Genomic DNA, 72,089 nt, shown 5'->3' with positions numbered 1-72,089 from the left:
AATAAAAGAAAGAAAAAATTGTCTGTTTACTTTAGTATCTTTATCACATTCAAGAACAACTGCAAATGCTTTACTATAAGACATGCAATTTATATCATGAAAAATTTTCATAGAAATACAGCTAAGAACAGAAATTGTTTTGCTTACAGATACATTTTTCCTTCTTCCCCTCCCATCAGTGTCCTTCCAATCATTAATGACAGTAAGACAAATGCCTTTCAGTTCTCCACAAGTTTAACAAAGTCAACAAAAGTCTACTCTTTCCACTTTTTCTTATACTGCCATATTTCACATATCTAATTGATGCTTTGCAGTCTCACATTTTATTCACATTTCCGTATTGCTGGTCTTCCTGCTCATCTCCATCTCCCAACTCTAGACTCTGATTCAATTCAAAGGTATTCCCAATTCTTCTAGTCAGCCCCTATGCTTTTTTCTGTATCAAACATTTTCCTTTGGAGCAATGGAAAATGTTTCACTGGCAAAGTCTCTCGGTTTGCTTTATTATCAGAAGAAAGAAAAGCAACGTCCTCTTCTTTTTGATGGCCCACGTTTTGTTGGACAAACATTTGTATTTCCTCTTTAGCTCTGCATCAAACAATGAGGTTTCTTCTTCAGGAAAAAAAATATTCTGAAGACAGTTGGATATAGCAGTTTGAATCTCACACCTACCTCTCAAAATTCCCCAATTTCTGGAATAATTTTGTTTCTCTTCTGCATGTTGTACAGTGAATAATCATGTACCACAAACACTCTATTGTGTCCAACTTTAATACTTTGCCCTTTTGCCACAGTTATTCATAGTTGCTTAATGTGCTATATGCCTTTTAATGAATTACATCTATTAATTGGAAGAATAATAATGGTTGATATTATTTTAAAATGAAGGGTGTAACTTTGTGAATTTGTCTGATGAAGCAGTCATTGTGAACTGTGAAAGTGCTAACATTAAACGTTTATCTATTGGAATTATATGCCTTCTTATTGCCGTGGTTTGGTTCATTTTGTTTTTTTGCTACATTTTAACAGTGCTATGTGTTGCAGCCCTGAGTGGAGAACCGATCCTGTTCCTGGTTGTTGCTGTTTGGTTTTATCGGATATATTTGCAACAGGAAGGAGCCATGGCGGAAGGGAGAGAAGTATTCGTTAATCCTGTTCTGAGTTCCAGAGGACAAGTGGATGTGGTAACTAGACTCAAGGAAGCTTTGAACTACAATGATAATCCGGTATTGACTGGTATGAGTTTTGTTAGTAGAAATGAAGCTGAGCATCAGTTTGACTCTGCTGACTTATGCAAGCATTTGTTTCAGTTGGAGGATGAATTGTTTAAATTAAAACGGCTACAAGCACAGAGATTTCATTTCGAAGCTTGCTTAGAATATCGCATTGTACCACGCGGCTTAAGGGTATTGCTAATGCCGACCTATGGAGACATATATACAAAGTTGTTAACCAAATGGCAAAAACTGAACTTAGATTTAAGTTTCAATTATATGAAACTATTAATAGAATTTTTTAGACCAGAGAAAGATCGGTTGATGGATTCTATTTCTACAATTCAGAAATAGAAGTTATGTCCTTACCATAACGTTCCATGTGGAGTGTTCATCTCGCCTTTGTTCTTACACATGGGTTCGGAGCCGATCCTTGGCTCCGTGCCGGCCTCTTGCAAGCTCTGCATCGAGAAGAAGCTCGAGACAATCTAATACCCACAATCCCCCTCTGCCTTTACCTCAGATCTAGTTTGCAAGCAAACCAATCTACATAATAGCACATTCATGCTATACACCTATACATATATAAACAGACACATATAAAAGTATGTGTAAACCAACTATGTACACAGAATAATAACAGTAGCAAAAAATGCTTCTGGCCAGGCATCAAAGAACGTTCTTCCTAAGGGTGGGAGGGTGGGACTGTAAGAACAAAGGCGAGATGAACACTCCACATGGAACGTTATGGTAAGGACATAACTTCTATATGTGATAGTGTTCAATCTCGCCGTTTGTTCTTACACATGGGTAGCGTCCCTAGCTCCTTGATCCTGAGGAACTCACGGGAGGACGTTCTTGAGCACAGTGGAACCAAAGGTTGCCCTGTCCCTAGAAACCTTGTCTACTTTATAATGAGAAATAAATGTATGTGGCTTAGACCAGGTAGCAGCTAAATAGCATCCAGAGGTAGGCGAGCTGCATGAGCCAAAGACGTAGATATTGACCTTGTGGAATGTCCTTTGGGTTTGTGTAAAAGGGGTTGATTTGCAGAATCGTAGACATAGATTATACAATCCGTTAACCATTTAGAAAGAGTTCTTTTGGTAACTGCAAGTCCTTTCCTGCTATCAGCAAAAGCCACAAAGAGTTGATCTGTTTTCCTGTGATCTTTTGTTCTATCCAAATAAAACCTTAGCTGTCTGTGAACATCCAATTTGTGTAACATATACTCCATTTTGTTGGAGTGGTTTTTGAAGAAAGTGGGTAATTCAATGGACTGATTAATATTGTTAATAGAACATACTTTAGGGAGGAAGGATGAATTGGTTCGAATTGAAACTCTGTCAGAGTGAAAGATCAAATAAGGGTGCTTGATGGAGAGAGCCTGAAGTTCAGACACTCGTCTAGCAGAAGTAATGGCTACCAGAAAGAGAGTTTTCCAGGACAAAAATTTTAATGGGCAAGAAGAGGCAGGTTCAAAGGGGGGCAACATTAATTTAGATAGCAACAAGTTTAGACTCCAAGATGGCGTACGGAGATCTGACCGGTGGTCTAATATGAAAAACTCCTTTTAAAAAGGCTTTACAAAGTCTGTGAGCCATAATAGGAGCTCCACATTCTTCCACATGGAAATTCGAAATGGCAGCCAATTGAACTCTTAGAGTAGCAGGAGAAGCACCCTGATGAAATAAGTCTGTTAAGAACTCTAATATCTTATTCAAAGGAGCTATAAAAGGATCCACATGGTGTGTATTCGCCCAGAATACAAACCGTTTCCATTTGCTAGTATATGTTTTAGTAGTGAAAGCTTTATGCGAAGCCACTAATATATCCTGGACTGCTGGTGACAAAAGATCAGACCTGGCTAAGTTGGGAATTGGAGCAGCCAAGCTGCTAGATGGAGTGACAGGAGCGGGATGGGGAACCCCTGACGAGTGAGTCAATAGATCTGGCTCTGGGTCCAGAATCCAGGGTCCCCGAATGCAGTGTATTTTCAGGAAGGGAAACCAAATTTGACGAGGCCAGAATGGAGCAATGAGGATTATCGTCCTGTGTAGGTTCCTGGCTTTCTGGAGAAACTTCGATATCAGAGGAAATGGGGAAATGCGTATGAGTCTGGGGGCCAATCGTAAACCAGTGCGTCCCTGGGGACGTCCCTGGAGGGTAATAGGGCAAAGTAGCTCCTGCATTTGGCATTCATTGGAGCATAAACAGGTCGCAGGAAGGCTGGCCCCACGTCGAAAATCCTTTTCGCCACTGACTGTTTTAGAGACCACTCGTGCGGTAACAGAATTGCTCTGCTCAGCCTGTCGGCTATGACGTTGGATGACCCGGGATGTGCGTTGCTATTAGAAAGCGACCCGTGGACTCTGCCTACTGCCAAATTCTCATGGCCTCTCTGCATAGTTGATAGGACTTGGTTCCCCTTGTTTGTTTATGTACCAGACTACCGACATGTTGTCCGTCTGAACTGCAATAGTCCCTAGAGGAAGAAGGGGAGCAAAGTGTTGCAACGCTAGAAACACTGCCCTCAACTCTAGAACATTGATGTGTAGATTGTACTCCAAATTGGTCCATTCGCCTTGGACTGTCTGTCCCTGCAAGATGCCCCCACCCTATCAGGGAAGCGTCCGTGGTCACCGTAACTGTGTGGGTAGCACAAACGGCCTCCCTGGGAAAGGTTGCACGTTTGAAGCCACCAGTTTAGATCTGTTTTGCAAGTCTTTGTTATAAGAATCTCGTGTGTTAGAGGTAGTTGTTGAATGACCATTGAGCAAACAGTAGCCATTGTAGGACTCTCATGTGCAGCCTTCCCAGGGAATTGCAATAAGGGAGGCTGACATGAGGCCCAACACCTTCAGTACTAGTTTTGCAGGAGATTTCCTTGACAAGAGTAGAAGGCTATGTGAGTCTGCAGTGATAATATCCTTTCTGGGGAAGCCTCAGAATTAATTGACGTGTGTCTAACTCTGCTCCTATGAACAAGATATTTTGTGATGGCTGAAGTAAGGATTTTCCAAATTTACGGAGATCCCTAGGTGAACACACAGTTGAAGAACATAGTCTCTGGCCTGCAGTAGTTGGGGTGGTGGCGAAAGGAGCCAGTCGTCCAGATACGGAAACACCTGGAATCCCTGGCGTCTCAAGTGAGACGCTACCACTGCCATACATTTGGTGAAGACCCTGGGGCTGAGGTCAGACCAAAGGGCAGGGCTCGAATTGAAAGTGACTGGCTCCCAGCAGATGATCTCTGGATGCCCTGGCCATTTTGATGTGGTAGTATGCATCCTCTAGATCTATTGAGCACATCCACTCGTCCTTCTGTAAGAATGGAAGGATCGATTGAAGCGTGACCATTCGAACTTTTCTTTCTTGACGAAAGTATTGAGGTAGCTTAGGTCTAGAATGGGCCTCCAGTCCCTGTTTTCTTTGGAACTAAAAAGAACCTTGATTAAGTCCCGAATCCTTGCTGGTCCGCTGGGACTGGCTGGATGACTCTTTTCTAGCAGCTTTGAAATTTCTAAAGCTGCTGGCTCGCAGATGGGGCGGTACATCTGGGAGTCTTTTCTTTGGAATGGGATAGGATAGGAAGGGTATGGAGTAACCTCTGGTAACACGCTTTTACCCACTTGTCTGTAGTTATATTTTGCCAGGCCTGAGGGTATAAAGCTAAGCGACCCCGACTGCCTCCAGAGCAGGACAGTCGGGCCTCCTCTCAGGAGTGCTGGAAAGGTTTACCAGGGAGTGTTTCCCTGTCACCTTGATGTTGCGGACCCCTCTGCCGCCAGGGCGGTGTCTTCCACCTCTGCCCCTCCTCTGCCTCTAGAGGCATCACCCTGTGTGCCTGAGAAAGACCCTTGGGGTTTCAAACCACATTTTCCCACCGCGTTGCCCTTTGGGGTACGGTCTGGTTGGGGTGGAAAACGGACTCCGACAGCAGACAGAGTCTTTCCCTCTTGTTCACACCGGGTAAGGGTCTCCTTTACCTTGGGGCCAAAAGAGTGGCACCGTCAAATGGGGCGTTGTAAAGGAAGACTTGAAGGCTTCCAAAGGAGCATAGGCGCATCCAGGATTGTCTACGAGCAATCGCTGAAGCTGCTGCCCTACTCGAACCTTGAAATCAGCCTCATGGACGAGTTAACAATCGATGTTAGGGTATTAAGTTGCGCTGTCACTTTCTCTGAGACAGCTGCATCTGTAGCACCCTGGAGGGTATCTCCCAACTCTTTGACTAGATCCCTCTGCAGACGTGTAAAATGGGTCAAATAGTTCAGGGACCGCATGGAAAAAGCCGCTGAACTAAAAATGTGCTTCCCATATCTATCCATCGTCCTAGAATCTTTATTAGGCGGATGGACAGGCGAAGACTCCGACATCTCCTTTTTCGTGGCTGCAGCCACCACCATAGCGTCTACTGGAACTCCTTTGTAAGGTAGGACTTATCCTGAGGTGCTGTGATGTACTTGTTCGGTTTTCTTGGAACAGGTTCCACTGTGTCAGGAGTCTCCCACGCCCTTGAGCAATAAGTTCCATTAGTTCGCCAAGGGCGGGTGACCCAGGAGGAGGAAGGGCGAGCACCAAATGCCTTCAGCAGAACTGACTCATCCTCAGAAGGGGGAAGGGACTGCCAGTCACCTCTCTGTTTCAGGATCTCCAAAATGTCTGAAAAAGAGACATCTTCTGAAGGTGACTTAGGGGACCCCCTGACTCATCTAAGTCAGTATCAGATGTCAAGGATTCCTGTGGAGAATCCAAGTGTCTCCTCTTACACAATCTCTTCCTAGGGACTTCTTCGTGGGAGCATCCGAAGAAGCCTCGAGGAAGAGGGGCACCCTCCAGGGGTGGCTGAGGCACTGGTGCCCGACGCTTGGATGTGGCCGTGGGTGCAGATGAAGACAAAGGCCCTTTATGGGGAGGAGAAACTGCTTCCACTGATGTGGTTGTCTGGGTAGACAACACCTTCCTCATCAGGTCGAACGCTCCCGGGTCCCGCATCAAAGAGTCTCCCGGTTCCGAAGAAATGGGAAGAATCCCGACCACGGGCACGAAGGCATCGACCCGAGGCCGAATCGATCCGTGCGAGGGAGAGTCGAACCCGACTGCGCCGGTTGGCCCGGAACCAAGAACAGACCGTCGGCTCGAGACACTCCCAGTGGGTCGGAGTCGAGGTGAGGAACAGACCGAGAAAGACGGTTCTGGACCGAGGGCTCCACAATCAGTAGATCAGCCTCTTCCGGCTCCAAAGACTGAATCGGTCTCGGAGGAGGAATGGATGGAGATACAGGAAGGCCTTCAAGTTTCGACACCAACTGGGTGGAAAAAATAAGTTTAGAGGGATGCTCCAACAACTTCTGCACCACGATCCACATCGACATCCAGTTTGGAGGAAGAGCGGGTCGAAGGAACCCGACCTCAATATGGCGAAGGAGGCTCCATCACCGGTTCCAAGACTCGAGGCTCAGGAACCGATACCAGTTGAACACTCGCTCCGAAGTCTGTGGAACCGGTGATCTAACCTTTGAAGAAGAGCTCGGAGCCAATGACTTGAGCTCCGATGTCTTGATTCCTTAGAGGACTTGATGCCTGGTCAGAAGCATCCAAAGCCTCTTGGAAAGCCGGTTTCAAAGACCTCTGTCCATCAGTTTCCTGCGCCTATCTGTCGCGACCCTCCCACTAAAAGAGTGACAGATGGAGCAATCCTCTTGTAAGTGGAGAGGGCCAAGGCAGTAGGGAACTATGGTTGTCAGTGACCGACATTTTCTGGCCACACTGACAATGCTTGAAACCAGACTTTGCCTTCTCAGACATTGTAGAATAAAAGACAACTCCAGAAAAACACAGTCAAATCCGAAAAAGTTAGTCACAATCGGTAATTGTCAAATCCGTAAACATTTGTCTCAATATGGTAAGATATGAAGGGTGTAGGCCCGATACAAAAATACCGATAAATAAGGTTAACGGTACCAAAGAATTAACGGAACCACAACACAATCACACTTGTTAACACTGATAATATCAACTAGACTAGAATCCTTAATAAAATACAACAAAAGTTATATCTTAGCTTAGAAACTCTCGAGCTAGCTCCCAACGATGCGTATGCAGCAGCGGCAAACTAGATCTGAGGTAAAGGCAGAGGGGGATTGTGGGTATTAGATTGTCTCGAGCTTCTTCTCGATGCAGAGCTTGCAACCCATGTGTAAGAACAAACGGCGAGATTGAACACTATCACATCTATCTTTATTCCTTGTTTCCATTAAACATTGTTGACATCAAGCTGGGGAATGTTTTAGACTCAGCATTAATTGTTGAGCGCAAAATGCTGTCTCAGAAACAGAAGAAGATAGACAGGGATCTATCTGACTTTTCAGCCAACCATGTATTCACTTGGCCGAGGAATCCAGGCACATACAAGCAAATGGGGGAACAACGACAAATGAGAACAGCTTAGTTTTCCTTGTCTCAGCCAATGGTAGAAGGAGCTAAGGGGCAGCACCCACTTGAGACAACCAATGGTAGTGTTGAAACCAGAGATACACACACAAGTGTGTTGAACCAAGCAGGCAGCAGCGAGGCTCCATATAAGCATGCATCCACTTCGTTGGATTCAGTTCTCAACAATGGACAAGGATTGTCCTGGTGCTTCCACAGGGACTGAGGAAGCAGAAGGGAATGGCTAACGATGTTAGTGTTTTCCAGAGACAGCAATGGTTTAATGCTCAAACTGTCTTCTAGTTTGAGCAATCTCCCTTTTCCGTTACCCATAAACAAGGACACAAGACATCACTCGCAAAGCAGGGGGAGAACGAAGCCGAAGTTAACTCCAGACAGCCACCAGAACCAATCTCTGAAAAGGATGTCGCAGAAAAAAACAACTCCTTGACTTGGAATGTTTCCAAGAGGGTTTTAACAGAGAATTAACTGTCCTTGCTGAACAGAGGTATGAGTTATATACCTACACAAAAAACTTTATTAACAGACTCTTTGATAGATTTGAAGATTTGTGTGAGAAATGCTATGCTGAAAGTAAACTTTAAAACGCATGATGTCAGTACAATTAATACTAATGACAGAGCCGTTTTTAGGAAACCTAGTACATGCAATCCAAGCATGAATTCTACTTTAGAAGTATTTGAAAAGACGTGTGAGGATGAAATTTAGTCATTGTTTGACAGTAAAAGGACTATGCAATAGGGCATATAATCTATCTAGGGAAGAGCATGTTGCACTTGATAGTCTAATGTATGATGCAACCATTTCTATCAGACCAGCCAACAAGGGTGGTTCTATTGTAATGGACTTTGAATTTTATGATGAGGGCATGCTCACCATGCTTGATGATCCTGACTCGTATGTGAAGGTTACACGTGGGCAGGTAGATTCAGTGGTAAGGAGAATCAATAATACTTTGATGGAGTGTTTACTTGGTCAAGATGTTAGTTTGGATCTATACAATTATTTGGGTTGTTATAACCTTTGATTCCCAGTATTCATGGCTTGCCCAAAGTCCATAAGGACCCACTCAGGCCTCCCTTTAGACCTATAGTCTCAGGGAGGGGCTGGTGCACGTAGAGCCTTTTATCTACATTGAGAAGCAGTTAAGGCCTATTCTAGATCAGAATAAGTATATCTTAAGGGACACCAAGCATTTTTTGAATGACCTACATGTATTTATTTCATCTACCACCTGTAACAACAGTTTTATTTTGGTTACGCTGGATGTTAAATCCCTTTTCACCTGCATACCCAGTAAAGTAGGGATTAGTATTCTTAAGGAAGATCTGAGTAGGCACAGTAGGTATGGGGAGAAGCACATTGAACTTACTTGTTTGTTTATGGAACTGGTTTTAGAAATGTGTTTTCCTCTATGGGGACTCCTATTATTTGCAGAAAGATGGCGTAGCTATGGGTACCTCGTGTGCCAATAGCTATGCCAACATGGTTCTAGCAAATTGGGAGGAGGGATATCTATTGATCAGGCCTGAAATAGGCTTTTACTGGAGAATTGTGGATGACCTCTTCCTGGTTTGGGAGGTAGGAGAGGATTCACTGGAAATCTTTTTTAATGAGTTGAACTTGACCACAGATTTTCTGGAGTTTACCATTACCAACTCCAGGCAACATGTAGACTTCCTAGATGTGACCAACTTGGATGATGGCACTCTTAAAACTCGAACATATCGAAAGGGATGTAGTAAGAATGCTTATTTGCATAAAAAGAGCATGCACCTTCCCCATACTTTTAACAACATTGTTGAGGGTCAGGGGCTGAGAGCATCTAGCTTAAATGCCACGATCACAGATTTTGGAATGGAGACTGAGACATTTAGAGAGATTTAAAAGTAGGGGCTATAGCACAAGTGTGGTGGAAGGGACTCTGGCTAGGGTGGCGAATTTGAGAGAGACAGATGGAAAACCTTATTTCTCATCTGGACCATGGCCTGCAGCATGTGCCAAGACTAATAATAACCTTAGGTTCCCACTTACTTTAGTAATGTTAAGGAGATAGAGAAGATTATGAGGAAGAACTGGCATGTCCTACTGTTGGACAATGAAGTTAGGGAAGTAGTTGGCTCTAAACCAAGTTTTGTTTACAAGAATAATAAGAATTTGAAAAGGATGTTATCCTAAAGTTCATGAGGCCAAGGCAGCAATTAGTCTGGACATACAGAACTTTTCCATGCACTACATGTAGTTGGTGTCAATATGTAGATAGTGCAGGGATGTTTGTACACCCTGATACAGGTAAATGTATAGAGTTTAGGTTGACAGCTACATGTAATACAACCTCATTAGTTTATTTGGCAGTTTGTCAGCAATGCTGTGCAATTTACTTGGGGAAAACAGACGGCTAAGGGACCGTATAAGAGAGCACATCTATAATAGCAAAAGCATTCAGACTAATGCTCTTGCCAAGCATATATCTCACAATGAAACTCTTACTTTTAGGTTTATGATGGTAGAGATTATAGCCCCAGGGCTTCGGGGTGGTGATGTTAGTAATAGGGTTGAGAACTGTGAATAGAAATGGATTATCAGGATGTGAGCCCATAAGGGTAAAGGCTTGAATGAAAAGATTTGTATCAAACCTGTCCTTAAGAACAGACCTCTAGTTAAATTAAATATATCTGCATTGTTTTATATCTTTTTAATATGTTTTTAGTTGTGTGATATTAAATTTGTAAATCTGTCAATTTATATGTTGAATTAATGGGGCTATTTATGTATTTAATTGTTTCCGTATGACATCGTTTTGGAATATATAATATATTTTATATATTTTTATGATGTTCTTTTCACAGTTTTTCATAGTTGCTTAAGGTGCTATATGTCTTTTAATGAATTACATCTATTAATTGGAAGAATTTTATTGGTTGATATTTTAAAATGAATGGTGTAACTTTGTGAGTTTGTCTGAAGCAGTCATTGTGAATTGTGAAAGCGCTAACATTAAACGTTTATCTATTAGAATTATATGCCTTCTTATTGCCGTGGTTTGGTTCATTTTGTTTTTTGCTACATTTTAACAATGCTGTGTTTTGCAGACCTGAGTGGAGAACCAATCCTGTTCCTGGTTGTTGTTGCCGTTTGGTTTTATCTGATTATTTACACCCTGTATTGTTTTAGTGAGGTACCTCTGTGGTTGCTCCAGCTGTTGCAAATGTCTGATCAAGGCACATGCTGAAGAGTGATGATAAAACATGCTGAAGGGTGCATTGTACTCAATTATTGGTCTAATGAGGGGGTGAGTACAGTAGGAATATGATCTCCTTAGAACTGGATGTTTGGCTTCTACTTATGAGTTGTGCCACATAAAATGATTTTCTCACTATCATGGACACATGGTGATCATAATTCAGGTGACTGTCAACCTGAGTTTCAGTCCTTTACCACTGGGTCTTCTCTTATGTGAGTGTTATCAATGTTGTAATTTGCATTTGCAGGGGTAGTCATCTTCCCAATGGGTATAATTATGCATTTTTTGCACTAGTGTTTTAGGCAATGGTTCTGGCACCAGTTATATGTCTGTGTCTTATTCCTGGAGGATATCTACATCTTTGTAGGCTTTAGTGATTGCATCCAGCTTGCAGTTGTCACCAGATTTGGTCAGCCAAAGGCCCTTTATATTTGTCTTGATGTCAGAGAAGTATATTCCAAACAGGTGAGGTCCCAGTACCGAGCCCTGTGGGACACCACTAGTAACAGGCCTCTTGGTGGAGGTGGATTCCCCCACCCTAACTTCATGTGTGCTATCTGTGAGTCATTTGCCTATCCATCAGGTGACTTGGGAATTTATGCCTAAATCTGTGATTTTGTCTATGATACTTGAGTGAGGTTTTGTTTCAAATGCCTTTGTCAGGTCTTGGTTTGCAATTTGTACCAGTTTGCCCTCATCCATGGCTGTAGTGACCTCTGCAAAGAAGCCCACCAAGATTAGTAGGCATTTCCTGCCTTGATGAAACTGAACTGGGATGGGTCCAGTGTTTGAAGATTTCCTATGTCTTTGTTTATCAGGTCTACAATAATTCTGTCCATGGCCTTGCATATAAGCCCAGTCAGACTTATGGGTCTATAGTTCCCTGGGTCTGTTGATGGTCCACCTATTTGTAGAAAAATGACAGTTGCAGTTCTCCATTCCCCAGGGATGAAGCTTGCCTGGAGGTTGTGGTTGAATAGAGATTCTATTCGGCCTAATAGGACATGTTTCAAGCTATTTAGGCAGCATCCTTGTGACACAGTGGTGCAGCGGTTAGGGGTGACACAATGATGCAGTGGTTAGAGTTGTTATCTCACAGCAAGAGGTTCTCCAATTTGATTCTTAACTGAGGTTCCTTTTGTGCAAAGTCTGCATGTTCTCCCTTCATTTGCACGGGTTTCCTCTGGGTGCTGTGGTTTCTTCCCAGATTCCAAGACACGCATCTGGAGTGTTTCTCCTTAGGCCTCCCCTGAAAAAGGGCTCTGTTCCAGTTGGACTTTCTGGTAAACAGACGTTAAATAATCAGCACCCACTGATGCAGTGTTTAGTTCTGGCAAGTGCAGCCAGGTCCTGTTCTTCAGTGATAGCTGGGGGAGAAACGGTAGAAGACATTTCTGTGTGGGGGGACTGGGGGGTGAAAGGGGGGTTAAATTGGAGCTACATTTATCATCTAGGAAATTCATTATATCTCCTGGTTCTGTACAGGATGTTTCATTTACTATTTCAGCATGTTGTTGGGTGTTCCCTTTCAGGTTGCGTACATTACTGAAAAATGCCTTATGATTTCCCTTAGCTTGAGAAGCTATTTTTGCCTCAATATGGGCTTTGGTGGACTTGACATTTCCCCTGAATTACTTGTTGAGTTGATGGAGTTTTCTTTTTGGATTTTGGGCATTGCCCTTCATATTTTGACTGAATTGTGCTCATAGCTTCTAGTGTGTTTGATATATTGTTTAGTATAACTTTTACTAAAATTTTTTATAATCTATACTTTTAATGTTCTTGAACAATGCTGCCTCTGTATTGTGTTTTTATCATGTCCTTGTATAATTTTATTTTGTCACTGTTCGTGCTTGGAGCTTTTCTCCCCGGGCCTCTACTGAAAATGGACATATATCCAGCTAGACTAGCCCGGTCAACAAATGTAAAAATAAAAAATAAATAAAACATTTTTGGACAGGATTTTCTTTATCTTGCTGTACAATCAATTTGTAGTGGGGGTCCACCAAGGGAGCTTGTTTTTTGGAGTTGTATGTTTATTTTGATTTAAAATGGGCGTTTCTATGCAGTTATTTGCAGGCTTATACAGGGTTTCTGTAAACACTTCCATGTAGACCACCGTGTTCTCTGAATTTGGGGTGGTTTTTCATCGTGATCCTTGGGAGGTTTAACTCTCCCCAGTATACAGCTGTATCTAAAAGCCTTCCACTTAGTTAAAGTTGTACTTTAGTTTCAGATAACAATAGATGAGAAAATTGCTAAATTATATCCATAAAGGGAACTGACTGGAATGATCAATGTGCAGTAAAGCAAATCAGCTTCACTGGTTGCTGAATTTCGTATAGCTACAGTTTTAGTCTGCAACTAAGATGATGTTCTTCAAGAAATACTGAATTTCAAAATCTTTGAACAATTAAACAATTTTCTATGGTGTGAATCCTACTCGTAAACAATACTGTAGATAAATCAATATCATTTGGAGCTTTTGGCTGTACCAGTATTGCAGACTAATGGGAGATGAATAGCTGAGCAAACTACATCATCTTTCTTTGGACTTTGAGTCTACAGGAAGGTCCTGGCCTATATAACTACATTTATCAATAGGTAGTTGTCTTGTGAGGAAGTTTAAATTATCACAGTGGTGCAGGTGATCTACTGTTAGAGTTACACCCTTCTCTGGTGGTGGTACTAGAATTATACAATATTCTTGGCAATTGGCATTTTCTGCTAAATCAAAGTCAGGGAAGCACTGGAAAGAGTCTAGCCAAAAGGTGACAGATGTATGTCACTAACTGTGGAACAATCAAGCTTTTAAGTAACTTTGTGGATTTTTTACACATGGAAGGTATCCAGTAATGACTAGTCCTAGGAGAATAAAATGCAGAAACCAGCATAAACTTCCTTGCTAGTGAGGTCTCTTTGCTAAATATATAGCAAAATGTCCTGATCTCAGAACCCTTTTGGCACTTGGTGTTTATTACAATCTTATTTACAATATAGGTATATTTTGTTTTCTTTTGTTACTTTTACTATAACAGGTTTCAGTTATGACTGTGAACATTACTTAAAATAAACCATTCTGGTTAATCCCAACTGCCAAATGGAAAATATTCTGGGCTCTGTTTGGAACTTAATAATGCAGATACTTTGATGTACTGAAGCCCCAGGATGACAGCCAAAGCTGTGATGAAGCCATGCCACCATTATGTATAAGAGGTCAAAACTATTCAGCAAATCGGAGATAATCACAGCCATATTACACTGGACCTCACAGTAATATTTAGCAAACTCAAAGGATGTCAGAGGACAGATCTCACTAACATGCTTAAGATAGCAAATTGGGAACCTGGGTATAGTACAAAAGTAAAATGAATGGCCTTTAACAACAGTTATGTACCTGAAATGGTCACAAAAGCACACTCCCATTGTCTGCCAATATGCCTTCGTAAGAGGTACAGGTGTCTGCACATAGGTTCATAGGTGATTACTAGGCTAATGGCACTGGAGCCTTTACAAACTTAGTCAATAATACCCAGGCTATGACAATATTAGATCTTAATTCCCCAGATATGGGATGGGGTAGTATCAGGGTAGTGGGTCTTTGGGGGTTGAAGCTCTGAGTCATTTTACAGACTGCCTCTGTCCATAAGGGGAAATGGGCATTACTCTGGGAGTGAATTTATGGCTCCCATTCCATTCATCCAAATTCTTTTTGAAGAGAATGAGGGACGGGCTTTGTTTTACAAAGATGGGAAGTTTATTCCATAGACGAGGTAGCCTTTGAGATACGAATCTGTCTCTCCCGCAAGTTCTGTTATTCACAAATCAGGATTAGGTCCATGTAATGCATAACACTCATATATAATTTTTCTTGTGAATATGTAACATTTTCATCAGGGTTGGATCAGAGAAGTCCTAGTAGGTCAAGCATACGTCATCTCTCAATAAATGATTTGAGACTGAGAAAAGGGATACATTCTTCAGTCTACATAAAACACATATTTGTATTAAAATGTGGGGCCACTCCACTTGGTGTTAGGTACCTGGTAAAGTACATGTAGAAGGGAGCATTGTACTTCATTATGGGCCTGATGAGGGGGTGAGTACAATAGCACTCTGACTTCTTTTAACTTGATGCCATGCCTTTACTTAATTTGAGCCACACAAATGGATTTCCTCACTACCATAGCTACCTGGTTGTCAAAGTTTAGGTTACTATCTGTGTTCCTAGGTCTTTCACCACTGAGTTTACTTTTAGGAGTGTGCTATCAATATTATAATTTACAGGAATAGCTCATTTACCAAAGGGTATGATCATGCATTTTTAGCAGTTGCTCTCAGACCATGGTTTTGGCACTAGTCATTTGTCATTTTTAGGTCTGTTTGTAAGATGTCAACATCATTTGGGTATTCACTGATTACTCCCAGCTTACAGTCATCAACAAACTTGGTGAGCCAGAGGCCCCCAACATTGGCCTTCACTTCAGAGAAGTATATACCAAACAGGAGGGGTCCCAACACTGAGCCCTGTGGGATACAGCTAGTAACCGGTTTCTTATTGGAAGTGGATTCACCTATCTGGACATGTGTCCTGTCACTGAGCCAGTTTGCTATTCATCTGACAATGTAGGGGTTTGTCTAACTCAGCAAGTTTATCTATGATCCCCAAGAGGGGGATTGTGTTGGAAGCTTTGGCCAAGTCCAGATAAGTGGTGTGCACCGTTTTGCCCTCATCCATGGCCCTGGCTACTTTCTTGAAGAAGCCCACCAGACTGAACAGGCAAGACCTCCCTTTGCCAAAGCTGCATTGGGTCTGGTCCAGTGTTTGGAGATTTCCTATGTTATTGATCAGGTTCATGATAATTTTCTCCATAGCCTTGCAAATAAGACTGGTCAAGCTTATGGGCCTGTAGTTGCCTGGGTCAATTGATGGGCCCACTTTGTGCAAAGGGACAACTGTTGCAGTCCTCTATTCCTCTGGGACAAAGCCCTTCCAGAAGCTGTGGCTAAAGAGGGTTTTTAGTGGGCCCTGATAGATTCTGTTTTAAGCTATTTAAGAAGCATCATGGAATGTTGTTGGGACTCATGGAGGCTGGGTTTTTGGGTTTAGTGAGTACAGTAAGGACCTGTTCCCTTGCAATGACTGGAAGGGGGGGTGATTGCAGGTATTTCTCTGGGCATGGAAGGAGGTGATGGGGGAGTTGAACTGAACTTGTCATCTAGCAGGGTTGCTATAGTTTCAGACTTGGTGCAAGTGTCGTCATTCATGATTAACTCAGCACACTGCTGAGCATTTTCCCTGAGGTTACAAACATAATTAAAAAAAGCCTAACAGTCATCTTTCACCTGGGAGGCTCTTTGCCTCCTATTTTGCCTTGGCAGATTTGACCTGCTCTTTAATTTGTTTAGACTGGTGAGTGACTGCACTGTTTTGCCTTTTCCTTCTTGGTTTTGAAGAGGAGGATTTTTTTCCTATTGTTGAATAGCCTACTTATGCTAAGGAGGATGGTTTATTTTTGCCAGTAATTACCAGTTTGACACTGACCGGTACTTCTTCCTTTATGCAGCTATGAATGTGTTTGTACAGTGCTTTTGTGTACAGCTCATAGTAGGCCTCAGTGTCATCCAGGTTCAGGGGGCTTGGAAGTTTAATAAGCTGTCACTTTGAGAGAATTGGCCTTAGCAAAGTTCTTTACAGGTTTGGGGTTTGATGGGTGTTCTAGGTTAGTTTTAATACTAAAGGAGATTAGTTTGCGGTCAGATCTTACCAGGGAGGAGTTCATGCACAGGAGGGAGCAGCATCCCCCATGTTCATGAGTACTAAGATATTTGTATCTCTAGTTGGGTAGCTAACTAGTTGCTTTAGTGTTGGGGTCAGATCTTACCAGATATTATTTAACGCACAGAAGGGAGCAGCATCCCCCCATATTCATGTGTACTAGGATATGTGTACCTCTGTTTGGGGAGCGAACTAGTTGCTCCAGGGTGTTTGTATTGAAGTGCAAATACCTCTGAACAAGTGAATTATCAGTTGTATAAGCAGAAAAATAAAAGAAAAAAATAAACACCAGGTGAGTGGTCCAGAACCATAAAGTGAAGAAAATAGTGTTAAAGAGGTAAGTCCTTATTAGTTGCCAAGTTGCCAAGTGGTAAAAATCAAGAGACTAAAAGTTGGTAAGCATGACCAAATCCAAAAAAAATAAAAAAAAAGTAGTTAGTAGGTACAAAACAAAAAAAGAAAAAAGCGGCTGGCTTGGAGAGTTGTTTTTTCAAGTCAAAACAGTTGCCTGCAGTGAAGGCAGATTAGTTAAATGAGGATGTTAATTAGTGTAATGTTTTGTTTGGGTGGGATTGCATTAAACAAATGAGGAGGTTTTTGAGAAAATGAACAACAAAATAATAAAATGAATAACAAAATCTTTGTATAAGCCTCCCAGTTTATGGAGGGGTAGTTAGTCATAGTAAATTCCACTACACGCCAGTACGGAGCTGGTGCACGGCCATCTATTCAATTCTGAAAAAAAACACAAAGGCCAGCAATTCATTTATTCCTTTATTCCATAATAATGTATCCACAAACAAAATACTGTTTATGAATACATTATTATGGAATAAAGGAATAAATGAATTGCTGACTGTTGTGCTGGTCTTTGTGTTTTTTTCGGTAGTTAGTCACCCATAAGTGTTGCGTTAGGCTGAATGCTGAGATTCCAGTAGGTTTCGGTAGGAGGTGTGATTTTCCAGATATATATTATGAGATCTGCAGTTAGCAAGGATATGATAGGGGTTCACACCTATTAGTTGGGCATGGAGCAGGTCAAGTGAGTCATGCTGTTGGACCAGTCTAGCAAATAATGTCTGGGGTAGATAAAATGGATCAAATGGGTGGAATACCAACACAGCGGGTCTATATTAGATGAACGAAAGTTCATCTTGGTGAACGCTCACATGAGCGAATATTGCGGAACTCGAAACCACAATTGCGAGATCGTGGTACAGTGAAGATGGGAATATTTGCCCTTTCCACACTGTAGTGTGATCTCTGAGTTGGAATATATATTTAGGGGGAGTGTAGGGGGGAGTAGCCCCCCACAATTGCAGTTTCGAGTACCTGGATATTCGCTCGTGAGCGTTCGCTAAGATGAACTTTTGTTCATCTAATATAGACCCAACCCAGCATCCCTGTTGTAATACAAAAACCCTGACAAATTAAATATGTACCATACCACTAATAAGCCAGTCTAGAAAGATTGAAGAATGGTGTATATAATAATAACCATAATGTAACCAAAGCAAGGTCAGTCAAAGACCCGAGAACAAAATCTGAGCTAACCAAATACAAAAGTAAGGTTTAGTCATGGACCTACAAATAAAATCTAAAGTGCCAATCAAAATATATAATCAAATAAAACTGTATACAATTAAGTAAAATAAGAACTAGTTGCCATTTAAAATTAACATGTAGCATTTAAATCAGAAACCAGTAATAGATTAGCTAAACTATAGAGAAAGGTTAAACCATATAACTGTCAAAAGTGGTGTACTGTTGCAGAACTCCCATATTCTGTACACTGCATGCTGAAAGCTAAATAGCTAATTCTTTCCACAGGGCATGTGCATGGTATTTACTTAGGTTCACAGATTAGTACTAGACAATCAGTCTGTAGACTATTTCAAACCTAGGCAAAAAAAAAATATGTTTAAAATTTACCTGTAGCCTTAAGGAGGGCAAAACAAGATTGGCAGCCCATCCAATTATCTAGGTTTACCTTGAAGGTGACAAGGGTGCTACTGTGCTTGACATGTAGTATGTTTGTTTCAGAGTTGAGGGATATGTGTCTATCATACCAATGTGACTTATCTGCTGATGATGTAGAATTAGTTTGGTGAAGGAATAGGAGATCAGATAATAAAAATCTTTCATGGCAGGAAATGCTAGACATAGATCTCCATGGAGTAGTCTGTAAAAGGCAAAGTACAAAGCAACAACTCCCAGTCATCCCTGATAATTAAGATTTTTGAGGCCACTCATCTTTTTAGTTAAGAATCTCTGCGGTCTCTCAAGTTGTGATATGTTTAGGTAAGTACACGACTAAAGGTGCTTTATACTCAATAATGGGTCTGATAAGATATAAGTAAGGGCAACTAAGACTCCTTTGGATATAGTGGAGATGTTTATGGAAATTACTTGTGCCAGATGAAGCACTTTCTGAACTACTGTGATGACATGGTCAAATAAGGAATCATCAACAAGAGTGCCCAGATCCCTTACAGTAGTGTCTGATTGGAGGGGTGCATCGTTTATATGGTAAGTGAAACTGTTTTGTTTACCAAAATGAACTATGCTACATTTTTTACATTTAATTTGAGATCATTGTCCTTGTAACAACTGTTAACATGGTCTAATCCATGCTGGAGCAAGTGTAAGCCAGTTGAAGACGGAGTAAAAAAAAAAAAAAAACAGTAATCTGTAACTTAGTTAATCACAGGCCAGCAGTGCTGTTCTGGAGTTCTGAGAAAAATGCCAAATAGGAGAGGGCCCAAAACTGAGTCCTGTGGTACCCCACTGGTAACTGTTTTGCTTTCAGAAATGGCACCTGCTACTCTAACCACATGGCTTCTGAGAGGCAACTAGTTAGCTATCAATTGCATGATATAAGGATATATATTCAGATTTACAAGTTTATCAATAATGCTTGCATGGGGAGTAGTGTCAGACATTGGCCAGGTCTAGATATGCTATCTGCACTGCATAACCACTATCCACTGCTTCAGTTACCTGTTCAAAGAAATTGAGTTTAAAGAGTCAAGACCTTCCTTTGATAAAGCCAAACTGAGGAGGGTCCAGGGATGAGAAATTTTCAATGTCCAGATTAATGAAGTCTGAGATAATGCACTCCGTAACTTTACATTTGAGGCTAGTGAGCCTAATCACCCTGTAATTACCAGGGTCTATTGTTGTGCCACCCATGTGTAGCGACATTACATAGCTGTTTTCCAGGCTTCAGGAATGTAACATGGAGAGGTTTAGATTAGAGTTCAAGAAGGCCATATTTGGCACTGATACTCAAGCAACATGGTATGTTGTCAGGGCCCATGGATGAAGTATTCTTAGTTATGGAAAGATCTGAAAAAACTTGTTCCATAGTAATCAAAGGGGGTGGCTGGGGGTTGTAGAACCTTTGGGGTAACTATAACTGTGGGTGGACTAAAATTTGCACTAAATTTGTTAGCTAGTATAATAATTTTTTCTTTTGGGTCAGAGAATGTATTATTGTGGACTAGCTATGAACACTGTTTGTTAGTTCTTGATGTAGTTAAAGAAATATTTACAGTGATTTTTGGTTTTAGTGGCTATTTTAAGTTCATACTCAGCTTTGAGCTTACAGTAAGACGTTGTCCTGTTCATTTCTCAGCTAAAAGCGTCTTCTGTGTGGAGACATGTGTGAATGGGCGTACCTTTGTTGAAGGTTGTGCATCAGGGCTGGCAACTCGGCATGTAAAAATCTACTGCCAATCATTAGCGGACCGGAGTTCCGCTGTGGCGACCCCTAACCGGGAAAAGCCGAAAGATGCAACAACTCAGCTTTGAGCTTCCTAATGGTTCTCTTAAGCTCTTTGATAATTTGCTTAAGTGTGCTCTTAAGGTGTGTAGAAAGAGACCTCATATAAGCATTAAGCAGTTTCTTTTTCTTGTTATATAATTTATTTATATGGGTATTCCACCACGGGTTTGTTTTTAAACTTTTCATTATATTTGTTGCAGATATGGACTGCTTTATGAATACAATTTAAGTGGGAGTAGAAGAGAGGGAAATAGGTAGCGTTAGCAATAGGAATCTTCACAGAAGGATTACTGAAGCATGTATTTTTCATCAAGTAACTGAAGAAGGTTTGCTTTTGAGAAGTCCCTAAACACAAGTATTTACAGGGGAAGTACCAACCGTTCTAAAGGAAAAGGTCATTAAATTATGGCCTGATTTAACAATACGTGCTGATACATGTGATGCTTTAAAAGGAATGGCCGTATTTGTAAGGACTAGCTCACAGGTTTTGGGGCCCCTAGAAAGACTGGCAGTGTATGTCAGCCAGTTTTTTGATGGATAGTTGAAGTCCCCCAGTAGAAAGGTCTTGGGTTTAACAGGAATTTCAGGTAAAGTGATATGATTGCTATCACAAGGGGACATAAAAGATGTTCTGTAGCTAGCTATGAAGTGGTTATTAGTCTTGTGTAGGGTGATTTGAACTACTAGTAGTTCACGTATCTTGTCCCAAGGAATCTGTCATAAGGTGATAATATCCTTGACAAATACCATTACTCCCGCAAAATTGCCAGTGGGTCTGAAGACATTATAGGCATTATACTCCGGAATAGAGGGGGTGCTTTCATTGCTGAAACCATTTTTTCTGTTAACTATACATATATAAATGTGTTGCAGGAAAGGCTCAAGTTCAGATATTTTTTAAGATTCTTTTCATTGAGCAGAGCACATAATGTGTTCCAAATTAGAATTTACTAGGTTGGAAATTCCATTAGATGGACTCTGCATAAAAAGGCACTATGAGAGCTGCAAGGCTTAAGCCTGCATGCAAAAGCCTTGCAAAGAGAGCTGAAGGCCATCCCTGGCAAAGCAAGAAGACTTGCCAGCCATCTCATCCCAATCTGACACATACTGGATCCCCCTAGAATTAAACTAACTGCATAATCATGTATTTAAGCTAATTGTCTTGTCTTAGTATCTAGGTACCATTCTGGTTGATGGCAAAATAGGAATACCACTCAAGGCCAGTGTTTTTCTTCCTCAGGCACATACATATCAAGCTGATTCATATCCTTTTGCATGTCCTGTGGGTAGAGTGTCTAAAGTCATTCACCCCCACATGGACCACTATCCAGTCATAATCATATTTATCAGGATGAAGGGATCTAAGAGTCCTTGTTATATCAGAGCTTCTAGCCCCAGAAAGACGCTAATTGTCATCCTGTTCTTATCCAGCCTGGTGAGGATGGTGGCAGTATTCCTTACAATAGTCACATATTACTAAAACATTACCATAGTTTGATGCAGTCTCAATAGGCCATAAGGCCTTGGAGTCTGCACCCTTGTGACTCTTAAAGGTATGCGTCTTAGGTGTGGGTGTGAAGGGTGAAGATGGGTGTGATGCTGTGTATAGTAATGTCTGATGTCAAGCGCTTTCACGCCTAAACAACGCGCGCTTCATCACAAAATTTTTAAAAAATGAATACATTTTATATAGTATGGCATAGTATGCTAATTAATTATTTTTGCCATTTTTGGCAAAATTAAGTTAATCAGTTAGTGTTATTTATACTTAAAGTTATACTTATACTTATAATAGAAAACGCTGCAAATGTAACTAACTCCTTTATATACCCTATATTACATTAAAAAAAAAAAAATAAAAATAATATATACATATATAATAATATATAATATAATATTTCATAAATATATCTATATATATAATAAATCATTAATAATAAAGAATATAATTTTCTTATTTCTAATTATTATTTTTATAATTGACAATAACATAGTATACAATTACATATTCTAACTTATATATTAATTATTATTATATATATATATATACAACATTATAGCTGAATGCTATAGATATAACTCATAGATAGTAAATGTATCCAGTAAATAAGTATATCAAAATAAAATAAATTTAAAAAATAAATTTAATTCATGAACATAAATGCCATAAAATAAATCAGAAGAAGAAAAAAAAAATAAGTAAAAAGATTGATAAAAATAAATAAATATTTTATAGAATAATATATAGTCATTATAGTAATGTCTGATGTTTTAGTCTTCAGCCTGAGAGGCTTAGGGAGTGTTCTCTACAGCCTCAACTTAAATTGGTTTAGTAGAAGTGCTCTGTGCTGTATGTGTATATGTGCTACGTTTACTGAATGTGTTTTGAGGTGAGAAGGTAGCCTCTACGTTAAGTGAATACCTACACCTGTCACATACTGAATCATTATTAGGTGGTAATGAAGAATTTTTTGCTAAGCACGAGGCAGTTACGATACTGCCTCAAAATACCTAATGCTGTCAGGCTGGCTAAAGAAGAGAAAATAGCTCATCAAGATGCCATACTGTACAGGACAGAATGAAGTGGTATGGGATATATTAAGAGGATAACTGACTGGGCTACAGAAAGGTGATACACTAGGATATGGTTAAAGGAAAAACAAATGAGCTGTGACTACTGTATTAGTCAAAACATGCAAAAAAGAATTGTAAAAGTGACTTCCTTATTGACCTTACATAGTCTATCAATAACAGTGGGAATCAACTGAATAGCTTCACCCAATAGGTTAATGTGGTTTCTATTTAGCCAGTAAAAGCAATGAACAATCGGTAGTCTAACTCAGTGGGTCAGGATGCAGCAACTGTAATAGCTGCAGGTAATCTAGATAAGTACATTCAAGTGCAGTAACAATGTATAAATCGGCCCAGTATTAAAGGCATACCACAAAGGTAACCTTGTACTCTCTACAGTGGTGCTGTAGACCAATAGCTTTAAATACCATAACACTATAGTAATTAGAACACAGCAGAACTTCAACATAACCAGCGATCAAAAAGTGAAGTTACTGAGATAATAAGAAAATGTATTTTTGTATACCTAGTATGAGCAAAAAGCAACACTGCAGTATTATCTTAAACAGTGTAGTCAATTAATGAGATAATAAGCAAAATTGTTTTTATATAGCTGGTATGAGCAAAAGACAACACTGCAGTATTATCTTAAATATCAGTAGCAATAGTACCTAAAGCAACAAGGCACAGTTTTTCAGTATTATTTAAACTTAATGCCACTCGGGTCAGTGACTCAAAAGTGAAAAGCAGTACAATGCCAACAAGGAGAAAAAGTGCAATGGTATTTAAACCCAACAACACAACTGTAGAATGAAAATGCTAATGTCGGCAATGTGTTCATGAGAAGTGCAGTTAGTAAGCTAATAAGAGACCTATATTTCCCTGTACAAGACAATATAAAAATCAGTCACAGTAGTACAACCAGGTTGTGAAAACCAAGATACTCACATTTATATCGTATAGAACAAAGAGGAGAAGTTCCCCTTACCTGTTGTAGACTAGGCTTTCTTATTTGATACCTAATAGGATGAAGACTGGCTCATGCTGTTGTGCTTGTGCAGTAGCACGCCAAACTGAGCAAGCTTCCTAGTATTTAAAGGCTGTAAGGCTCCTTCCCTGTAGAAGCCGACTAATCAAAATGCAGCCAACACCCCTCCAGAAACTGGCTAATCAAAATCAAGCACTCCAATTACTCACTGGAACCCAAACCCAGGTAGCTGGCGTGTAGAAGCCACTGCTCTCACCAAAGGCTGGAACACTGCAGACCTATTCCTAGGAACCCAGTGAAGTCCAGGCAGTGCAATGAGTCTACAGGAATCTAGAGACAAAAGGGCTTTCTAGTCTTCTCCTTCTCTGTAGTCTTTTTGTCTTCCGAGTCCATCATTAAAGATTTATTTATTTTATTTCCTAATACTTTGTAAGATTATCTGAGCCTGTCAATTTACAGTGGAAGACTGGGAAGAAATTGCCACTGTTACAGTATTCAGTGTAGAATCCAGCTAGCAAGTACGGCTGGTGCTCGGCAACCAAGCTGCTGTGAACAATTGTAGGAAAAAAAGCCAGCACCTCGAGTGGTTCTGATATAATGATTTATTCTTCAAAAACTAGACCGGTTTCAGCTATTCAAGCTTTCATCAGTAGTTGAAAAGCACATAAAAAACTGCTCCTTATATATTCATAAGAAGGTAATGACATCACTTCCTGTGATTAAAGAAAAAAAACACATTATTGTCTTACAATAAAGTTAATAAATTAGAATTAAATGAAAATTGTGTATAAGTGAAATACAATAAGTATACATAAATTGTTGATAGTCCATCCAAAATTGTGCCATACTAGTAATAATGTCAGATTATAAAGAAATAAATAGAGACTTTACCTGATGGAATAGATGAATATAGTGTGATGATAAAGAGGGAAAACACATTAACATATAATTGGTTCTTTTGGATATCCTTAATTAGGGTTCCAGTATACACAAAAATCCTGTACCATGAAGGAAAACTGAAAATAATAAATGTGTATAGAGAAGATGAAAATTTATAATTTGTCATTGAGCCCTGGTGGGAAAAGCCCACCCAATTTAATTATCCATCTTTTCTCTTTATTATTAAGGATTTCATGCCATCCTGTTTTGAATGCCCTGTTTCCCATGATATGATCAATGATGCAAAAAGAAAATTTGTCCGTGGCGTGATTGGTGGTGTGTCTGTATAGAGCATTTGTAGATCTGCAATTCCTAATATCTCCCAAATGTTCTGCTATTCTGGTGCGGAATTGTCTAGATGTTTGGCCTACATAAAAAGCTTGGCATGTGCATGTAGCCAGGTAAATAATCCAGTCGGAACTGCAATTTGCAAAAATTGTCATATCATGTATCTGATCTGTGTTCTTACTTGTGAAACTTTTAGTTTTGAATATATAATTACAAAAACTACAATGGCCACAAGGATACGTGCCCACTAATTTGTCTCCTGTAAGAGTTCTCTGTATAGCAGTGTTGTCATGCATGACGTTTCTTTTGTAATGAGAAAAATGGGAACCTAATGTTTTGCCCTTCTTATAGGAGAAGTAACAACGTTCTCCCAAATAACCCTCCAAAAGAGGGTGAGATGTGAGTATGCTCCAGTGTGTATTGATGATGTTGATGAGATTATGACTATTCCTACCATATGTAGTAATAAATCTACATATATCAGGATGGTTAGATCTAACTTTGTTCTTGTAAATTAATAGTGACTCCCTGGGTAGTGTTATACTCCATTGTGCAGCAGAGCTGATGGCCTCCCGGTGATATCCTCTAGCCAAAAATCTATTGGTCAGATCCTCATGATGTATATTTAGATCTTGTTCAGAAGAACATATTCTTTTAATTCTCAGGAACTGAGATTTTGGGATGTTCTTGATATGCTTAGGATGGAGACTGTTGGCATGTAATAAAGTGTTATATTGTGGAAATTTGCGATGAACAGATGTTTTTAATGTATGATCCAGTTGTCTTTGTAAATGGACATCCAAGAAATGAATGTCATTCAAATTGTATTCCACAGTGAATTCGGTCCCCCACATATTTCCATTGAGATGTTCCATGAATTCTTGGAGATATTCCGGACCTCCTTTCCATACAAGCCAACAGTCATCCAGATATCTCCTCCAGATGTCGATTTCGGGTAAATACACATTGTGCAATTCATCATAAATTATATGTTCTTCAATGTATCCCATGTATAAGTCTGCATATATAGGCGCAAAAGAGGCCCCCATGGCCGTACCTTGTATCTGCCAATAGCAGTCCTGTTGAAAATAGAATACATTTTTGGTTAAGACATGTTCGGCCATACATTATTCATTCCAGGAGGATAAATATTGGCTTTATTTAACCAGAATTCCAGGGCCATCAGTCCTGCCCAATTCTGTCAAATGTATAAAACTTGCTGTAGTTATTCCTTGTATAAGTGCAAATTACTATATGAAAAAGTAAGCAATCCTTTAATTATGGAAGTTTTCAGGTATTATGAATGAACACCTCTATGCACAAACACATTTGAAGGATTTAAGGTAAGTGGTAAACAATGCAGCTATTAACTTTTCTTAGGTTTATAGGTAAGTACTAGGATAGCTGCCTTTGTTGGTCATTTTAAGCCTAGCCAGTTTCTTTTTCAAAGGTGAGACTTACAACATGTACCTTCTGCACCAACCTCCAACCCCAAAATTAATGCAATTTGTTCCTTCCAGTTTATATGTTTATAGGTGACTACTAAAATAAATCCCCTGAAGGGCCTTTTTAATCCTAGCCAATAACCCAATGTCAGAATCAAGCCCTGTACCCTGCATTTATGAGGTGAAGATCTTAACGATTATGCCAAATCCACACTTCTGAAAATGAGGGTTTATAGACAAATGCTGGGCTATCAGTCTGCAGACTAGTACACACCTAACTAATAAACAGTGGTCAAACCCTGCACTTTATATTTGTCAGATATAGACCTTACTCATTATGCCAACCCTGATGGGAGCTTTAAGTAGTTTCTATCCTTATTTGGACACCTTGTTGGTTTCTTCAAACAGTGGAATGGGGAAGATAGGAGATTTTGAAAATGGTGACAGATAGAGGAAAACAGGAGGAACATATCAAGAAGGTTGTGCTGGAGGAGGTGGGACAGGAGAGGATTATGTTTTTAGCAGGTAATAGACCCCCCTCCCCCATATTTTTCAAATAATTTTTATGTAAGAGGTTAGTTTGGGTACAAAGTAGGTGAGAGGGTGTAAGAGAGAGAAGTAGGGTAGGAGGGAGGGTGAAGATTTGAGCTCAGGAGGACCCCTGGGCCACAGGACCTCAAATGTTTCCACTACCTAGTGAAGTTGCAGTGAAGAACCTGGATGTGATGGCCTGTGGTGGAGTGGTGGTCTGTGTCAACTAAAGGAATGAGTCTTGAACCCACCAAAAAGCATCCTGGACTAGCTGAACCTGTCTCCCCAATAACTATTCTACCACAGCATCAACCAAGTACCAAAGCCTACAGTCTACAAGGCTTGCAAGGCTGCCACATGCCAGGGTGTCTACAAGGCCAATCCTACTGCCCTGACCTTGTGAAGGTGTCCCTGGATGGAAAGAGGGTGAATGCATCCTGAGCTGAGAGGCAATACAATTGCTCTTGGGGATTCTGGACCTTGTCTGATGTCAATGGTATTACACTGTGCTTCATACTGAAGCCTCAGATTTTTACAGGTATGAATCCCTTAAGAATTAGACCATAATTTTGGTCTCCTTGTCAGATCACCTTGTAGCTCAGACTTGTGCCTTCACAGATGCTGTCATCTTTCAAAGTGCCACTACCAGAATGAAGACTGTAAGTGAAGGGCTGCTGTTCACAGCTATGGAAACACATCCTCTGTGGTGTGACATCACCATAACTAAACCTGGCTAACATGTAGTTAATTAGGCATGAAACTGATATTATTGGCAAGTTTGGTTTTACCAAACTGCTTTGTCACACAGATATTTTTAAAGGAATATTTTCACATTTCCTTTCCATGGTAAATAAATCAGTTTTTAAATCGTCATACTTTTTGTGCTTGTATTCGTTTCTCATTTTGTGCTGTAACATTACTGTCTTTGTTACAACAATAAACCTGAAGGTGCTGTATTAACAATTTATTTAAACATCCCTTTTTCAGTATTGCATCAGTAAAAATATTTGTTTTCATATTTTTTACCTTATTTATCATGTCATATAAAATATTAAGGATTTGAGGTGATAATGTATGTGACGTTATGCAGGATAATCACAGACTATGCATCATGGTTGTGCAGACTCATTTATATCTGACTCCATTTTCCCTTTTCTAAACCCAGTGACATGAGATTTACAAACCAGGTTTGAGTGTTCACGAGGACCACTTGGCTCGGCTCTTCTGTCTGCAGCTCATTCACATCTACCCAATTCCTAGTTATGTGGATTTTTTGAGTTACACATTAAGTATTACTTCAATTCATAGAGATAAGTGTAACTAAAGCTAATTTGCACACAGCATGCATAAATGAGCTTGAATTTGCATGAATAATCTTAAGGCCACCATATTAAGCTGTGATCGCTCCAGATAAGCGACAAATGGTTTAGGAAACCTCAGACTTAATCAAATAAGAAAAGGATATCACAAATGTTAAAAATTATTAGAAAGTAGTTCATATTATGTTAGATAAAGATTACTAAGAGAATTTAGTCTTTTATTGACCTGACTGTCAAATGCTGATGATTCATTTATGAATTGGAATTCATGACAACAGCACTGGAGATATTCTTGAAATTTATTTTCATGATAGTTATTAATTATGCAACACTGGACATAAGATCATAATTTGAAGTGATTGAACACTGATACACTAAGGTCACTCCAAGGCAAGTACAAATATGACTCAGTCATTGTCCACGCTGGTGTGAATGACCTGAGACGTACCTCCCTGGACTACATGAAAAGAGACATAGAGGAGCTCTCTGAGCATGTGGCCCAGGCCGGTATGACCCTGACCTTGAGTAGCATCTTACCCTCACCAAGAATGATGCCGCAATATGAAGACAAGATGATCAATTTCAACAATTGGCTTAAGTATTGATGTCATTCAAAGGGGATCCAATGCCTGTCAGCCTGGGATGACATGCTCGACAAGCCACAATGCTTCGATAGGGACGGCTTGCACCTGTCACCCCTGGGCTTTCGGATATTGGCAAAGGCTCTTGCTACCCCCATAGTGCCTTTTTTAGGCAAGGCTCAAAAGACAAACCCACCTCCATAGGTATCACAAGGGATAAGAAACTAAGAGTAATGCTACTCAACGCCAGAAGTCTAAACCTCAAGATGCACGCACTCGAAACTCTCCTTAGCATGGAGAACATCAATATCTGTGCAGTAACAGAAACCTGGTTCAAGGCTTCCAAAAGCACCCCAGCACTACCAGGTTATACTTCATACCATGCTTTTTGGCCCCAAAACTTGGACCGATGCACAAAAGGAGGGGGAGTATCAATATTCATCAAAGATACCCACACCTCCAGGTTGGTGGCACAGCACGAAGCATCAGAGACTATCCATGTGCAACTAACAGTGGGTAAAACTGCCTTCCAGTTTATAGCCTGCTACAGACCACCCTCCCTAACCCAAGAACCCCACTCGGCCTTCCTGAGAACACTGGAAAATATGAAGGTCTCTCCAAACACCATTATATTGGGCGACTTCAACTACCCAAACATAGACTGGGAGCATTACTCTAGCTCCAACACCCTAGCCCAAAGGTTCCTAGAATTTATAAACTCAAATGCTATGGAACAACTTGTTACCACTCCCACAAGAAGGGAAAACATACTGGACCTGATCATCACCAACATGGGGACTCTATGCTCCAGACCAGAAGTGTATCCCTCACTGGTAAGATCAGACCATAAACTAATCTCACTGGATATTCACATCCCGACACCACCCCCTGCCCAGAAAACCACAGTGAAAAACTTCTCTAAAGCAAATTTCACACTCCTCAAAACTGAGGTGGAATCCTTCAAAGCCCCCGGGCCTGTGGAAAATATGGCCCAGACCGCAGAATCCTTTATAAACGCATTCTATGAACACCTTCAGGAATGCATGGATCATGCGATCCCAAATAAAACCAAGACCCAGTCCTCCAAAGGCAGATGTCCTGTCTGGTGGACCCCAGCCATAAACAAACTATACAATAGAAGGAGGAAGCTACTAAATGATAGAGCAAAATTCCAAAAAGGGAAGGCATCTCTGATCACTATTAGCAAAAAACTACGGGCACTCATAAAATCGTCTAAGGCCAGCTTTGAGAGAAAAATTGCGCAGGACACTAAGGATAATCACAAGGATTTCTTTAGTTATGCTAGGAACCTGGGTGGTAATTCCCAGATATGCTCAGACTTAGTCCAAAATGACAAAAAATACACCGAACCCACAGACATTGCCAACATCCTAGCTGACAGGTTCAGCGCAAACTTCTCCCCCCCACCAAAAGGGCAAATATCTATCCCAGCAGAGTTCTGCCCCCCTGACATCTCAGATGCTCAGGTAAGAGCCGCCCTCTCCAAAGCAAAAAACACAGCATCAATGGGACCAGACGGTGTCCCGGGCTGTGTTCTACATGAACTCCAAGAAGAGCTAAACCCAAACATAAAACTACTGTTCAATCTCAGCCTTACTACAGGATATGTACCCAAAGAGTGGCGTACAGCAACTGTGGTCCCTCTCCACAAAGGTGGTGCCTCAACGTATCCTGGAAACTATCGCCCCATAAGCCTGACTAGCTTCGTCTGCAAAGCTATGGAAAGGATCATCATGGACCTCATAAATAAAGATATTGGGGACCTACAGACACTGGATCCTACCCAGTTCGGCTTTAAGGGCAGATCCTGCCTCTTAAACCTGGTTGATTTCTTTGAAACAGTCACCAAGGCCATTGACGAGGGGAAGGTGGTCCACACAGCCTACCTGGACCTCGCAAAAGCCTTCGATACAATACCCCACTCGGGCATTATAGATAAGCTCACCAGCTTAAATATAAACCCCTATGTCACTAGATGGGTTGCAAACTGGCTCAAGGACAGAACCCACATGGTTAGAATTGCTGGAGCCATGTCAGACTCCAAACCAGTTACAAGTGGCATCCCACAAGGCTCAGTCCTGGGACCTCTCTTGTTCGGTATATATTTCTTGGAGGTACAGGCCAACACGGAAGGACTGTGGCTGACCAAGTTCGCAGATGACTGCAAACTGGGCGCCATAATCGACTCTCCAGCCGACACGAGCATCCTCCAAAAGGGCCTCATAGAAACCGACAACTGGTGCCAGAGCCATGGCCTCAAGCTAAACGCCAAAAAGTGTATAGTCATCCCCTTTGGCAAAAACAAAGTGCCCACAAATTACCACATATGTGGTAATCCATTAAGTACAGAAGAAGTAATTAGGGACCTGGGGACCCAAGTTGATAGCAATCTCTCATTTGACAACCACATGGCCAAAGTGGTTAGAAAACATTTTATATAGCCCACCTAATCATGAAGGGATTCACATCTAGATCAGAGGAGGTCATCGTGCCTCTTTACTCATCCTCATCAGGCCCATAATTGAGTACAATGCCCCTTTTGGGATGTACCTTACCAGACACCTGCAGCAACTGGAAAGACCCCAAAAGTACCTCACCAAGAGGATCAAAGGGCTCAAACAGATGCCATATGCTGCCCGGTTAAAGAAACTCCAGCTCTACTCAGTGGCATACCGCCTGTTCAGAGGTGATCTGTGCCTGATGTATAAAGCCATGTCCAACCCGGAATTAATGGACATGCTGCACCTCAGAAAATCCAAATCCCATCGAGCTACATGCTCGAGAGACTTGAACCTCAGCACCAAAATAAATAGGACATGCTGGAGGGACAGATTCATAACCCAGAGGCTCCCTTCACTCTGGAATAAAATCCCAGTTCAGGTTAGACAGAGTCCCTCATTGACTCTCTTCAAGAGGAATCTTGATGAGTGGATGGGAGATCGTAGGTTTACCTCGGGTATCACTTCTGTGTCACTGTTAGACAGAGGCACAGTATACTAACCTCAAAAAAGGGCATAGCTAAATTAATTTAAAATAGGTGGCGAAAGCCACACATTCTGGCTAGGCTTATAAATGCCCTAGGACAGATAGCCTAGTATGAACCTATGAACCTATTGTTTTGTTAGAAACCATGTTGCTTTACTGTTGGATTTTGGACTGTCACTCATGAATGAGGAATGGCGGTATAAATACAGAAAAATTATAGGGGGCGGATGCAAGTCTATTAGCAATGGTATAAGATGACAGCATTCACAGGGTCCTAGGAAAGTACTAGGCTTATGGCTCAAGAGCCCTTACAAACCTAACCAGTTTTATCCAGATTTTACCCAATTTTCTATCCCTAGGGGAAAGATAACAAAGGTCAGCAAGTTGGGTTTTGATTATTTTTACAGACTGCCACTGTTTATAAGGGACATGGGCACCACCTCAGGAGTGAATTTGCGATTTTCCATCCATTTGTCCAGACTGCACTTGAAAATTTTCAGAAGAGGGTTTTGCTTCACATGAATAGGAAGCCTTTTTCCAGAGGAGGAGCAAACTCTGGGACACATCTGTCTCTTCAGCATGAATTTTTCATGTCCGAGATCAGGTTTAGAACTTTGGAATAGGTTACCCTTGTAATGCAACATTTCTATCAGGGCTGTCAGATTCTGCCTTGTAGGTCAGGTATAGATCACCCCTCAATAATTGGTAGGAAACTGAATACAGTGATACTGATAACACCAAGAAGAGTAGTTCCAGAACCGCAAAGTGAAGACAATATAGTTAAAAAAAATTGAGACTGTTTTGAGCAAATGAAAATAATAAAATGAAACATTAAAATGTGCATAGGTTAAATTGACATTGCATTGTTTATACATGACTGGTAAACCAAGTGAGTGTTATGATGAAATTAAAAACTTTGCTTGTCCAAAAGGTTTGGATCAAGTGAGTTTGAAGTCAGCAGTCCTGTGTAATATGAGAATCAATGTAGTGCTGTTATGTTAGCCTTAAAATAGATGTTATGATGCATATGAATTTGCACTACTTTGTGACTTGGGGCAAGTGTGTTCAATGGGCAAAGAAACAGTGTTGAAAAATAGTGAAAATAGGATGAGACATGCTATAATCTAGCCCTTCTGAGCTTCAGAACCGAGCCTATACTAAGTGGGGCCTGCCTGCATCTAGCCTAATGTTAGGGTTCACTTGTTCAAGGATCATGAAAGACAACTTGTAATTGGGACATGTAAGTGAGTGTTTGAAAAAGCGTTTCCTGAATTAAGGCACCACAGGTGGTGCAGAGAAACAACCTTTTGTTCCACATGAAAAGTGACAGGGGGATCTGATACAGGTGTGTCTGGATGCAAGGTAGATGTGGGATTTGTTTGCAATGAGAGGACATTGCTTGCAGGCACCACATTTGGAGGACTAGACTGGTTTAGTGACTTTTTCACCAAAGAAACGAATTTGGGTAACAACTTCATCAATCTAATTATTGACATGATGAGCACAGTCTTAAACAACAACTACATTTGTTTTAATGGGGAACTTTTCAAATGGTTTTGCACAGATGGGAACAGGACTACATTTTTGGCACTACTTGGGCACAGTTTGTCACCTTCTATTGCAGATACCTTGACGACATCTGCCTCATTTGGAAAGGTACTGAACTCCAACTGTTTTTGGAATACATCAACAGTACCACAGAGTTTCTGACTTTCACACACAACATCAGTCATGAACATCTGCACTATCTTGCTACCATTTATAGGGATGCCCAATCCTTGGAACTACACGAACTGTCTATTACACTATGAGAGTCAACACCCTTTTCATCAAAAGAAGGGCATAGTCAAGGGCCAACTTATAAGAGCATCCAGAATGTGCAGTAAACTCTCCGATTTTCTAGAATAGACTCACAACCTACATGACATGTTCACCCAAAGAGGCTATCCTGAGAACTTGCTCAACTCACTAAAAGATGAAATCTTTGCCAAAGGGACTCCTTATACCCCCCCTGCTTGGGCGCGCAGCAGTGCAGATCCCCAACCTCATGTTACAACAGAGCAAAGAAATGATTTCATTTACACTTTCTCTGACAACTCTGAACAAATTGAAACTATTGTATCCAAATACTGGTTTGTACTGGCTGGGAGTATCATTCGGATAAACCTAATTTTGTGAGGAAGAGGGGCAAAACCTCAAAGACATCTTCGAGAAAACCCATTGCAACTACTCACAACTCTCACAACAACAAGGACCTTCAAATGTGGTGCCTGCAAGCAATGTCCTCTCATTGCAAACAAATCCCACATCTACCTTGCATCCAGACACACCTGTATCAGATCCCCTGTCACTTTTCATGTGGAACAAAGGGGTTGTTTATATCGGGCTCTGCACCACCTGTGGTGCCTTTTATGGAATTCAGGAAAAGGCTATTTTCAAACACTCACTTACATGTCCCAATTACAAGTTGTCTTTCATGATCTTTGAACAAGTGTACCTTAACATTAGAGGAGGGACTTGAAGCTCAGAAGGGCTAGATTATAGCATGTCTCATCCTATTTTCACTATTTTTCAACACTGTTTCTTTGCCCATTGAACACACTTGCCCCAAGTCACCAAGTAGTGCAAATTCATATGCATCATAACATCTATTTTTAAGGCTAACATAACAGCACTACATTGATTCTCATATTACACAGGACTGCTGACTTCAAACTCACTTGGATCACACACAGCTTTTTAAACTTCCACTTGTATTTGTATTTGTATTTCTATCCAAACCTTTTGGACAAGCAAAGTTTTTAATTTCATCATAACACTCACTTGGTTTACCAGTCATGTATAAACAATGCAATGTCAATTTAACCTATGCACATTTTAATGTTTCATTTTATTATTTGGCTGTTCATTTGCTCAAAACAGTCTCAATTGTTTCTTAATGCAACTCAGCTCTAACCAAACATGTGACTAATTAACATCCTCATTTAAACAGTTGCCTCGCTGCAGGCATTTGTACCAACTGTCTGAATACAGTGATAGGAATTTTAATCTGTCTGAATATGACACGTTGGTTATACTCTGCACATTTTTTTGGTGAGAAACCTCTGATTGGCACTCCAGCTGTTGTAGATGCCTAGTGAGGTACATAGCAAAGGGTGCATTATTCTCGGTTACTGGTCTGATGAGGACCGAGTACAGTAGTACTATGACATCCTTAGATCTGGATGCCATGCCCGTACTTATAAGCAGTGCCACACAGAAAAATGACCTCACCACCATGGACATATGGTGATCAAAGTTCAGATTACTATCCAAGTACTGAGATTTCTCACAACTTGGTCCACTCTTAGGTGGGGGCTCTCAGTGTTGTAAGTGCAGGGGTACTGGATTTCCCAAAGGGTATTATGCAATCACATTTAGTTTGACGCCATGGCTCTAACACCAATAGTTAGTCTGTCAGACTTTTCTGTAGGATATCAGCATCATTTGAGGTGTCAGTTATTGCCCCTAACTTGCAGTCCATCTGCAAACCTGTTCAGCAAAAGGCCATCTACATTTGCATTGACATCTGAGAAGTACATCACAAACAGGAGGGGGCACAACACTGAGCCTTGTGGTACTCCACTGCTGACTGGCCTCTTGCTCGATGTGGATTCTCCCACTTTAACATGTGTCCTATCATTAAGCCATTTGGCTATCCATCTGATGACAGAGGTCTATGCCCAATTTTGTGAGTTTATCTATGAGAGTGGGATATTGTGCCAAATGCCTTGGCCAGGTCAAGGTAGGCATTATGCACTGTCTTACCCTCATCAACTTTTGAAGACTTAACTAGTTCCCTGATTTGCCTGTTGACTAATGAGGGATTTTTTTTTCTCTGTTGTGCACACTCCCACTTATTTCTAGATGGGAATTTCTTTTTGCTTTTGCATAGACTATTTATGCCACTGGTCCACCAGGGTGGCATTATTTTCTTAAAGAAGTCCAGATTAAAAAAAAATGAGCCAACAGTCCAAGGTCCAAGCTGCACAAGCATATGCAATGTTAAACTAAGAGTAATGCTACTCAACGCCAGAAGTCTAAACCTCAAGATGCACGCACTCGAAACTCTCCTTAGCATGAAGAACATCGATATCTGTGCAGTAACAGAAACCTGGTTCAGGGCTCCCAAGAGCACCCCAGCACTACCAGGTTATACCTCATACCATGCTTTTCGGCCCCAAAACTTGGACCGAACCACAAAAGGAGGGGGAGTATCGATATTCATCAAAGATACCCACACCTCCAGGTTGGTGGCAAAGCACGAAGTATCAGAGACTATCCATGTGCAACTAACAGTGGGTAAAACTGCCTTCCAGTTTATAGCCTGCTACAAACCACCCTCCCAAACCCAGGAACCCCACTCGGCCTTCCTGAGAACACTGGAAAATATGAAGGTCTCTCCAAACACCATTATATTGGGCGACTTCAACTACCCAAACATAGACTGGGAGCATTACTCTAGCTCCAACACCCTAGCCCAAAGGTTCCTAGAATTTATAAACTCAAATGCTATGGAACAACTTGTTACCACTCCCACAAGAGGGGAAAACATACTGGACCTGATCATCACCAACATGGGGACTCTATGCTCCAGACCAGAAGTGTATCCCTCACTGGTAAGATCAGACCATAAACTAATCTCACTGGATATTCACATCCCAACCCCACCCCTGCCCAGAAAACCACAGTGAAAAACTTCTCTAAAGCAAATTTCACACTCCTCAAAACTGAGGTGGAATCCTTCAAAGCCCCCGGGCCTGTGGAAAATACGCCCAGACCGCAGAATCCTTTATAAACGCATTCTATGAACACCTTCAGGAATGCATGGATCATGCAATCCCAAATAAAACCAAGACCCAATCCTCCAAAGGCAGACGTCCTGTCTGGTGGACCCCAGCCATAAACAAACTATACAATAGAAGGAGGAAGCTACTAAATGATAGAGCAAAATCCCAAAAAGGGAAGGCATCACAGATCAGTATTAGCAAAAAACTACTTGCACACATAAAATTGTCTAAGGCTAGCTTCGAGAGAAAAATTGCACAGGACACTAAGGATAATCACAAGGCTTTCTTTAGTTATGTTAGGAACCTGGGTGGTAATTCCCAAATATGCTCAGAATTAGTCCAAAATGACAAAAAATACACCGAACCCACAGACATTGCCAACATCCTAGCTGACAGGTTCAGCGCAAACTTCTCCCCCCCTCCCACCAAAAGGGCAAATATCTATCCCAGCAGAGTGCTGCCCCCCTGACATCTCAGATGCTCAGGTAAGAGCCGCCCTCTCCAAAGCAAAAAACACAGCATCAATGGGACCAGATGGTGTCCCGGGCTGCGTCCTACATGAACTCCAAGAAGAGCTAAACCCAAACATAAAACTACTGTTCAATCTCAGCCTTACTACAGGATATGTGCCCAAAGAGTGGCATACAGCAACAGTGGTCCCTCTCCATAAAGGTAGTGCCTCAACGGATCCTGGAAACTATTGCCCCATAAGCCTGACTAGCTTGGTCTGCAAAGCTATGGAAAGGATCATCATGGACCTCATAAATAAAGATATTGGGGACCTACAAAGACTGGATCCTACCCAGTTCAGCTTTTTTAAGGGCAGATCCTGCCTCTTAAACCTGGTTGATTTCTTTGAAACAGTCACCAAGGCCATTGACGAGGGGAAGGTGGTCCACACAGCCTACCTGGACCTCGCAAAAGCCTTCGATACAATACCCCACTCGGGCATTATAGATAAGCTCACCAGCTTAAATATAAACCCCTATGTCACTAGATGGATTGCAAACTGGCTCAAGGACAGAACCCACATGGTTAGAATTGCTGGAGCCATGTCAGACTCCAAACCAGTTACAAGTGGTGTCCCACAAGGCTCAGTACTGGGACCTCTCTTGTTCGGTATATATTTCTCGGAGGTACAGGCCAACACGGAAGGACTGTGGCTGACCAAGTTCGCAGTTGACTGCAAACTGGGCGCCATAATCGACTCTTCAGTCGACACAAGCATCCTCCAAAAGGGCCTCATAGAAACAGACAACTGGTGCCAGAGCCATGGCCTCAAGCTAAATGCCAAAAGTGTATAGTCATCCCCTTTGGCAAAAACAAAGTGCCCACAAATTACCACATAGGTGGTAATCCATTAAGTACAGAAGAAGTAATTAGGGACCTGGGGACCCAAGTTGATATCAATCTCTCATTTGACAACCACGTGGCCAAAGTGGTTAGAAAAACATTTTATATAGCCCACCTAATCATGAAGGGATTCACATCTAGATCAGGGACATCATCGCCTCTTTACTCATCCCTCATCAGGCCCATAATTGAGTACAATGCCCTTTTGGGATGTACCTTACCAGACACCTGCAGCAACTGGAAAGACCCCAAAAGTACCTCACCAAGAGGATCAAAGGGCTCAAACAGATGCCATATGCTGCCTGGTTTAAGAAACTCCAGCTCTACTCAGTGGCATACCGCCTGTTCAGAGGCGATCTGTGCCTGACGTATAAAGCCATGTCCAACCCGGAATTAATGGACATGCTGCACCACAGAAAATCCAAATCCCATCGAGCTACGCGCTCGAAAGACTTGAACCTCAGCACTGAAATAAATAGGACATGCTGGAGGGACAGATTCATAACCCAGAGGCTCCCTTCACTCTGGAATAAAATCCCAATCCAGGTTAGGCAGAGTCCCTCACTTGACTCTCTTCAAGAGGAATCTTGAGTGGATGGGAGATCGTAGGTTTAACCCGGGTATCACTTCTGTGTCACTGTTAGACAGAGGCACAGTATACTAACCTCGAAAAAGGGCATAGCAAAATAAATTTAAAATGGGTGGCGAAAGCCAAACACATTCTGGCTAGGCTTATAAATGCCCTAGGGCAGATAGCCTAGTATGAACCTATAAATAAAAACAAAACACAGCAGGACAACCATGGCTAATGGCATGAACGAACTTTAATAAAAGGAGACGGTCGCTTTCACGTTCCACACAAATGCTTCATCAGATCTAAAAAGCAAACTCGCAATACATCTTTTAAAACATGCAGCCAGCCAATACAAAGTTCCTAAAATCATAACCAATCAAATCATTGTTCCTTGTAGACAAACTTACATCCCTTTAAGGCTGCTTTCAAAGGAACGCATCCATTCAAACCTGGATGTCTATCAGCTTGTAAGCTTAAAATCCATAACAGTTCAGCTTTTTCTGTGAGAATGACCAAATCACTTCCTCTGCAATTTGAATGCATATGTTATGTTTGTCTTTTTGGCTTTTCCCGGTTAGGGGTCGCCACAGCAGAACTCCAGTCCGCTAATGATTGGCAGTCAATTTTTTTTATTGTGCCGAGTTGCCAGCCCGACACCCAACCTTCAGCGAAGGCACGCCCATTCACGCATGTCTTTCGGAGGCCACTTGAATGCATATGTTATAATACTCTAAAACAAAATGTATGTCCATGATGTTCTAGATTGTTTGGCTAATGCATTTTTAATGTTGCCTTTCCTTATATCATATAAATGTCTCATTATTCTGTCTTTTAACTTTATATTAGTTTTTCCTACATAAAAACTTGTACATAGATTACAGGTAGCTAGGTAGATTACAATTTCAGTGCAGCAATCCATATAAGTATTAGGTTTAAATACAAAATTCAATTTTGGATGTTGAAAAGCCTGGTACTTAGAAATGAAAGTGCAAGCACAGCATGTTCGACAGGCTTAAGTACCAATTCTTACAGATGATGTATTAACTGCATTCAAATTTACATTTCAACATAGCTGTCTTTTCAGATTCTGAAAATTTCTAAAGAAAAACCAAGGAAATTCATCTACGCAAGAGGCCGTTTTCTCATCTGTAGTTAAATATTTCCAGTTTTTGCATATAGTATTACAGACAGGGCCTACATCATTCATATACCTAGTGCCAAATCTTATTCCATCATCTCTGTTGTTACTACTCACTATCTGATTGTCAGTGGAATGTCTTTGTGAAAAGAAGGGTCTTTATGTAGTACTTCTTCCATCCCAGATCAGGTTTTTACTTTTAACCAATATGATTACATTATATCCCCTTTGTGCAAAATTGTTGGTCATAACTTCTATTGTATTCTTGAAGTCTGTTTCAAGGGTACACATCCTAGAGGAGCTCATATACTGACCCTTCTGTTTCAAGGGTACACATCCTAGAGGTGCTCATATATTGACCCTTTACAATGTTTGGATAGATATGCCTAGGATGCATACTATCTGGGGTTAGCAAGTTATTATTCCAGCATTTCTTACAATATAGCGAGGTATTTGTTACCCTTATGATCAATATCCAAATGTACATATAAAAAGTCAATCTCTTATCTGAGCATGACACAGTAAATTTAGAAAATCTGTAGTATTATTCAGTTATCTCATAAACACATCTAGTTCTTGTTTTAAACCTCCCCATAAGATAAAGACAGTCCACAAAGCGACGATAGAATACTAGATGTTGAAAATATTAATTAGCTAAAAACACATGTAGTCTTCCTCCCATTTACTTAAGACCAGGTTAGCATAGGCGTTTGCACGTGGAGTACCCATGGCAATTCCCTGTTGTAAATAGTCTGTCTGCATATAAGAAAACATTATTCTTTAAAATAAGATCCAGTAAAAGGCATACAGTGTTTATAGTTTCAGTCGTACACTCGCCCCTATGGGTTAATTCATATCTTATGGCTTCAATGCCATAATCATTAGAGATAGATGTAAACAAATTCTTAACATCTAAAGTTACAAGCAATAAACCAGAAGCATTTCCCTTTTAATTTAAAAGCTCATATAAATCATTCAAAACTTGTTTGGCATCCTTTAAAACATTAGGAGAAGTTGATAAAACTGCCTTTAACCTCTTCTCTACAAAAATAGAGCATAGTTGGGTCACCCAACCCTCCAAAGCCACAGTTGGATGTAGGGGTGGATTATTAACATCTTTGTGCAATTTAGGTAATCCTTTGATTATCGGTATAACAGGATGCACAACACGTAAGTCATACATAGACTTAATGCATCTAGTCATCAGTAGGTCATACAGAGTGTCATGAACATAGTTAATAATTTCTTGCACTTTAATCTAGTTATTCCTGTGTAAGTAGCTTCTTCATTCAGCATCAACAACATTCGTGCATGATAATCAACTGAATTCATCATTACAATTGACCCCCCCCCCCTTTGTCCACTGGCATACAGATGTTCTTATTGTTTATTAATGCTAGCAGTGCTCGTTATTCTTGTGCATTTAAATTATAAAAACTCTTGTGCTTAGAATAAAGAAAAGTACATATATCATCCCCACAAGCTTTGACAAACATATTTACATGTGAGGGTAACTGAGGCACAAAAGTACTCTGCTTCCTAAGGCGCATAACATTCAATGTATGATTGTTACCAAATATTAAACTCAGTGTCACATTACGTGCAAATAGTCTCAAGTCCAATAAAACCTCACTTACATTAGAAGGTACAGCAGGAATAAAAGTTAATCCCTTGTTCAATACTGAGTGTTCTTTAGGTTGTAAACCATAATCAGATAAGTCAAAGACCAATCATTCATCTCAGTATTTTCTGCGTATCTTGCATTCTCTCCATTAAATGCTTTCACTTTTGGCGACCTCTGCTGGTTGAAAGTGATTCCTGCCTCATCCTCGTCTTTACCGGTAGTTGAGGAAAACCCAGTTCAGTTGCCATGGCAACTTTCAATATAGTTCCAGTCAATTCAAAGTTCAAAGACACACTTTTTGATATAGAAATATTATTATTCAGTGATGTTGAAGTTCCCTCCACCATTCTCTGTTCATTACCAGAAGCTGTATTAGTACAAGGTTGTTTATTTGAACAATCATTGCTGGTGGATGGTGCCGTATTTAATTCAACATGTCCTATGGTCTCACTCTCTCCCACATATCCCAGTGCAGTATCCATCTGTTGCCCAAATATGGGGGCTTGCATCCAAACTGCTTAAAAGATGGCAATGTCTAAATTTGGAACTTAGCTTCAGTTATATAGAGTTCATTATTAGACTTTCCAACCCGTAGAGGATACGTAATTTGAAACAGTGCAAGTTTTGTTTAGCAAAACTGCAAACTGTTGTTCTGGTGAGAAATTTACATAAGCCCTTGAGAATATGCTCAACAATGTGGCTTCCCTTGATCAGAAACTGCAACGTACTAAAACTCGTAAACTGCTGAGAGACCACACATCACATTGAGTGTTTCCCCTTAAGATTTTGGACATAACTAAAAAATGCTTTGTGGTTATCCTTTGCTTGGGGGGCTAAGTTAGTCTCATATTTAACTTTTGAAGACTTGACTAGTTCCCTGATTTATCTGTTGTGACTAATGAAGGATTTTTTTCTCTGTTGTGCACCCTCCGACTTATTTCTAGATGGGATTTTTTTTTCTGTTGTATAGTCTATTTATGCTATTGGTCCACCAGGGTGGCTTGTTTTTCCAGTTAGATCTGGGTTAGTTCAGTCAGGTACTGCCATTTCTTTGCAGTTAAGTGGTTTTACAGGGCATTCATGTATACTTCTGCAGAGTTCTGTGTATTTTCTGGGTTGGAGAGCTTTAAAATTACCTATTTTATCACTTAATAGAAGGCAATTTGCCTTGGAAAAATTCTTTATGGTTTTAGGGTTTGATTAGGGTTCTACCATTACATTTATTTCAAAGTAGACTGATTTATGATCCGATATTACTAATGAGGACATTACACCGGGGGCGCAATGCCCACCCACCAGTTGAGTACTATGTTAAGGATTTTTAAGCCTCTAGTGGGAGTGCAGACTAGCTATTCCACAGCATTTGCATTGAAAAAGTCCAGCAATCTCTCAGCCTGAATGTTAGAGGTCATGTATGTTTCCCAGTTTATGGAGGGGTAGTTAAAATCACCCATGAGTAGTATATTGGGCTGAATGGTAACTGGGTTTAGTAACTTCAGGTATGCAGTGTTTTCCATGATTCATGGTGGGGACCTGTAGCTGGCAAAGATATGGTGGGGGAGTCTGCTTGTGGTCAGCTGGGCATGGAGTAGCTCAAGTGAGTTATGCTGCTTGACCAATCTAAAGATGAGATTATTTTTTATGCAAATGGAAATACCTCCTCCTTTCATTTTTTTTTTCTTTTTAGAGGGTGGTCTGAATGTGTGATAGACATTGTAGCCTTGCACTGCTGTGGTGCTTTGTGGAGCCTTGAACCACATCTCTGTAACTGCACAGATGGCAGACTTCTCAGGGTGAGGAGAGCTTCTAGGGAGTGCAGTTTCTTGTTAACGCTCCTAGCACTGGGCAGTAGTATGTTTCGCTTGGCATTAGAAGACTTTGTTACATTGCTGGGTCTCTTGGTTTGACACTGCTTAAAAAAGGGACTATGGGAGTAGCTAATAATGCCTTGACCTTATTCAAAAGCCTAGTGGCGACAGGTGCAGACCATCTCTGTCAAAGTAGTTTGGTCTATAGATCATGTTATCCCAGGTTGACAAATACTGGATCTCCTTGGAATGACACCAGTAGCTAAACCAATTATTGAAGTCAAAAATTTTCTGTTTGTATTGTGGTATCTTTCATGGTGAGGATAGAATGCTGTTCATTGTGAGGCTCGCACCAGCCCGTGACATGTATTCAGAGAGGTCCATCATGTCTGTCTTCATATAGACCAGAGAGGTATGTCTCAGGTCATTCACACCCACATGAACTATGATTGAATCATTCTGGTAAATGTGGTTGAGTGACCAGCGTGCCTATGTGATCTGGTGAATCTTGGCCACTAATGGGCAACTGACTGTAACCCTCTCTTTATCCAACATGGTAATGGGGGCATCCATATGTCTTACAGTGGAGTTTCCTATGACCAAGATGTCTGAATGTGTGGTGTTTCACCTTAGTTGGTGTTGACTTGGTTATTTTTGCATGTGGTTTCTGAGGGCAGTGTACACCAGGCCAGTCAGGTTTTGGTAAGTTACTTGCGAGTATCTCATCATATGTGGGTTTGAGTCAAGGCATTATTTAGTGAGGGAAATGACATGCATGTGCTGGCAATTGGTATGCCATTTGATTTCTCAGTATTTGAGAGTAGCATCTCAATTTTCATTGTGGAACTACATCTCTCACATACTGTCTTTGTGTAATGTTAAGTGCTTGCAATAATACTGTTCATTTGTTGATGATACTGTACAAGTTAATACAACACAGCTTCAAGTGGCTGAATTTGGATTGGCAGTATGTGTATTTGAATATAGGTTTAGTGCTTCCATACATAATTTTAAATCAAATTTTTGATTCATTACTGTATTCTATGGCTGATGAGTGTATTAAAAGTTTCACAATATGACTTTGGCATATTGTTTTAGGTAAATGAATGATGCAGCAGCAGCAAAGGACAATTTTAGCCATGAGGAGAACTGCATACTCATGGCAGTTCTTAGGACATATGAGAAATGCCGTTTTGGAGAAAGCACACCCAAACAGGCAGAGAGGGACAGGCCTGGAACCAAGTGGTTTTGGGTCGAAATGATGGTGGAAGGAACCAATCATTAACACAGTGCAAAAAGAGGGCTAATTATAAGGTAGGACATGCAAAGGCAGGGCAGAATGCAATTGCCCATAGCACTACTTGAGAAGGGCGGGGCTGAAACACTTAATTCTTTAAAATCTGATGAGGAATACCTCCTCTTCATCCAGAGATGGTGTAGACATTGGTTATTAATGGCCATCTACACAGGAAGGTTGACTTGACCATTATAATGTTTACCTAGAGAAATGACTGTTCAAATGAAATTATTACATGTGACACATGACAATTACTGTTAGCATGTAAAACCTCTGCTTCTGCATATAATAACATTGAACAGTGTGTGCATGGCAGGTGTCCACACACTATGTTGTACTCCAGTATCTGAGTAGTAATGTATTCAATTAGTTATTTACGAGGTTAGCATCAGCAGCAAACCATCTCACTATACCAAAAAATTTAGATGATATGAGAAGCAGAATGGCTGCTGCTGATGATTATAACAGTTATATTTATGAGACAGCCTGAGGCATGTAGTGGCATGCATCCCCCACAATATGTTAGTAACTCTGCAGGAAATGACAGTGCATCACAAAGTCAAGTACATGGTGGCATTACACAAGAGGTTGTACAGGAAGAATATTCATGTACCTCTACACCAGTATCTCCAAACCCACTGGAACAACTCCTGGATAATCACTGAAATTCAGAGGTAGCAGAGCTCACTGTGACACCTTTACAAAGAGGTGTACAATGCAAACATATGTCACAACTACCTCAAGAAACTACAAAATAATTGGCTAACCAGTAACAAATGTATTTTATTTGACATTTATTTACTGGGAAGGTCCGACTGGGGCAGAGCCCATTTTCAGCAGAGGCACAGGGAGAAAAGCTCCAGACACATGCCTTTGTAATGTGGGAGGAAACCCACATAAATACAGGGAGGACATGCAGACTTCACACAGAAAGCACTCCAGCTGAGAATAGAACAGAAAAAACGGAGCACAACTGTGCTGTGACATTGTTATGGCTCAGTGCACTGCCACAGAGAGCCAGCTGGAAGTAGTCAGATTCCTTCAGGTGGTACATGAAGATTCCAGCACTGCATGGAAATGGCTAAAAGTAGAGATAATGCCATGATCACATTGATCCGTTATATGGTGGTGCACCAAGCATTCATGTCAACCTTCATTCATACACAAGTGAGGACTTAACAGACTCAAATAGAAAAGGATGGAGTACTGTTCAGACCCATGGGGGCATATCACATTATACAGTAAGTGCTTCTCAAGGAAGGTAGTGTAAACTGTAATGGGGGATCCAACACGACAGAATTCATGCAGGTCACGTCACCATCTATCTACACATAGCAGAACCTCTCATCCAAGGCCCCAATCTCACAGCACTATGAGATCAATGTGTGGGTACTATCACCTGTATCAGGAAGGTCATGGCGTTGCAGCAAGTCTCTGTGCAGCTCACATGACAGACCCACCTTAAGATCAAATGCACCATCTACCCTAGCTTCAGGAGATGTCATGTATGACACAAGTTGACCTTAGCCTACTGTAATTCAAGCTAGATACTACAGGTTTCTTAAAATCTGACTTCTGCACAGAGATACCAGTGTTTATCTTGAAAGGGAATTAGTTAAGAAAAAATATATATATACCCCAGAATACATGAGTTCAAATTGTAATCCAGTATTAAAACACTTTGCATCTACATTTCAATAATGGTAGTGCTTGCAATTGAAGGAAATATCTTTAAAGAAAGTTGTATGTAACATACTGCACTGATTTATACCATTAAATGCATATCCATTATGAAGAGTTTCAATTCAGCAATGTTGCAGTTGACAGTTACCCAGGACATAAAACAAATATTACACACTCTTGAATGATCATAGACATTAATTCTCTTATACAGGACACTGAGTGTGGACACTGAACTCTATACTTGCCAATGAAATTTTATACTGGCAAGTCTGTCACAGACAGAAATACACATTGAGGGTATAATTCAAGATAATGCATACCCGATAAGACATCATGATTATGAAGGAGCATGGAGATGCAAGGAATACAATGCTCTCATTCATGCCACAGCTTCCAACCTCTGGAGATGCAAGGAATCAACCACTCTCATCCATGCCACAGCTTCCAACCTCTGGAGATGCAAGGAATCAACCACTCTCATCCATGACACAGCTTCCCATGTCTGGAGATGCAAGGAATCAACCACTCTCATCCATGACACAGCTTCCCATGTCTGGAGATGCAAGGAATCAACCACTCTCATCCATGCCACAACTTGCCACATCTGGTGGCTGTTATGAAGTCAGGTCTTAAATTTTGAACCTGAACAGAAAGCAAAAGAAGGAAAAAGAAACGCTGGTCAGCAGCTATTATTCATAAAAGCATCTGTATTTCTTAAGATAAGCCTGTCACTCCAGGGAAGATATGGTAAGTCACCATAAGAGTCATAATTATATAGTAAATGGTCAACATGCCCATCATAATTCTGTCCACTGAAGTACTGTTGAGCAGCTGGACCAGTCATACTTTCAGTAACCATACCTGTTACCTGTCCAGTATTTTGCAGATATCTCTGATTTTGCTCATATTTTTGCTCTGTTCCTTGTAAAACATTTGATTTTCTGGTAAACCTCCAAGGACTATAGTCAGTCAGTATTGCCAGTCATTCATAGGTTCATAGGTTCATACTAGGCTATCTGCCCTAGGGCATTTATAAGCCTAGTCAGTGTGTTTGGCTTTCGCCACCCATTTTAAATTAATTTTGCTATGCCCTTTTTCGAGGTTAGTATACTGTGCCTCTGTCTAACAGTGACACAGAAGTGATACCCAGGGTAAACCTACGATCTCCCATCCACTCATTAAGATTCCTCTTGAAGAGAGTCAATGAGGGACTCTGCCTAACCTGGACTGGGATTTTATTCCAGAGTGAAGGGAGCCTCTGGGTTATGAATCTGTCCCTCCAGCATGTCCTATTTATTTCAGTGCTGAGGTTCAAGTCTCTCGAGTGCATAGCTCGATGGGATTTGGATTTTCTGAGGTGCAGCATGTCCATTAATTCCGGGTTGGACATGGCTTTATACGTCAGGCACATATCACCTCTGAGCAGCCGGTATGCCACTGAGTAGAGCTGGAGTTTCTTTAACCGGGCAGCATATGGCATCTGTTTGAGCCCTTTGATCCTCTTGGTGAGGTACTTTTGGGGTCTTTCCAGTTGCTGCAGGTGTCTGGTAAGGTACATCCGAAAAGGGGCATTGTACTCAATTATGGGCCTGATGAGGGATGAGTAAAGAGGCACGATGACCTCCCCTGATCTAGATGTGAATCCCTTCATGATTAGGTGGGCTATATAAAATGTTCTTCTAACCACTTTGGGCCACGTGGTTGTCAAATGAGAGATTGCTATCAACTTGGGTCCCCAGGTCCCTAATTACTTTTTCTGTACTTAATGGATTACCACATATGTGGTAATTTGTGGGCACTTTGTTTTTGCCAAAGGGGATGACTATACACTTTTTGGTGTTTAGCTTGAGGCCATGGCTCTGACACCAGTTGTCTGTTTCTATGAGGCCCTTTTGGAGGATGCTTGTGTTGGCTGGAGAGTCGATTATGGCACCCAGTTTGCAGTCATCTGCGAACTTGGTCAGCCACAGTCCTTCCGTGTTGGCCTGTACCTCCGAGAAATATATACCGAACAGGAGAGGTCCCAGGACTGAGCCTTGTGGGACGCCACTTGTAACTGGTTTGGAGTCTGACATGGCTCCAGCAATTCTAACCATGTGAGTTCTGTCCTTGAGCCAGTTTGCAACCCACCTAGTGACATAGGGGTTTATATTTAAGCTGGTGAGCTTATCTATAATGCCCGAGTGGGGTATTGTATCGAAGGCTTTTGCGAGGTCCAGGTAGGCTGTGTGGACCACCTTCCCCTCGTCAATGGGCTTGGTGACTGTTTCAAAGAAATTGACCAGGTTTAAGAGGCAGGATCTGCCCTTAACAAAGCCGAACTGGGTAGGATCCAGTGTCTGTAGGTCCCCAATATCTTTATTTATGAGGTCCATGATGATCCTTTCCATTGCTTTGCAGACCAAGCTAGTCAGGCTTATGGGGCGATAGTTTCCAGGATCCGTTGAGGCACCACCTTTCTGGAGAAGGGACCACTGTTGCTGTACACCACTCTTTGGGTACATATCCTGTAGTAAGGCTGAGATTGAGCAGTAGTTTTATGTTTGGGTTTAGCTCTTCTTGGAGTTCATGTAGGACGCAGCCCGGGACACTGTCTGGTCCCATTGATGCTGTGTTTTTTGCTTTGGAGAGGGCGGCTCTTACCTGAGCATCTGAGATGTCAGGGAGGCAGCACTCTGCTGGGATAGATATTTGCCCTTTTGGTGGGGGGGGAGAAGTTTGCGCTGAACCTGTCAGCTAGGATGTTGGCAATGTCTGTGGGTTCGGTGTATTTTGTCATTTTGGACTAATTTGGAGCATATCTGGGAATTCCCACTCAGGTTCCTAACATAACTAAAGAAAGCCTTGTGATTATCCTTGGTGTCCTGTGCAATTTTTCTCTCGAAGCTGGCCTTAGACGATTTTATGAGTGCCCGTAGTTTTTTGCTAATACTGATCAGAGATGCCTTCCCTTTTTGGGATTTTGCTCTATCATGTAGTAGCTTCCTCCTTCTATTGTATAGTTTGTTTATGGCTGGAGTCCACCAGACAGGACGTCTGCCTTTGGAGGACTGGGTCTTGGTTTTATTTGGGATTGCAAGATCCATGCATTCCTGAAGGTGTTCATAGAATGCGTTTATAAAGGATTTTGCAGTCTGGGCCGTATTTTCCACAGGCCAGGGGTCTTTGAAGGATTCCACCTCAGTTTTGAGGAGTGTGAATTTGCTTTAGAGAAGTTTTTCACTGTGGTGTTCTGGGCAGGGGGTGGGGTCGGGATGTGAATATCCAGTGAGATTAGTTTATGGTCTTATCTTACCAGTGAGGGATACACTTCTGGTCTGGAGCATAGAGTCCCCATGTTGGTGATGATCAGGTCCAGTATGTTTTCCCCTCTTGTGGGAGTGGTAACAAGTTGTTCCATAGCATTTGAGTTTATAAATTCTAGGAACCTTTGGGCTAGGGTGTTGGAGCTAGAGTAATGCTCCCAGTCTATGTTTGGGTAGTTGAAGTCGCCCAATATAATGGTGTTTGGACAGACCTTCATATTTTCCAGTGTTCTCAGGAAGGCTGAGTGGGGTTCCTGGGTTTGGGAGGGTAATCAGTATCAGGCTATAAACTGGAAGGCAGTTTTAGCCACTGTTAGTTGCACATGGATAGTCTCTGATGCTTTGTGCTGTGCCACCAACCTGGAGGTGTGGGTATCTTTGACGAATATTGATACTCCCCCTCCTTTTGTGGTTCGGTCCAAGTTTTGGGGCCAAAAAGCATAGTATGAGGTATAACCTGGTAGTGCTGGGGTGCTCTCGGGAGCCTTGAACTAGGTTTCTGTTACTGCACAGATATCAGTGTTCTCCATGCTAAGGAGAGTTTCGAGTGCGTGCATCTTGAGGTTTAGACTTCTGGCGTTGAGTAGCATTACTCTCAGTTTCTTATCCCTTGTGATACCTATGGAGGTGGGTTTGTCTTTTGAGCCTTGCCTAAAAAAAGGCAGTATGGGGGTAGCAAGAACCTTTGCCAGTATCCGAAAGCCCAGGGGTGACAGGTGCAAGCCGTCCCTAGCGAAGCATTGTGGCTTGTCAAGCATGTCATCCCAGGCTGACAGGCATTGGATCCACTTTGAATGACACCAATACTTAAGCCAATTGTTGAAATTGATCATCTTGTCTTCATATTTTGGCATCATTCTTGGTGAGGGTAAGATGCTACTCAAGGTCAGGGTCATACCGGCCTGGGCTACATGCTCAGAGAGCTCCTCTATGTCTCTTTTCATGTAGTCCAGGGAGGTATGTCTCAAGTCATTCACACCAGCATGGACAATGACTAAGTCATATTTGTACTTGTCTTGGAGTGACCTGAGTGCTTGTGTTATGTGGCGGATCCTAGCGCCCGACAGGCAGTTCACCGTGACCTTCTCCTTGTTCAGCCTGGTGAGCAGGACGTCAGTGTGCCTGACGATAGTCACCTATTACAAGTGTATCAGGTGTGTTGTTTAGCCTTAAGGGCTGTGACTGTTTGGCACACTGGCTTTGTGAGCTATGTGTTGCACGTGTTTTGTTTTGGGGTAGCGGTTGCTTGGGTGTCTGCTTTGGAGGTCTCTGCTGCTTAGGCAGATTTTTATTTAGAGCCTCCGAGTATGTTTTTGTGTGTTTGTGTTTGGTTTGCTGTCATGGTAGGTCTATGTGAGACTGGAATTGTAGTGAGTGTGGTTTCCTTCTCCTCCTGACGGATTACGCCAGTACTGAGTTGAGAGAGCTTAGCCTCCAGTTTGGCTATATGGTTGCATCTCTCACATTTGTTGGAATTTGTTGGGAGGAGGAGAGGGTTGTCTGTGTACATGAGGCAGTTGTAACATTGCCTCAAGATTCCCAGATTCACCAGCTGGACCGGAGAGGAGATTGACAACTGACCTTTGAATATGCTAGAATAGTATTGGGAATTCCTTTATAATTGAAAAAAAGGGCCAATGGGGAACAAGGTACTCAAGGGAAGTTTGTGAGGGTGTAGTGCTTTTAATTTTTTAGTGCTGACTTAGTGAGCAAGTGCCAGGTAACTTAAATGCAATGCGTTACAGGTAACTTAAATGCAAAAACGACAAACAGTAACTTTCTTTCAAGTGAAACAAGGAAATAAGTACAGTAAGCAATGCAGATATCACTAGGGATCCACAGAAGCGCTGAAAAGCCGTGGTTTAGGTGAAATTAGCGTTTCAGGGAAATAAGCAAACAAACAACAAGCATACAAACAAAGCTAGATTCAGCAGGCCTGGATCTAGTCTATGCTACAGCAAACAAGGTGTACCAATTTCAGTAAGAAACAGTTCAGATATGCAGGCACTATAAGCCTTTAACCAGAAATTCCCAGCACAGAAGGGCAGAGTCCAGCCTCTCCTCCCACAAGAGTGCAGACCACAAACCTTCTTAATGTAAAATAACTGGCCTGAAGCCCAAGTGCTTAAACAGAACTAATACACTTTTAGAATAACAGACACTGAGCCCTCAATAGCAGTTCCCAACTTAGAAGGGTGTAAGCTACCTGTCCTGCGACCACAGTGCAGGCCACAAACCTTCCTAATGTAAAACAACTGGTCTGAAGCCCAAGTGCTTAAACCAAAAGGCTTAGAATGAGTTACACCAAGCAGTACTAAATACAATTGAGTACTTTTAAGATGACGCAAAAGCAAAATGAAGTAGGAAGAAACACAAATACAGTAAAAGCAGATACATTTTTTTTTTTTTGTGGAAAGAGAGAAAGGAGTAGCAGAAACTAAGCTGATTGGCCTTCTCAAATGTTCTCCCTGTACTGGGTAGAATGAGGTAATGACACTAGACTGGGAAGAGGGTCCCAGATCAAATTTACACTAGGGGCGGGCAACTGCAAAGCCACCAACTATAAAAACACTATACCAATAACTATATATTTCATTCTTACTATTATCCAGAAAATGCATGTTGATGCAGAACTTGTCATTCTATTAACTTCTAAGAGAATTAGAGCAGTATTTAAAGAATATCAATGATTCTGGTTCTTTGCCCACCCCCATTATCTTTGGCTTTGTCCAGAATATTTGGGAAAAAAGCTGAGAGGTAGATGGTTACTGAGAAACTGCTGTCTTCTCTGTCACTGTGTGTTAACATAGGCATCATCTGCACGAGCAGTACATTAGTACTGAGCAGAGGACATAGCAGAAGATTAAAGTGTTCTCATACAAGGAAATTATTTAAGAAAATACATTACTATTATGTAATATGATGGCTATACTGAGTCATGTCTAAGGTTAACAAGTGCAATATGGTAATCAAACAGCTGCTATTGACTAGTCTCTATTTATTGTATATCTAAACAGTGTAGGGGTTTGGTGGTGGTTATTTATTATTTATCACTGGATAATGGGTATTAAATGTGTTTATGTAATGTGAATTATCTCTTGCATGTCATAAGTGTTATGTTCTTATGTTATTCTTTGATACCGCTGTATCTACGTTATTTGCACTGCATTTCTCTCGTGAGCTGACATTTGTAATTTTGCTTAGGCTGCACTTGTGTGGTCCTAAATGACAACGTTTCTTTGAATCTTTAAGATTTAAATAATGCTATTGTATAATAGAAATCTGTGTGTGTGTGGTTGGCTTTACTTAATTAACTGAGCTTTACCTTCATGATCAATCCACTCAAAAAGTGAGTAAATCCTGTGTGGGCAAGAAAGCTTACCAACACCTCCACTTTTTAAGAAGGCTGAAAAAATCTAAGCTTCCTCCTCATATTCTCTCCACCTTCTATAGAGGTGCAATAGAGAGCAGCATCACCTGCAACTTCGCAGTGTGGTTTGGAAGCTGCACCTTTACAGAAAGAAAGGTGCTACAAGGTGTGGTGAGGGTTGCAGAGAAGGAAACAGGTTCCAGTCTTCCATTGATACATCTTTATTCTGCAAGAAGTGTCTGAAAGGCCACCAAAATAATATAGGACAACACGCATCATGTGCATTGGACTGGAGATATCGCAGCATTCAGTGCAGGACTAAAAGATTTAGTAACAATTTCCACCCTACAGTGATTAGACTTCTGAACTCGGGCACTAGTCCTAGGGGTCTGGACACATAAGTCAATTTTTATTTGTGTGTGCAATGTATATATACATATATTCCAAGTAAGTGCAATATTTATTTATGTCATAGTATTAACTCACGCAAGTGCAATATTAGACATAACTTAGGCAGTTCAATCTGTAGTGTGTTTTTTATTTTAAATAGAGTAGTAAGTTTAACTTGGGGGAGGGTATTCTTTTGCTATACGAGTGTTGGTAAATGTCTCTGCACTTTCTTGTGTGTATTGGGAGTAGTGTTGTATTTGTTAGTTATATTTATTCCTCTACTTGTATGTGTTTCACTTTCCTTTGTAATCTCAAGAATTGAGCTGATGGACAAAATTTCATTTAGGCTACAAAGTGTTTAGTTCTAAATGACAATAAAGTTTACTTTGACTTTGATGTCCACATTCTGTAGTGGATTATTGTTAAATTATATCATGATAGATATCTTCATATCAAGGGAATTCCCGGGCTTAATTCAGTAGAGTTTAGACCTCCATAACCTGAAATTATTTACAAGAATGAGGAAGAAAGAAGTTGGGTTACACTGATAGAGAATGGATTAAAGCAAGCATGCTCTAGCTAAGGTAAACAAAATGGAATGTTTGGAATGTGCAGCCTATTTTTGCTTGCACAGGTAATGTATAATGCAATATAATAGTAATAAAGTACAAAGGTTGTGCAATAAATATAATTGCAAAACAATCTACTTAAAGAGGTAATTTCTAAAATGACAGCAGGATTACATAGGCAATAAACCTTTGAGGTGATGGAATTCTGTTCATTTTGTTCTTGGTGGATAGATTTGTTTTCCAGAGTCCTCACACTGCGAGCATGGAGTTTTGTCCTCAATCACTTCCAGTGATGAGAGCAGTTGTGTTATTTATTGCTGGGGACTAAACCCTGGCTATGTGGAAATCACTGTGTGGGACTAATGTACACTTCTCTTACATGTGAGTGCTCCTCCACACAGTAATGAGGGTGACCATCACCAGCCTGGAAAGCCAGACCTCTGGCCCTGGCTAACATATTCAATTTCTTTGCCAGAAGCCCTTCATTTGCATGTGAGAAAGCAGCCAAGTTTAACATTACTTCCTCCCCTAAGATGTACAAATTGCTCTCTACCTGCCAGGCCAACTCAGGTTGTCTGAGTATTCTTAGTGCGTTATCAATCTATGCCACAGATCTGGTCATAGGTCTTTGTTTTGGTTATAAAAACAAAGATGGACTAAACAGTAGTTACCAATGAGCAAATACTAGCTTGGCCTATAAAATATCAGAGGTTACTGCCATTTTACAACATAGTTTTAATTTTTGTCGAGAGAGAAGAAAATATATTTTTCTTTTGCATTTTTTACAGTGCAAAACGTGGAAGGCACCTTCTCTGCTTTTGTAGTTTAAATGTGTATAAGAAGTATGAATACAAACCATCACACTTATGAGTCTTAAGGTAATACTATGCTGTATAATATAACAATCGTCATTACTCTCTCATACTGTTTTCTTGATCATTATGCTGTCACATCCTACAGCAATAGATAAATCAACCCCTGCAAGTACGGCAACTGCACGGCTACAAAAGTCTTTATAGCAGTAAAGAATGTGAGCCAGCAGACTGTAGCATAAACCAATGTATTTATTAGCTCAAAGGCATGAAAAGGAAACAAAACAGACCGGTTTCGGCTATAAAAATACAAAGCCTTCAGCAGTAGAAACATATTCATCTCCCTTTTATAGTTTACCAATGAATGAAGCTTACAACTTAATTATTCAGCTGAACAAACCATTTAAAGATATTCATTAAGACTTGGTGAAAATAGTGCCCTCAGTTTGATAATCCATTTTTTCTCTGTTATTTAATATCTGATGCCAACCTGATTTATTAGTTCTCTGTCCAATAATTCTATCGATCACAGTATAAATAAAAGATGCATTTTTATGTACCTCAGTATGTTTGTATAAGGCATTCGTAAGCTTCTTCTGCGTAATGTCACTCAGATGTTCAGATATTCTGAATTTTAAAGGCCTGGATGTTTGTCCCACAGAAAATGCAGAGCAGCTACAGGTATCCAAATATATCACCCAGTCAGTCTGACAGCAAAAAAGAAAATGTAATCTACTTGCCCAGTGTTTTTGCTGCTGAACTAGCATGTCTTCATCACCCTTCTGCAGTGAGTGCAATGGCCACAGGGAAAGCAGCCCTTGAGTTGGTCCCCCGCCAAAGTGGTTAGTATAGGGTCACCTTTACTTCTCCAACCATATTTGTAACAATTTAAGAATGAGCCCAAATTCCTGCCTCTCCTGAAGGAAAATTGACATCTGTCATCCAGAAACTCACATAATTTGTTGTCTGCCAAAAGTATGTTCCAATGTCTGTGGACACTGTTGAGTAGGACATCAGTATTTCTACCATATGTGGTGACTAATTGGATAGTTGAATTCTTGTTCTTAGTCTTATCCCTATATGTTAAAAGGTCTTGCCTATTGCGATTAGCCACCCAATGCCTGGCCTGAAAGATATTCCCTGTTTTATATCCTCTATTTCTGAATCTAGTAGTAAGATCTTTCTGATATACCTGATAAGTAGCATCATCTGAACATATGCGTTTTATTCAGAAAAATTGTGATTTTGGGATGTTTCTGCATATATGTGGGGGATGAAAGCTGGTAGCATGGAGAAGCGAATTATATTGGGGGTATTTATGATATACTTTGATAGAGTATGGTCATCATTCCTGCTGACTGGGGCATCTAGAAAAGTGATCTTATTGATGTCATAGGTGAAATACAACATCTGCTGCCATTTAGATATTCAACAAACTCCATAAGATCTGATCTCCATACTAGCCAGCAGTCATCCAAGTATCTTCTCCAAATATCGATCTCCTCTAGATAGATGTGCGAGTTATCATAGATGAGCTGTTCCTCAATGTGGGCCATAAATAAATCAGCATATATGGGAGCGAATGAGTCTCCCATAGCATTGCCTTGTATTTGTAGGTAGCATTCATTCTGCTAATAGAACAGGCAAAGTAAAAAGGTGTTAAAACCCGGTTGATACAGCTCTGATTTGTATAGCCAGTATTCCAGTGCTTCAAGCCCCGCCCAGTGAGGAATGTTGGTATACAGTGAAGAGACATAAAGGGTGCAGATTAACCATCCAGTCTCAAGCTGCATGTCTGAGATAATTTTGAGGAATTCCATTGTGTCTTGAATGCGGGCCCTCACCCATTTTAAAAGTGGTTTTATATACTGCCTCAGGAACTGGGATAATGGTTCTGTGAGGGAACCCCTGCCTGAAACTATAGGTCTACCAGGTGGATTCTCCAGATTCTTGTGTATTTGGGGTAAGAAATATATGCATGGAGTAGATGGGTCGGGCACCATGAGGTGTGTTGTCCGTAATGATTCCCTCGTTTTTGGCTGATGTCAGAAACTGGTCACTTTGTTTCTTGAAACCAGGAGTTGGGTCAAATGTCATAAGAGTATAATGGCGATTATCAGCTAACTGTCTCATAGCTTCCATATTGTATTGGGTCCATTCCTGTACCACCACTGCACCACCCTTATCTGCAGACAATATTGCCAAGCCATTGTTAGTTTCAAGTTCATGGATAGGATCCATTTCGATCTTTGAGAGATTGTTTGATTTGGCACGGTATTCCCTAAAATTGAAATGCAGGTCTTTGAGAATGCAATTCTGAAACAGTAACACATTATGATGCATTGGTGGCATAACATTAGATTTGTGGTATCTGAAAACATCCTGCAATTCAGGGTTAGTTGCTGTTTGGAAAAATAGTCTAAGGTTAAGAAGTCTACAAAATGCAGTTCTATCTTGTGCGATATATCTTCAGATACATAAACGCCAGGTATAAAATTGAGACCTTTATTTAGAATTTTTGTTTGGGTGGGTGAGAGAGGAGTGGATGATATGTTCAATACATTATTCTCTACTATTTCTGTACCATCAATTTCAACAATCTTTCCATATTGTCCACTTTTGTGATGTTTCCTGCCCCCCTCTTTGCCTACTCCTAAAGGGATTGAGGTGTTGCATCGTTTGGAGGCTGGAGATTCTGGGGCATGCTGTATATCAGGCTCAAGACCTGATGAGGATTCCTCCCCAAAAGTATCATCGCTGGATGAGGAAGGCTTTTTAAGGATGGATCTGGGTCTTTTCTTTTTGGCCACCTTTCTGTGTGTTTGCTCAAATCTTATATGTCTATTACTTGAAAAGGCATGCCCCCCAGTCAGCTAAGTCCCTTTGAAATGTTTCCATTTTTCTGTACTTTAATTGCTGCTCCAAAGTTAGCAGATCCTGACTGAGTGTTTTTGAGACAAGTGCTATAAGGCTCCTGTCCTTCAAATTTCTGAATATCCATGCACACTTGTGTGATTTCTAATGTGTCTTTGTCATTGTTCTCTCATAATGAGAGGCTAAGATTTTAACAAAGGTCATAGAGGCTTTTTGTTGAGCCTCAGTCCATTGTTCTGTAAGAGGAGCATCAATATTTGGAACCAGTGGCTATATACGTACCCTTAAACCCTGTGGTGTGATACCCTTAGTTATATATGCCTTGAAAAGCTTGGAATGCCAAACGTTAGTCCAAAGGACCTCATACTTTTAAGTTTGAGAAACTGTGCTTCACAGGTATTTTCTAGGACTACATCCTCTGGCCCATTTTGATTGGCTATGTTGCCAAGGCCAAAAATGGCCAAATCATCCCTATCTGAGGACAGATCCTGTAGCAGGTTAATAAGTTCCATTGGTGGTTAATAAACAACACAAATAAAATGCTGTTTGTCCCCTTATTTGAACACCAGAGGTTGGAAGTATGAATCTTACTGTTAGAATAATCAAAAAAATAATTTAAAAAATTAAATCAAAAAAATATACATACCTGAACCTGATCCAATGGTTGGGTTAAACCAATATATTATTTTTAATCATATAACAACCTTTGTTGGAATACTATATTCATGTACCAATCCAATATGGAAATGTCAAGTTCATAGGTAGGTACTAGGCTATCTGCCCAAGGGCATTTATAAACCTAGCCAGAATGTGTTGGCTTTCACCGCCCTTTTAAATTAGTTTCCTGGGCCTCTGTCCAGCAGGGCCACTGAAGTGATCCCAGGGGTAAATTTATGACTTCCCATCCATTTGTCAAGATTTCTCTTGAAGAGAGTCAGTGAGGGGCTTTGCCTAACATAAATTGGGATTCTATTCTAGAGCGAGGGAAGTCTCTGGGACAGGAATCTATCCCTCCAGCATGTCCTGTTTATTGTTGTGCTGAGGTTTAATTCACTGGAGCGTGTGGCTCTAAGAGATTTGGTTTTCTTGAGGTGGAGCATGTCCATTAATTCCGGGTTGGACATGGCCTTGTACGTCAGGCAGAGATCACCTCTGAGCAGGCAGTAAGCAACTGAGTAGAGCTGGAGTTTCTTTAGCCGAGCTGCATAGGGCATCTGTTTGAGACCCATGATCCTCTTGGTGAGGTACTTCTGTGGTCTTTCCAGCTGTTGCAGGTGTCAAGTAAGGTACATTCCAAATGGGGCATTGTACTCCATTATGGGCCTAATGAGTGATGTGTAGAGGGGCACTATGACCTCTCTTGATCTAGATGTGAACCCTTTTGTGATTAGGTGGGCTACATATAAGGATTTTCTAACCACTTTGGCAATGTTATTAAAGGAGAGGTTGCTATCTACCTGGGTCCCCAGATCCCTAATTACATCTTCCGTACTTAGTGGATTACCACCTATGTGATAATTCATTGGCACTTTGTTTTTCCCAAAGGGGATGGCTGTGCATTTTTTGTCATTTAGTTTGAGGCCATGGTTCTGACACCAGGTATCTGTCTCCATGAGACCCTTCTGGAGGATGTCTGTGTCAGCCGGAGAGTCGATTATGGCTCCAAGTTTGCAGTCATCTGTGAACTTGGTCAGCCATAGTCCTTCCATGCTTGACTGTACCTCAGAGAAGTATATACCGAACAGGAGGGGTCCCAGGACTGAGCCCTGTGGGATGCCACTTGTAACTGGTTTAGAATCGGGCAAGGCACCCGCAACTCTGACCATGTGTGTTCTATCCATGAGCCAGGTGGCAACCCATCTCATGGCATAGGGGTTAATGTTCAAGCTGGTGAGCTCATCTATGATGCTAGAGTGGGGAATGGTGTCAAAGGCCTTAGCTAGGTCCAGGTAGGCTGTGTGGACTACCTTTCCCTCATCTATGGCCTTGGTAACTGTTTCAAAGAAGTCAACTAGGTTTAGGAGGCAGGATCTGCCTTTAACAAAGCCGAATTGGGTAGGGTCCAGTGTCTGGAGGTTCCCAGTGTCACTGTTTGAGTTCCATGATGATACGCTCCATAGCTTTGCAGACCAGGCTAGTCAGGCTTATGGGGCGATAGTTCCCAGGATCTGTTGTGGCACCACCTTTGTGGAGCACGATGACTGTTGCTGTATGCCATTCTTTGGGTACATAGCCTGTGGTAAGGCTGAGTTTGAACAGTGAATTTAGGTGAAGGTTTAGTTCATTTTGGAGCTCGTGTAAGATGCAGCCTGGCATACCATCTGGTCCCATTGATGCTGTGTTTTTAGCTTTGGAGAGGGCTGTTTTCACTTGCGTGTCTGTGATGTCTATGGCTCTACATTCTTCTGGGATGGACACTGGCCCTTTTGGGGGTGGGGGGGTAAAGTTTGCACTGAACCTGTCAGCCAGAATGTTGGCAATGTCAGTTGGTTGTGTATTTTTTTGCCATTTTGCACTATCTCAGAACATATCTGAGAGTTGCCACCTAGATTCTTGACATAGCTAAAGAAGGCTTTGTGATTATCTTTAGCAATTTTTCTTTCGAAACTGGCCTTGGATGATTTTGAGGGATGGTAGTTTCTTGCTAATATTGATCAGGGCTGCCTTTCCTTTTTGGGATTTTGATCTATCATGTAATAGTTTCCTCCTTCTGTTGTATAGCTTATTTATGGCAGGGGACCACCAGACTGGTTTCCTCTTTTAGGAGGAGTGAGTCTTGGTTTTACTTGGGATGGCTCGATCCATGCATTCCTGTAGGTGGTCATGGAATACATTTGTAAAGGATTCTGTGGTTTGGGCAGCATTATCCTTTAGCAAGGGGGCTTTGAAACTTTCCACCTCGGTCTTGAGAAGTGTGAAGATGGCTTTTGAAAAGTTTTTCACAGTGGTTTCCTTGACTGGGGGTGGGGTTGGGATGTGGATGTCCAGTGTGATTAGTTTATGGTCTGATCTTACCAGCGAGGGGTTTACCTCTGGTGTGGAGCATTGATCCCCCATGTTGGTGATGATCAGGTCCAATATGTTGTCACCTCTTGTGGGCGTGGTGACCATATTAGTTCCTGCTCATCTGTATATAGATGTATGTATTTTTTCACAGCAGTGCTAAGTCTCAACACACTGACTTTGTTAGGTCATATGCCATATAAGTGTAAAAAAGGGTTGAGTGTGGACAATATAGCCCCTGCTCCTTAATGTTTCTTAAAGCAGTGCTAAGTCACAACACCCAATGAATTAATAGCTCCACAATTATAAATTGTGCATATGTAGAGACTAAGGGCAATGTTAGTCCCTGCTGATAAATACTTTTAATAATTAAGCAGTGCTAAACCCATAGTCACCATATTCAAAAATTAATTATAATAGTCTTTTTCCATACATCAGTAATGGTTGTCAGGTGAACAACCCAACCATGGATCAAGGAAGGTTGTTAATAATGTTCGTAAAGCCAACATCCAAATGTGAAATAAGTGTCCTACAGCAACCCTATAAACAGCCAGCAACATCCAAGGAGTTTACTGTGCAAGTAGGTAATCACATCAAATTGCTAGGCTTTTTTTTCAATATCACACATGCACACATACACATGTATGCTCATTCATTTGCACACAAACACACACACACCCACACACATGTCCACCTAAGGATATTCTGATTTACCGATCTACCTAACTCATGCTTTTGGGCTGTGGGAAGAAATGAGATTACCTGGAGAAGGTTTACCTGATTACAGGGAGGACAAGTATACTCTACAGAGAAGACACCTTAGCCATGAATCAAACCAGAGAACCTCTTGCTGTGAGACCACAGTGCTACTCACTGTCTCACTCTGCTGCCCTTGCACTTCTCTAACTGGTCTAAATACACTCTTTTCTCCACTATATTATTACTTTAATCAGGATGATGATTTGGAAAGGACAGATATATAGATATGGATGCAAATACAAACCTGTTGGAGTAGTAATTTCAAGGCTTTAATAAACTGCTGTCAGCACTACACCATAAATTCTGTCAACATCCATAGAAAATGGAAACGGTATCCCCTTCAATAATTTGTGCCGTGCTGAAATACATACTTGTAGTGTAAAGTAAACAATTGTTGCCTGTTTTTCTGTCACAGAGGATCCACCATTGAGAGGGATATTACACTGTTGCCTTCTCTAGCCATTGCAAATTACCCAGAATTTTCCCCTGACCCAAATTTAATCTGAAATGTTTCTGCTATGCTTCATTTTTATATTATCTGTTCTAGAAATTATCACACACACACACAAAAAAATCTACAAAGCAGGGTCACACATTTCTCTTCAAACAAAATCTGCTATGTAAAGCACAGCAACATAATAACGTGCAATCTTCTTGTCCCAATGAATTCATACTCATCTCTATCATGTAACCTTATAATACAACACTGAGTAATTCAGTTATGACCGAATATAATTTGTGACATTGTACTATGCTATTTTTGTATGTAGCTACTCTGCAACATAGCTTGAGGGGGCCTTTGAAAACATTAGTCCTTGCCCATCTATAAATAATAAATATTTATTTTATAAACTATGAAACATCACTGACTATGATTATTTTGCAGATACTCTAGCCAAAAATAACTGCCACGTAATGTGGATATGGTAGATAAAACTCCCTTTTCAGTGGATGCCCAAGAAGAAGAGCTCCAAAACACAATCATTTAACATATATAAATAGTAATAATATATATGTAGAGTAGTTTTGCAAGTTTTAGAAACACAATACAATAGTTTTGCCTTTCGATATGCACAGTATAGTACATGCAGTTGAGAAGTTCCAAGAGCATACCTATGTATAGATACAAACCATACTGTGGTACAGTGTAGCAACTCTACTATGAGACAACTATAATTAAGCTGCCCTCAAAACTATTATATGTAAATGTGTAGTGTATTTGGATGGGGGATGCATACTATTTCTATTGTATGATGCATTGTAAACAGTGCTTGTATATTTGATATTTGTCAGAAAGGGCTGTGTAAAAAAATAAGTATAATTGTGGAAAAGAAACAGAAAAATGAAAATGACCAAGTAGAGGGCTCTCTCTTGCCTGGACAGCCAGGGATCTGCCTTTGATTGTTTTTGTTCTGACAGGGGCATGTGTATTAAAGGCACAAGAAGGTAACACTGAACAGAGCTACTGCTTCATCTAGTGGAAGAATGATTAATTTCCAGTGAAAGAGTTTTAAATCCGAGATGAAAGTTTCTTTGTTGAAGGACAGATTTTAGACTTGGTTATACCAATGTTGTCTTTGCATGCTGATATGGTCTCTAATTATAAAGGTAGGCAGGTAGGTGATCACTGAAGGTGTCAGAAGGGGACACTAGAAATTAGTTTGGTAAGCTTGCCAGAATCCAATGGTATACTAAGCAACAAGAAAACTATACAAACTGCAGCCAAAGTTCGATCACGAATCAAAAACCAATGTGGTCAACACAGCCAAGGCCAGTTTAAAACCACTTTAAGAATAAAAACAAGAAAACAGAACAGATTAGCGCTTTCAGGCTATTAGCCTTTTATTAGATCTACTTCTCTAACACAAAGACAAGGCCTAAAAAAGAAAAGAATGTAACAAGCATTAACAATTCAGCCAATCAGGATCTTACAACAGAAGTACTTAATAGGGCAATTAATGAAGCAATTTGTGTGCTCTCAATGCAGGCTTTAAAAGGGACAACCTCATTCAAACCAGGTAGTCTATCAGCTTGTAACTTCTCTCTCCCATCTCATTTCTGCCATCTTTGTGCTATGCACAATGTCACCTCCCGTTTTGTTGTTAAGTAACAGTTGTATAGCCAAGAATTTAAAACAATATCCTGGGCAATCCATGATGTGTTCAGCAAGAGCGTTAGTTGCATTTTCTAACCTAATATCATGAAGAATGAAGATGCTTCAGTATTCTATCTTTAAACAGCATATTAGTCTTGCCTACATAGAAATGTGAGCACTTAGTCCAGGTAGCAAAATACACTAAATTCTGAGTTTTGCAATCTGCTCTCAGTTTAAATCTGTAAACAGAGCCAGTCTGGAGGGGGTAACAGAGTCCGTTCTAGAGATATAAATGCAGGCTTTGCAGGACCAACAAGGGAAAGTCCCAAACTTCTCAAACCTGGGAGCAGAATCAGAGCTGTCATTAGGAGGTCTGTAACATAGCTGCCTTTCCAAAGACTTAGCATTCCATATGAGAGGTACTGGAAAAAATGCATTTGTTTAGTTTTAAGATGCAAGTGTAATTTGTGAAATTTAGAGGTTTGGCTATGCTAGGTTATTTTTTTAGAGATAAAAGGCAGTAGAACTGATTAATGTAGCAGCTATGGAGAAATGAGTATGTATGATGTTGTGGTTTTCTTTGAGTGTTCCTGAACAGAGTAGATGACCGGGTGGTTGTGAATGCTATGGAGATGTAGATTGTACAAACAGAAGTTTGGGTAGGAATAGGAGTAAAAAGAAAGGAGTGTACGGCATGTTTCATAAAGTGATTGTGAGCATAAGTATGGAGAGGATTTTGTATAGGAGAAGTTTCTACGTGACAGTACGGTTCTACTTCAGAGCAACGAAACCTCACAACACCAAAGACCAAAACACAGAGACCAAAACAACGAAACCCACAACTGAAAACCATGCAAGTATAACACACACAAAAAAAATACGCAACTACCCCAAACTACCAACCACACCACCCTACACTACAAATAGGCAGAGGGGCAAGCCCCCCTGCACCCATCACACACCCCCACTTTAATATTCTAACTCTGAGATTGCACAAACGACACACAAGGCAAACTCACACCCACACACTACAGTCCCTCACACACACACCACAGTCACAACACACACTTACACACAGCACTTCGCCTCACAAATACACTTGCACATGCATAATCACCCACAGCGGAACACCACAAGCGCTAAATCAAAATCCTGTAACACCGGGATTTTGAATTTCATGCTTTTCGGTGTTCTTCAGTTTTGTTATTTCGGTCTCCTTCAAAACACTTTCCATGTTCTGGTCTTTCAGTATTTTGAAGGAAATCCGACAGTACAGAGGAATTTTAGAGGAATGATGCAGTTCAATGTCATACAGATGAGGGAGAGAAGGTGTTATAACTTGAGTAGTTTAGGGCTGGAGTTTTACTGTTGGAAAACAAGATCATGAGCAGTGAGTAGAGAATTTGGAAGGCAACTGTAGGTGTTACTGATTTTAGGTATAGAGTGTTGAGAGTTAGGAGAGAGAGTGGTTACCTTGCAGACAGAGTGATTTAGGTGGAGAGAAAGATGTAGAGGAAAGGCAGTGGTTGGCATGCTTTAAGAAGTGGGTTAGAGATGTAAGAGGGAGTGACAATGGATGAATTACGAGCTTAAAGTGGGAAGGGGATGATACTAAGGTCATTGAGTGTGGATGGGTTGCTTGTAAAGAGCACAACCAAATGAATGTTTGCAATGGCACAGACGGTGGATGACGTAGTCCTGGAGAGTTTGCTGATTTTTTTTTTGGATAACAACCCCAGGGGAATTATTTCAGCCTAGCCAAGCTTCTCAAATGTATCTGACAAATGTGATATCCTAGAATTATTTTAAGAGGTATATGTAGGCTTCATGGGTGGTGAAGCATTTACAGGCTGTGCCAGACCAGGAGTACATTTCCAATTCCCTACCCACTGGTTTAAGTTACCTTTGAATTGGTTTATGGAAGAACTCTGCTTCACATGGATGGGAAGACTGATACAGAGAAGGAGTAGACTCAGTCTCATACCTGTCCCTCCAACATGTTGTATTTATGCTGCTGATGCAGTTTAGGTACCTGCATCAGATAATTGTCATACTATTTGTTTTGTAAATGTGCAACAGGTCCATCAGACTAGCATCAAAGAATGTTTTGTAGGCCAGGCATAGAGCGCCTTCAAGTCTGTAGAAGACAAACTTCAGAGATTGGGCTTTGAGGTTGTCCTCACAGGATATGTTGCTTATGTCCTGTATATATATATATTTTTTTTGTGAGGAACCTCTGTGGATGTTACATTTATTCTTTTATGACTGGTCAGGGAATACTTATGGGAGCATTCTACCCAATGATTGGTCTGATGAGGGCTAAATACATTGAAACAATGACATCCTTGCATTACCATTGCTTATGAGCTGTGCAACATAGAATGATTTTCTTACTACTTTAGACAGATGATGGTCAAAGGCCACTTTACAATCAGTAGTATATGCACTCCCAAATACCTGACTGCTGGGTCTACTCTTAGGGCTGTATTATCAATGTGGTAGTTTCCAGGGGTAGGCATCTTCCCAAAGGATACTTGATATGCATTTCTTGGCATTGAGTTTTAGACAGTGACTGTGGCACCAGTTATTAGTCAGTGACTGGCCTTCTTGGTGGCTATTTGTGCCTTTGGTGAAATCTATGACTATGCCTACTTTGCCATCATCTGCAGACATGGTCAGACAGAGGCTGCTAACATTGTTCTTGGCTTCAGAGATGCAGATGCCAAAAAGAAGCTGCCACTGCACTGAGTCTTGATGGCTTCCATTAGTGACTGGCTTCTTTGTAGAGGCAGACTTCACTGGCATTTCAGTGGGTGATAGAGGTTTATACCTAATTTTGGGAAATTGTGTACAATGCCCAAGGCCAAGTGGGATATTTTGCCAAATGTTTTGGCCAGATTAAGGTAGGTACTATGCAATATTTTGCCTTCATCAATTGCTTTGGCAAGTGAATTCCACCAATTGAGTAAGCATGGACTGCCCCAAGGAAACCAAACTGGGCTGGATCCAGTGTTTGAAGGTTTTCTATATCGTTTACCATTTCCATGACAAGTCTTTCCTTAGCTTTGCATATGAGAGTAGTCAGACTTATGGGTCTGTAGTTACCCAGGTCTATAGATGGCCATTCCTTATGCAGAGGGATGAAAGTTGCAGTCCCATGTTTGTAAGGAGTGGATTAAGGATGTTTGCTCCCATAGTGAGTGCACAGACTAGGCGGTCCAGGGTGTTTGTGTTTACAAAGTCCAGGAATGTCTAGGCCTACATGTTTTGGGTCATGTATGATTCGCAGGTTATAGTGAAGAAGTTAGTCACCCTTGAATATGGTGTTGGATTGAATGGGGAGTGTCACCAGTACATTGAAGCATATGTCCTGGGTTTCCTGAGTCATAGAACAGGGCTTGCAAGGATATGGTATGGAACTTTGCCTGTGGTAATTTGGACATGGAGAATCTAAATACATCATAATGTTTGACCAGCCTTGAAGTGTTTGTTTTTGATACAAATTAAGGCAGTTTCTGTTTTTGTCCCTTCCAGTGCAGTAGCTGGTTTAAATGGAAGGAATTTTAGCCTGGCACTGCCAGGGTGCTTTCTGCATTTTTAAACCATATCTCAGTGATTGCAGAGACATCTACATTTGCTAGGGTGAGGAGAGTTTATAGGGAGTGAAGTTTCTTGTTTAGATTCCTGATATTGAGTATTAACACCTTTAGATTTTATTGGGCTGGTTTGCTGTGTTGAGAGGTTTATTAGGTTGGCAATCACTGAAAAAGGCACAATATGGGTGGACAAGGTTTAACCAATATTCAAAAACCTTGAGAAGACAGATGCCGACCATCCCTGGCAAAGCAGCATGGTCTGTTAATCATATCTTTCCATGCTGATTACAAATGTATTCATTTGAATGAATCCAAAACTAAGCTATTTATTATAGTCAATTATCTTCTGCTCATGTTGTGGTAACATCCTAGGGTAGGCATTATTCTGCTCAGTGCCAATCTAATACTGGTTTCTGAGAACTTCATCATGCCTCTATTCATGTAGTCCAGGGAGATAAATCTCAGGTCATTTACACCCAAATGGACAATGAGTCATTCTGGTACTTGTGGTTCAATGGCCTGAGGAAACAGACAAATGGAGCATTCCTAGACTTGGAAAAAGCATATGACAAGGTCCAAAGAAAGTGATTTGGAAAGTTCTGTGAGGGTATGAAGATCCAACAGCATTGGTAGAAGTAGTGCAGTCTACATACAAGAACCCAGTGGCTCAAGTCCAAACAGTGTTCAGACTCAAATATGGGTTCTCATTGTGAAGGGGTGTGCATCAGGGTTCTTCTTAACCCACTGCTGATCATACTGGTTATGGATTACATTAGTAAATGGGGCATAAAGAACAGATCAACAAAGCTACTGTATGCACTACAAGCAGACCCTAAATAGGGACTTCAGCAAATGATAGGGGATTGGAATGCAAAACTTCAGGTGCATAGGATGAAATTTCATACAGTCAAGACAATCATCTTGGCAACAAATGTGGAAAATTGTGATAGGAAATAGTGGAACAGTTTAATGGCTTTATGTATCTGGAAGGAGTAGTTGAAGAGAAGGAGAATGGAAGTCTGAATGAGCAGGTCAAAGATAGAATCGGAGGAGCTGCAGGCAACTAGCACTGAATGTTAGAAACAGTTGCTGGGAGACGAATGCCAGAAATAGTTCGTTTCTGGCAGAAGAATGCCAAAAAACTGAAAAGTAAGGTGTATAAAATAGTGGTGCAACCAGTACTACTGTATGGTACAGAAACATGGGCAATAAAGGCAGAGTAGTTGAGGAAGCTAGAGTTGATGGACATAAAGTACCTAAGATGGCTGACAGGATACATAGAGTGATACAGATGAAGGAATGAAGCCATCAGATCAGAAGCCAGAGTAGCCACAATTGCTGAAAAGGCAATTATGGTGGTGCAGGAAAGTAGACTATTTGGTGAAGATTTGGAGGAAACGAGGAGATCCAGCCAAGAGATGGATGGGCTGTGTGAGAGAGAGGGTTCACAAAAGTCAGGTATGACTGTCAGAAGGCAGGAGAGTGGCACTGAAATGAGAGAAGTGGCAGCAGTTGAGATGATACCCTGACCCATGTAAAAAACAGGAAAAGGTTGGTTGTTGATGACAAAGAAAAAATAAACTTAATGTTAAACAAACTATATTTAACACAAAACAATATTAGAAGACTGTAATGTCTTAGTTAATAGGCTAAAAGTATTGCTTTGGTTAGACAGTTATTTTACCAAGACCTTTTCATGTGGGTAGACTTGATATTAATACAGCATAAAAAAGGGTGCAGTTCCACTTACACTAGTGATAATACAGGAATTTTCGAAGCTGTTGTAGCAGCTGGAACTTACAGTAAATAAAAATTATGCAGTCACCATAATGATAGATCTAGAAGATCAAATCACTCCACTTCAAGACCTGCAGGACTTGGCTGCAGCCCAAAGTCTGCAGCATACAGAACCTTCCCAAGCTTTGACTCCACTGATTGCACTTCACCCACAGTGCACTACACTTCCTTATCTCTTCTAATAATGTAGTGTGCCATTCAAGAGTGAACAATAAAAGAGTAGTCACCAATATAAAACATAACCTTTTTAACCACCCTAGGCCTCACTGTAGGACCCTGGTTGTTTGGTAGGCACCAACTAGAAAAGTCTTCCACATATTAGTACAAGATTTTCTAGTAGCAGGCATCTTGCCTCCTTTAGTACTTGTTGCTTGTCCTCAAGAACTAGGTACCTAAAATGTTGAAGACGAGTTTTAGATCATCCTGTGCAAGATCTGTAAAAGGTGTCCTAGCCTGACATCCTGGGAGGAATCACAAAATAATTGCTATCAAGCCAGTTGACCCGAAAGAGAACCATGACCTTGAGGTCTCATCCTGCTTATGACACCTTGCAAAATAATGCAGAAAAAGATGCATCACAGCACAAAGCATTTATTCAGAGAACTATGTATGATATATGCCTGATATATAGCCACCTCTCTTGCTAAATGTGCTGTGGGATTAAATGCCCAAGATTTGTTATAATTGTCAAAAGATAATTTAATGCTGTCTGAAAATCACCCAGATGGAGTGCCATTCAGATGTTTCAAACCCAAGCTACTGGGACCATAGCTTACAAACAGCTGTGCATTTTCGTAGATTTTGTCTAACCTAAATAAAATATCAGCTGTCCATGAACATCCAGACAATGTAAGATAATCCTGTTTTTCTGAATTATTTTGAAAAAAAGAGTATAGAAAGATTGATATAGCTTGGTTTAAATTCTGTTCTGTGGTTACTTCAGGCATAAAGGAAGGATCAGTCCTCCGTGCCAAATGTTTTTTAAGACAAATCAAGTAGGGAGGGTCTGCATATAAATCCAGATTCTTTGATATCCTTCAGGCTGAACTCAGAATAACAGGAAATAGATTTTTAAGATAAAAGCTTTAACTTTGCAGCAAAAGTGGCTTGGGAGGGGTTAATGTCAACTTCTGTAAAGCAAAACTTAAATCCAATAGGGACACTAGACTTCTGAAAGGGGGGGGGTAGCTGATAATAAACGTGTCCCTTGGAAAAGCCTTGCATGCTATTTGAGCAGTCAGCACAAATTGTTTTGAGATCCCTGACAAAAAAAAAAAAAAAAGAAACAAGATGAAACATGAATTCAAATAGAGGAATACCTGAGACCAGCATCAAACTTTGGATTTGTGTAAGGTACTCCAAACAGATTGAAGATGAGCTGAAAAGGGATACAACTTACTAGAATTGGCCTAAATCACAAGTGTCCATTTGCTTCCACACATTTTCCTGGTGTTGGTTCTCTAAACAGAGAAAGGGATCTAGACCATCCTGGAAGGGTTAAGACTTGAAACCACATATCAATATGCATATGTTGACAACTAGTCTATGACTACCTTTAACATGACATTTTAGAATAGAATAACAGCAACAAATCAAAAAGTGTGTTGTAATATAATTTATGTAAACCTATCTTATGCCTTTAATAGGTTCATGTACAAAACACTGATCGATAGATCAGAATAGTAATTAAGGTAGTAATGTACTTTCTTGATAAGTTGGAAAGTTGCATGGCTTACAAATAGGACATGGCAAGCATCATACAGAAATTGGATAGATAAAATTGTAGGCTATAGTTGGGGGTTCGTCCTGGACTTGTAGACATAAACTGAAGGGTGAACATTTAACACAATGCACAGTGAAACTGAAGATTTATTTAATTAAGGACTGGGTGCATGGGCACATCCACTCGAGTTTTTCTAAACAAAATCAACTAATTGGTTAAAAACAGGTACAAAACTGTAGACTATATAAAAAGTTATAAAGTCTAGGAAATCAGAAATAAAGTAATTTTTTAAAGTTACACCAGACCCAGACTCAAGTATGAGATAATAGTTTGGAAACTATACAAGAACATAGCATGAGTTAATTGGAAAGCATAAAGCAAATTTATACCAAGGACATCTATGGATGTGAAAGTTTAAGTTACCATGGAATATTAGCATACCTGAATGTACAATGTCTCATACAGATATTTAAGACAAACTCTTATTTCAATATGTTGTGTATTTAGAGACAACTACCTCTGGGAGTACCTGAGTTTATCACAGACTAGTAGAGAAACACTTGACAGCCTGTGCTGGTGATTACATAGCAATGAGAGATGCACTAATTGGTTCACTGAGACACTGGCTGACACCTAGAATACATTACCAAATTATATTAAAGCAAGCACTGGTTTAAGTTATTTTAGGAGCAACATGGTCACTTATTACTAGGTTGACTGTTCTGGTATAAGTTTAGAATAAGTGGAAATGGTGGAAAAGCATAACAGAATCCTGGGGACATTTCTGGATTATGGCTTCTCTGGGCCACTTTCCCAGAGCAGATATCAGGGAATAAAAGTAACTGCATTTGGTGCTGGTCAGCAAAGCAAAAAGGTCATGCCAAAGGCATTGTGCAAAGGAAACAATTCTGTACTCAGACAAATGTAGGGACTGTTTGTCTGGTAGCAGCAACAATGGCTGAGCCTGGCCACTACAGAACTGGCTTATCCTGGCATATAGATTGCTATCAGTAAGTCATTTTTCATCATAGCCTATTCCATGTCATTCTGATCTTTTAACAAAGTGGTTGCTACCACCCTGTCTACTCACCATACCAAAGCCAAATTGTCCATGTGGATGGCAATGGCACTATGAGGTTGGGGATCTGAGAAGTATATAGAGAGAACAGTACCACTCTCCTCTTCAACACAGTGATGTGCTGACTGGCCTCCATCTGAAACCAGAAACAGGACTGTTGTCCCAGTACTGCCCAACCATAGGGCTGAGGCATCTGTGGTAATTGTTATTGTGGGTGTAGAAATATGTGAAGGGCTGCTCATAGTAAAGTCTTATGTAAACAAT

The sequence above is a fragment of the Protopterus annectens genome, chromosome 1.part1 (genome assembly GCF_019279795.1).
Source record: "Protopterus annectens isolate FY-2018-M chromosome 1.part1, PAN1.0, whole genome shotgun sequence".
Taxonomy (NCBI): Eukaryota; Metazoa; Chordata; order Ceratodontiformes; family Protopteridae; genus Protopterus; species Protopterus annectens.
Note: the sequence above shows the minus strand (reverse complement) of the source record.